The 72,089-nt window shown below is 44.6% G+C and overlaps 2 protein-coding genes across 6 annotated transcripts in view; both read right to left on the bottom strand.

The window, feature by feature from the left end:
• Positions 1–8,238, bottom strand: part of snx29 (sorting nexin 29) — a 751,140-nt gene extending 742,902 nt beyond the window's left edge. For all 5 annotated transcript variants that reach the window (XM_070856731.1, XM_070856732.1, XM_070856735.1 and 2 more), the window contains exon 1: positions 8,130–8,238. In XM_070856731.1, coding sequence (XP_070712832.1) covers positions 8,130–8,136 — 7 coding nt within the window. In that variant the 5' untranslated portion in view covers positions 8,137–8,238. The remainder of the gene's footprint in view (positions 1–8,129) is intronic.
• Positions 8,239–34,631: 26,393 nt separating this feature from the next.
• On the bottom strand, positions 34,632–37,394 carry LOC139225873 (tumor necrosis factor receptor superfamily member 17-like; the record flags this gene model as incomplete). The annotated part of the gene is made up of 2 exons (XM_070856730.1): positions 34,632–35,074; positions 37,223–37,394. Coding segments are annotated over 2 exons (447 nt in total), but the record flags the coding sequence as incomplete, so codon positions are not given.
• Positions 37,395–72,089: the final 34,695 nt, after the last annotated feature.

Genomic DNA, 72,089 nt, shown 5'->3' with positions numbered 1-72,089 from the left:
CCATATTATAAAAAGGATATAGAGGCACTGGAGAAGATGCAAAAAAGATTTACAAGGATGATAGCAGAACTAAGATGTTCTATCAGGAAAAATTGAATAGGCTACGGCTCTCTAGAAAAGAGAAGTCTGAGGGGTGACCTAAAAGAGATCTTTCAAATTATGAAGCGGTTTGATAAGGTCGATGTCGAGACGTTTCCACTTATAGGAGGGCGGGACTAAAACTAAAAAAATTTCAGAGTCACATAAATCCAATAGGGAATTCAGGAGAAACCTCTTTATCCAGAGAGCGGTTAGAATGTGGAACTTGCTAACACAAAGAGTAGTTGAGGTGAATAGCACAGATGCATTTAAGGGGAAGCTGGATAAACATGAGAGAGAAAGGAATAGAAGGATATGCTGATAGTGTTAGAAGAGAGGTGGTAGGAGGCTCGTGTGGAGCATAAACACCAGCATGGACAAGTTGGGCTGTACATTGTATGTATTGTTAATCATGTCACATGTTCTCTTTAGATCTACATAAATTACTTCAAACTTGTATATTCAGAATAGAACCTAAAGGGAGTGAATTTTCTTCAAGCGTTTCAAATGACATAAGAACAGAAGAACATAAGAAATAGGAGCAGGAGTAGGCCATACGGCCCCTCGAGCCTGCTCCGCCATTTAATACGATTATGGCTGATCCAATCATGGACTCAGGTCCACTTCACTGCCTGCTATTTATTCAATGACCCAGCTTCCACAGCTCTCTGAGGGAGCGAATTCCACAGATTTACAACCCTCTGAGAGAAGAAATTCCTCCTCATCTCAGTTTTAAATGGGCAGCCCCTTATTCTGATTATGCCCCCTAGTTCTCGTCTTCCCTATAAATGGAAACATCCTCTCTGCATCCACCTTGTCAAGCCCCCTCATCATCTTACAAGTTTCGATAAGATCACCTCTCATTCTTCTGAATTCCAATGAGTAGAGGCCCAACCTACTCAACCTTTCCTCATAAGTCAACCCCCTCATCTCCGGAATCAACCTAGTGAACCTTCTCAGAACTGCCTCCAAAGCAAGTATATCCTTTCTTAAATATGGAAACCAAAACTGTATGCAGTATTCTAGGTGTGGCCTCACCAATACCCTGTATAACTGTAGCAAGACTTCCCTGCTTTTATACTCCATCCCCTTTGCAATAAAGGCTTCGATTCCATTGGCCTTCCTGATCACTTGCTGTACCTGCATACTAACCTTTTGTGTTTCATGCACCAGGACCCCCAGGTCCCGCTGTACTGCAGCACTTTGCAATTTTTCTCCATTTAAACAATAACTTGCTCTTTGATTTTTTCTGCCAAAGTGCATAAGTTCACACTTCCCAACATTATACTCCATCTGCCAAATTTTTGTCCACTCACTGAGCCTGTCTATCTCCTTTTGCTGTTGTCAATGTGTCACAGTTCATCAGGATGCTGTGCTTCTATAAAAGTTACATCTGAAGTCTGTGCATAAAATAAGGAGCTCTTTGGTGTGTACAAGGAAAAACCTACATTTCAAAACAACATTTATTCTCCAAATGTACTTAACACGAGCATTCAACAAATAATTGTTCACTTAACATTTTAGACGGCAAAACTAATCCACAATTCAAAAGAGTTTCTACTGTACAAGCAAATGGGTTAAAATTAGATTTAGGCTTTGTTAGTGCTCTGGGAGAAACTGCTAGTCATTATGTACCAACACATGGCAAAAAAAACTCGTAACACTGATGTTATGTTTTTGAGTTTTTACACCAGTTGTTCTTCGAGTTCAGCATCACCAGCCACTTCCGTAAGCAGACCCCCCCCCATCCCCTACAAATAGAGTATGCCCTTACCAGCCCAATATCTAGGTAAATGTAGTGAAGCCCAGGGATTAAAATGAGAAGCTTTGCCACTGAGGTCCAGCTTCTTAGAATAGATTATATGTTACCAGCTAATCCCATCCTCAGTGGACAGAAAGATATACACTCCATCTGACTGTGGCTCAGGCTATAAGCCAACAGAACAAATTTACTTAACATTAAACAGGTAAACAAACAATGTATATTTAAAGTCATTATAACCTTGACCATTTCTCCTCCAAATGTCCAAACAACGGGGTTACTTCTCCTGCGCTAACACTCAACATAAAGTTGATTCTTGAAGCACAGTTGCTCACTTTTTACATGGCAAAACGCGACCAAGTATCAATTTAGCCAAGTCCCTCTGCTGGCTTCAGCCTGACTAGTAACTGCAATAAAAGTCAACCACATTTACATTATTCAAAATCCTTTGAAGGTGTCCTAAAACAAAGAACATTTTTAAAAACTGTATTCTTTGTAACTACATTAGGTGTTAAGTCATTCACAGGATTATAACACAGACGATGCTTGTGGACCAGGCTTCAACTTCCTGTGGATCAGTGGATTCAAACTGAATAGCTTGGTCATTTAAACATAACATAATCAAGCCACCGAGCTCCACAGCAGCACCACTGTCCGTGGATCCAGATCCTAACACAGATCAGCCAACAGGAGTTTATCCCTGCAGATACCACAGCAAAAGAGAAGCAAATATTACAGTAGCTAGGTCCAACCTGATTCATTTTCTCACATAAAACTCGTAACATTGGTTGTTATGTGAGCCTGGAACAACTTTCTCATTGAATTAACAAACTAGTTTCTAATATGAAGAGTGATGATACTGCAATATGTACAGGTAGGTGTTTTATATGGAAAGAGAAGTTTTACTCAAATTCAGCATATTTAATAGCAGTTTTCCCCAATTCTTTGAACTTCTGTTCCTTCTTGTGTCCTAGTAGAAAAAGTTGACAGGTGGCCAGCTCCTAGTCTCTGCCAATGATGCTCTATTGCCAGCCAAGAGGCAGTGCTGACTGACATTATCTCAGTAAATGACAATCTGCTAAGTGTCACTCATTTTGGTTTACAAAAACCTCATCTATCAATGCAAATCACTCATAACTAACAACTCCCCATGTTGAAGTGAGTGTGCAAACTTTGTCACTTAAACTCCGATCCCTAGCCACTGACTCCATCCCTCTCCCTAACATCTGTCTGAGGCTGAGCCACACTGTTCACAACATTGGTGTCAAATTTGACCCTGAAATGAGCTTCCGACTACATATCAGCGACATAACTAAGACCATCTATTTCCACCTCCATAACATCGCCCGTCTCCACCCTTGCCTCAGCTCATCCGCTAGACTTGACTATTCCAACTCATTCCTAGTTGGCCTCCCACATTCTACCCTACGTAAACTTGAGGTCATCCAAAACTCAGCTGCCCGTGTCCAAACTCGTACCAAGTCCCGTTCACCAATCACCCCTGAGCTCGCTGACCTACATTGACTACCAGTTTAGCAACGCCTTGATTTCAAAAACTCATCTTTGTTTTCAAATACCTCCACGGCCTCGCTCTTCCCTATCTCTGCAATCTCCTTCAGCCACACCCCACCCCTCCATCCATCCTCACCCGAGATATCTGCGCTCCTCTAATTCTGTCCTCTTGAGCATCCCTGACGATAATCACTCAACAATTGGTGGCCGTGCTTTCTGTTGCTTAGGTTCCAAGCTCTGGAATCTCCTGTCCAAACCTCTCCATCTCTCTACCTTTCTTTCCTCCTTGAATCCGACCTCACCTGCCCTAATTTCTCCTTATGTGGCTGTGTCAAATTTTTCATCTTGTAATACTCTTGTGAAGCACCTTGGAACGTTTTGCTACGTTAAAGCGTTGCATAAATACAACTTGTAGTTGCCGTTATACGGATTATAAATTGCAGTCCTCATTTTCTCCACAGTTGACAACTCAAAGAGCTTGGCATCCATTCAACATCTCTCCAAATCTGGTGATCATGTGGGGAATCCCAGGCACAAAATTATTTCCTTGAATTCTGTCGTGCAAGTAAAGAACATCAATCTATCGTTGAAATAGGGTCACATTGAATCACAAATATGTATTAGTTCCTTTAATAACATTTAAATCATTTAACAATTTGTTAATGTGCACTTTTAACAGAAATACAACTGAGGTTTCGCCGACTAACTCAGGTGTTTGATATAGATTGAGAATAATTACCTGTAGTATTTTCTCTCGAGTACTTTTTAAATAAAAGAAAAGCGTAGGGTCCTGTTTTGTAATACTAAATTCATAAGATACCCTACTACACTATAATAATGATTCCAAAATTCTAATCCTGACTAAGTCAATAAATATCTGAAACTTTAAATGTACGTGGAATGTTCAAATTTTCAGCACCATTCAGAGTTGGTCAAAAAACAAAATAAATTATAATCTCTCTTTCATGTTACCAGATGTCAGACACAACAAAACATAGTGATCATTTCTATTATTTTTAAACATATTACACACAATATCAATGTGGACCACCCACTGCAACATGTATAAAAGAAAAGCAACTGTTTTCCTACTAAGAGAAATTATGTTTTCCTCCCAAGTGCCATTCGCAACAATGAAGCAGTCCATGCCCGCATGCAACAACTGGATGACATTCATGCGTGGGCTGATAACTGGCAAGTAACTTTCGTGCGTTACAAGTGCCAGGTAATGACCATCTCCAACAAGAGAGAGAGTTTAACCACCTCCCCTTGACATTCATTGGCATTACCATCGCCGAATCCCCCACCATCAACATCCTGGAGGGTCTCCATTGGCCAGAAACTTAAGTGGGCCAGCCACATAAATACAGAAGAACATAAGAAATAGGAGGAGTAGGCCATTTGGCCCCTCGAGCCTGCTCTGCCATTCAATATCATGGCTGATCTGATCATAGACTCAGCTCCAATTCCCTGCCCGCTCCCCATAACCCTTTATCTGTCTATCTCCATCTTAAATATATTTAATGACCCAGCCTCCACAGCTCTCTGGGGCAGAGAATTCCATGGATTTACAACTCTCTGAAGAAATTTCTCCTCATCTCAGTTTCAAATGGGCGGCCTCTTTTTCTGAGACTATGTATGTCCCCTAGTTTTAGTTTCCCCTACGAGTGGAAATATCTTCTCTGCATTCACCTTGTCAAGCCCCCTCATTATCTTATATGTTTTAATAAGACCACTTCTCATTCTTCTGAACTCCAATGAGTATAGACCCAACCTACTCAACCTATCTCCATAAGTCAACCCCCTCATCTCCGGAATCAACCGAGTGAACCTTCTCTGAACTGCGTCCAATGCAAGTATATCCTTCCTTAAATACGGAGACCAAAACTGTACGCAGTATTTCAGGTGTGGCCTCACCAATACTCTGCACAGTTGCAGCAGGACTTCTCTGCTTTTATACTCTAACCCCCTTGCAATAAAGGCCAACATTCCATTTGCCTTCCTGATTACTTGCTGTACCTGCATACTAACTTTTTGTGTTTCATGCAGAAGGACCCCCAGGTCCCTCTGAACTGCAGCACTTTGCAATTTTTATCCATTTAAATTATAATTTGCTTTTGTATTTTTTCTGCCAAAGTGGATAACCTCACATTTTCCCATATTATACTCCATCTGCCAAATTTTTGCCCACTCACTTAGCCTGTCTATATCCCTTTGCAGATTGTTTGTGTCCTCCTCACAATTTGCTTTCCCACCCATCTTTGTATCATCAGCAAACTTGGCTACATTACACTCGGTCCCTTCATCCAAATCATTAATACAGATTGTAAACAGTTGAGGACCCAGCACAGATTCCTGCGGCACCCCACTAGTCACTGTTTGCCCACCTGAAAATTACCCATTATCCCGACTCTCTATTAGATAGCCAATCCGCTATCCATGCTAATATATTACTCCCAAACCCATGAACTTTTATTTTGTGGAGTAACCTTTTATGTGGCACCTTATCAAATGCCTTCTGGAAATCCAAATACACCACATCCACTGGTTCCCCCTTATCCAACCTGCTCGTTACATCCTCAAAGAACTGCAGCAAATTTGGCAAACATGATTTCCCTTTCATAAAACCATGCTGACACTGCTTGATTGAATCATGCTTTTTCCAAAATGTCCGGCTACTGTTTCTTTAATAATGGACACCAGCATTTTCCCAATGACAGATGTTAGGCTATAGTTTACAATGGCAACAAGAGCGGGTCAGAGGCTGGGTATTCTGCAGCGCGTGTCTCACCTCCTAACTCCCAAAGCCTTTCCACCATCTACAAGGCACAAGTCAAGAGTGTGATGGAATACTCTCCACTTGCCTGGATGGATGCAGCTCCAACAACACTCAGAAGCTCGACATCATCCAGGCCACAGCAGCCCACTTGATTGACCCCCCTTCCACCACCTTAAACATTCACTCCCTTTACCACCGGCGCATCGTGAACCACCTGCAAGATGCACTGCAGCAACTCGACAAGGCTTCTTCGGCAGCACCTCCTAAACCCACAATCTTTACCACCTAGAAGTACAAGGGTAGCAGGCACATGGGAACACCATCACGTGCAAGTTCCCCTCCAAGCAACACACCATCCTGACTTGGAGGCCGATCACCATGCCTTCATCGTCGTTGGGTCAAAATCCTGGAATTCCCTCCATAACAGCACTGTGGGATTACCTTCACTTCACGGACTGCAGCGGTTTAAGAAGGTGGCTCACTGCTACCTTCTCAAGGGCAATTAGGGATGGACAATAAATGCTGGCCTTGCAAGAGCGCCCACATCGCATGAACTAGTTAAACAAAGGAAATGTCAACTGCTGCATTTAATATAATTGAGGGCAATGTCCGACTAGTAAAGGTTTCATGAACAGGTAAACAATTGAAATTTCCATCTTTTAAAGACTGTTTAAATTTATAGAATCATAGAATGGCCACAGCACAGAAGGCGGCCATTTGGCCCATAATGACTCTCAGCTAGTCCCACTCCCGTGCCCTTTCCCCACAGCCCTGCAATTCTTGGTTTGTTTGTTACAATGAACAGTCACTCCCAGTGATACCAAAAGCAGATGGTTTTAGAATTACAGGGCAGGAGACATGTTAACACCCTTTGTCACTATAAACATTACAGATATAGAATAAGCAAACCACATTTTGGTAGCTTTAGTTTTTTTCTGAACTGTCTAAACGCTTAGTGTAGATTGTGACAGACTCAACAATGCAACACTGCAACACTGAACAAACATGGTACAGGCAGTTCATCTGCTACTGGGTTATTTTCCTATATAACCAAGAATTACACTAAATTAGGTCATTTTCTTCGCATAGAGAAATCAAGCACATCCCATACAAGCTGCACCCAAAAAAAATCTTCCTTAATTTATTTTACTTTGCTGCAAGCTAAAACAAGTGAAAACCCTGTTAAAAAGTGTCATAAACAGTGGTTGTCAAAGTAGTTACATTCAATTTATGTAACAAACTTTCTTTAATCACATGAAACCATTGCAAATCATAAAGAAAAGCTTTGTGCGACAGAAGACTGTACCCCTAAATTCTCATAGCTATATTCCAGTTATAATTCTGCATTCAAACTACTAATTTGGACCAATTATAGTTGAAAATGGGTTTCAAACTTTTTAGCCAACGAAGTCAATACCTTTTCTTCCTTCCTGGCAAAATCCTCTATTTTGTGGAACTGATCCAGAGCTTTACAGTAAACAGCTCTTCAGTGCTTTGCCCTGGTTATGTAATTAGCATTGGCAGAGCTACCAAGTGACTGGTCTTTAACTTCCTGCAGTGGAGTGCTTTTGGTCAACCAAACCCATCCCAGCTCGCAAAGCTTTTCACGTCATGACCCCATACTTCCCAATATATTGCTGGTTCTTCCACAATCTCACTGCATGAGTGAGTGGACTGAAAACACTGGCTGGCTAAAGGCTAAAAAAAAATCACAACAAAGTGAAAGAGTGTTTTATTAAAAGTAACAAAAAAGGAGCAAAGCAGCTAAAATGACACGGAGGAAGGGGCAGATTTTTTAAAAAGTAAATGATGTCTTTCCTGTTGTGAGGTTAATAATAAAAAGCAGACAAGACAGCAGCCTGACGAGAGAAGCGAGGGTCCCATGGCAGCGACTGTCACCGGCCGAGTCTCCCCGTCCCCTGGGCGACCGCGCTCAGCCTGACAGCCAGGCCGAGTCCACACCGTCAAAGCACTTTGATCAACAAGCCACATATTTACCACTCATTTTCCTGCCGTTTACCCCCAAACAGCGCGCGTCAGGCGAGTGGCTGATAGGTAAATAACATCCTCACGGTTACGACTATCTCACACCATTTTCCAGCACAGGCCTCCCGGGGCGCATGCGTCACTCTGTCGCTTCCCGCGCATGCGCTCCAGCACCACGGCCACGGATCTGTCGTTTGCTGCGCATGCGCGCAACCAGCGGTGCCAGGCTGGGGACGCCAGCAAGGATGCTGCGCAGGTTGATAAAATAATTAAATATGTCATTCTTATAATAGGACTGGCTGCTTCACGAAAACAAAATAAAAGTTCAGCCTGAGATTCTATGTTATTCATAATATTTATGAATTGCCTTGATGCAAGTGGAATGTCCACATTTGCAAATGATCCCAAATTGTGTGGTTCGCTGCTGTTCCGAGAAAGAAAACAGCAGCAGCTTCCGAAAGAAGGTTTCCTCCAAATCCTTACAGGTTATCGAGCTATGTGAAATCTTCTCTCTTAGGCGGCCCCTCCTATCCAGGATGACTTGCTTCCACCAAAAAGGGATGAGTTCACAGGTGATATTCCAGGTCCCAAACTGCATATTGAAGGATGGAAGACGCCTGTGCGTGGATTTTTTTTAACGTGTGGTGGCCGTTGCACACCAGCCACCACACGGACTTTACAGAGCTGGGTCTTGGTCCAGTGGCAAGGATTAACCAAGACGACTGGAGACCAGCTCTGCTGCACGGACCCCTAGTATGCACACATATCACAATGTGGGCTGGGCCCTCGCCTCTTCTGGATCCCGAACTCACGCAATTATGGAGTGCAACGTTCCATTATATAAGGTTCATCACCATCATCATAGGCAGTCCCTTGGAATCGAGGAAGCCTTGCTTCCACTCTCAGAATGAGTCCTTAGGTGACTGAACAATCCATGCATTTGCCCACTCACCTAACCTATCCAAGTCGCTCTGCAGCCTCATAGCATCCTCCTCGCAGCTCACACTGCCACCTAACTTAGTGTCATCCGCAAATTTGGAGATACTACATTTAATCCCCTCGTCTAAATCATTAATGTACAGTGTAAACAGCTGGGGCCCCAGCACAGAACCTTGCGGTACCCCACTAGTCACCGCCTGCCATTCTGAAAAGTACCCATTTACTCCTACTCTTTGCTTCCTGTCTGACAACCAGTTCTCAATCCATGTCAGCACACTACCCCCAATCCCATGTGCTTTAACTTTTCACATTAATCTTTTATGTGGGACCTTGTCGAAAGCCTTCTGAAAGTCCAAATATACCACATCAACTGGTTCTCCCTTGTCTACTCTACTGGAAACATCCTCAAAAAATTCCAGAAGATTTGTCAAGCATGATTTCCCTTTCACAAATCCATGTTGACTTGGACCTATCATGTCACCTCTTTCCAAATACGCTGCTATGACATCCTTAATAATTGATTCCATCATCTTACCCACTACCGATGTCAGGATTACCGGTCTATAATTCCCTGTTTTCTCTCTCCCTCCTTTTTTAAAAAGTGGGGTTACATTGGCTACCCTCCACTCGATAGGAACTGATCCAGAGTCAATGGAATGTTGGAAAATGACTGTCAATGCATCCACTATTTCCAAGGCCACCTCCTTAAGTACTCTGGGATGCAGTCCATCAGGCCCTGGGGATTTATCGGCCTTCAATCCCATTAATTTCCACAACACAATTTCCCAACTAATAAGGATTTCCCTCAGTTCCTCCTCCTTACTAGACCCTCTGACCCCTCTTATATCCGGAAGGTTGTTTGTGTCCTCCTTAGTGAATACCGAACCAAAGTACTTGTTCAATTGGTCCGCCATTTCTTTGTTCTCAGTTATGACTTCCCCTAATTCTGACTGCAGGGGACCTACGTTTGTCTTTACTAACCTTTTTCTCTTTACATATCTATAGAAACTTTTGCAATCCGTCTTAATGTTCCCTGCAAGCTTCTTCTCGTACTCCATTTTCCCTGCCCTAATCAAACCCTTTGTCCTCCTCTGCTGAGTTCTAAATTTCTCCCAATCTCTGGGTTCACTGCTATTTCTGGTCAATTTGTATGCCACTTCCTTGGCTTTAATACTATCCCTGATTTCCCTTGATAGCCACGGTTGATCCACCTTCCCTTTTTTATTTTTACGACAGACAGGAATGTACAATTGTTGTAGTTCATCCATGCGGTCTCTAAATGTCTGCCATTGTCCATCCACAGTCAACCCCTTAAGTATCATTCGCCAATCAATCCTAGCTAATTCACACCTCATACCTTCAAAGTTACCCTTCTTTAAGTTCTGGACCATGGTCTCTGAATTAACTGTTTCATTCTCCATCCTAATGCAGAATTCCAACATATTAAGGTCACTCTTCCCCAAGGGGCCTCGCACAATGGTATTGCTAATTAATCCTCTCTCATTACACAACACCAAGTCTAAGATGGCCTCCCCCCTAGTTAATTCCTCGACATATTGGTCCTTTTCAGAATGGCAGGCAGTGACTAGTGGAGTGCCGCAGGGCTCAGTGCTGGGACCCCGGCTCTTTACAATATAAATTAACGATTTAGATGAAGGAATTGAGTGTAATATCTCCAAATTTGCAGATGACACTAAACTGGGTGACGGTGTGAGCTGTGAGGAGGACACTAAGAAACTGCAGGGTGACTTGGACAGGTTAGGTGAGTGGGCAACTGCATGGCAGATGCAGTATAATGTGGATAAATGTGAGGTTATTCATTTTGGGGGCAAAAACATGAAGGCAGAATATTATCTGAATGGCGGCAGATTAGGAAAAGGGGAGGTGCAACGAGATCTGGGTGTCATGGTTCATTAGTCACTGAAAGTGGGCATGCAGGTACAGCAGGCGGTGAAGAAGGCAAATGGTATGTTGGACTTCATAGCTCGGGGATTTGAGTATAGGAGCAGAGAGGTTGTAATGCAGTTGTACAGAGCCTTAGTGAGGCCTCAGCTGGAATATTGTGTTCAGTTTTGGTCTCCTAGTCTGAGGAAGGACGTTCTTGCTATTGAGGGAGTGCAGCGAAGGTTCACCAGACTGATTCCAGGGATGGCTGGACTGTCATATGAGGAGAGACTGGATCAACTGGGCCTTTATTCACTGAAGTTTAGAAGGATGAGAGGAGATCTCACAGAAACGTATAAGATTCTGACGGGACTGGACAGGTTAGATGCGGAAAGAATGTTCCCGATGTTGGGGAAGTCCAGAACCAGGGGACATAGTCTTAGGATAAAGGATAGGCCATTTAGGACTAAGATGAAGAGAAACTTCTTCACTCAGAGAGTTGTTAATCTATGGAATTCCCTGCCGCAGAGAGTTGTTGATGCCAGTTCATTGGATATATTCAAGAGGAAGTTAGATGTGGCCCTCACGGCTAAGGGGATCAAGGGGTATGGAGAGAAAGCAGGAAAGGGGTACTGAGGGAATGATCAGCCATGATCTTATTGAATGGCGGTGCAGGCTCAAAGAACCGAATGGCCTACTCCTGTATCTATTTTCTATGTTTCCCACTGGTTTCTGTAGTTTAGTTCCACTCCAGCGGGGAGCTTGTTGACCTAGAGGTGGAGCATGTACAAGAGGAAGATTGAGAAGAGGGTTGGGGCGATGACGCAGCCCTGTTTGACCCCGGTCCAGAAGTGGATTGGTCTGTAATGGATCCGTTGGTAAGGATCACGGCCTGCATGTCGTCGTGGAACAGCTGGAGGATGTTGACGAATTTTTGGGGGATCCGAAACGGAGGAAGACGCTCCATAGACCCTTGCAGTTGACATGGCCTTCTTTGCCCTAACAAATGCCTTTGGCACTATGTTAAATATCACCCTCATGAATAGATTGTATATTGTTTTCTAAGTATTTGTCTTTCCCACATTATAACAGTGACTACACTCCAAAAAGTACTTCATGGCTGATCTGATCTTGGCCTCAACTCCACTTTCTTGCCCGCAAGTGGCAAGTTGGATCCATAATTGGCTTCGAGGTAGGAAGCAAAGAGTAATGGTTGATGGATGTTTTTGTGACTGGAAGGATGTTTCCAGTACTGGGTCCCTTGCTTTTTGTGGTATATATCAATGATTTAGATTTGAATATCGGGAGTATGATTAAGAAATTTGCAGATGACAATAAAATTGGCTGTGTGGTTGATAATTAAGAGGAAAATCATGGGCTGCAGGAGGATATCAATCTACTGGTCAGGTGGGCAGAGCAGTGGCAAATGAAATTTAATTCAGAGAAGTGTGAGGTAATGCACTTTGGGAGGGCTAACAAGGAAAGGGTATACACATTAAGCGGTAGGCCACTTAATAGTGTAGATGAACAAAGGGACTTTGGAGTGCTTGTCCTCAGATCCCTGAAAGTAGCAGGTCAGGTGGTTAAGAAGGTATATGGAATGCTTGCCTTTATTGACCAAGGCATAGAATATAAGAGCAGGGAGACTATGCTTAAATTGTACAATACTTTGGTTAGGCCACAGTTGGAGTACTGCGTGCAGTTCTGGTCGCCGTATTATAGGAAGGACGTGATTTCACTAGAGAGGGTGCAGAGGAGATTTACTAATATGCTGCCTGGAATGGAGAATCTTAGTTATGAGGACAGATTGGATAGGCTGGGTTTGTTCTCATTGGAACAGAGAAGGTTGAGGGGAGACCTCATTGAAGTGTACAAAATATTGAGGGGCCTGGACATAGTGGATAGTAAATGCCTATTTCCATTGATGGAGGGGGTCTATTACGAGGGGGCATAGTTTTAAGGCGGTGGGTGGAAGGTTTAGAGGGGATTTGAGGGGGGGGCTTCTTTACGCAGAGGGTTGTGGGTATCTGGAACTCACTGCCTGGAAGAGTGGTGGATGCAAAAACCCTCATCACTTTTTAGAGATGGTTGGATGGGCACTTAAAAGTGCCATAACCTGCAGAGTTACAGACCTAGAGCTGATAATATGGATTAGACTGGATATCCTCTTGTTGGCCGGTGCAGATATGATGGTAAGTACTGTAGAGAATCGAATACAGCTAGGATGATCACTTGGACTAGTTTTGATCGCCTGGATGGGTCGAAGAGGAATTTTCCCAGATTTTTTTCTCCCTAAATTGGCCTGGGTTTTTATCTGGTTTTTGCCTCTCCCAGGAGATCACATGGCTCCGGTTGGGGTGGAGTGTAGAATGTTTCAGTGTAAGGGGTGTCGCAGTTGTGTGGGATGGACTGGTTGGGCTGGGTGCTCTTTACCTTTCCTCCATTGTTCATAGGTTTATATGTAACCTTCAGGGCTGCCGACCGAGGGCCGTGCAGTAAATTCCTGCACTGTAAATTTCTATGTTTCCCCATAACTCCCCTGTAGTTCAAAAATCTGTCTATCTCTACCTTAAATATATTCAATGACCCAGCCTCCACAGCTCTCTGGGGAATTCCAAAGATTCACAACCCTCCGAGAGAAGAAATTCTTCCTCTTCTCCCTTTTAAATGGGCGAACCCTTATTCTGAAACGACGCCCCCTAGTTCTATATTCCCCCACGAGGGAAAACATCCTTTCTACATCTACCCTGTCAAGCCCCCTCAGAATCTTAGATGTTTCAATAAGATTGTCTCTCAATCTTTTAAACTTGGGACATCCGGGAGTCATGAAAGGTGCTATATAAATGCAAGTCTTTCTTTTTTTTGTCTAAGCAGTAATTGCTGTGTCTCTTTATTTCTGTGTAAAGAAATCTGAATATTAGTTTTAGCCTGAATTGAAGGGTCTGACGGTAAAAGGAGAGAGATGAGTGGAGAGAGAAAAACCAAGGGTGAAAGACTGATGTACAGGAAGAGTAAAAGACTGCATATTAATAATAGCATTCATACAAAATAATAGCTGACTAAACAATGAAACTATCTTGTTCTTCTGAGGCAGTCCCCCGAAGTTGAAGATGACTTGCTTCCACACTAATATGAGTTCTAAGATCACGAATGAGACCAATGCGGGCAAGGTCCTTAACTTCATTTTAAAGGATGGAAGATGCCTATGCATGAATTATTTTAATGTGGGGTGGCCTTGCACACCGGCTACCACACAGACTTGACAGAGCAAGATCTTGGTCCAATGGCAAGGGGATCCAAGACGATTGGAGACCAGGCTCTGCTGCATGGGCCTAGCACACACACACAATCTGTAATAGTGGTTGCAAAGGCAAATAAAATGAATGCAAGTCCATGAAAATAGAGGTCCAAAAAGTTGTTATAACTCTTTTTAATCTTGAGACTACATTGATTACTTCAGAGGTTATGGATTTGGTACAGAGAAAGACAACAGCTTTGAGATATTTAAATAATAAAGACAGATAAATATATTCTCAAAAGCAAAGAGGAAATTAAGGGAGAATATGAATAAAGTAATATATTTAGATAAAGTAGATGTAGAAAAATATTGTGTGTAAATCAGGATAGAAGAACAGAGGATGTGAAGATAAGCTAAGGAAGCTATGTGCTAATTTAGCATTAGGTAGAATTTCTTAAGATTTAAGCCTGGGCTTTCAAACTTTGGAGCATCCCCGACAGGACGAGACTTCCACCTACTCTGGAGATTCCCCACTGACCCCAGTTGTATTTCCAGCCTGGTGGTCGATTGCATGTGGAAGGTTGTGCCAGACTGGGGACAGAGACTTGCTGCTGCAGGAGGAAGAGGCAGCCGCCAAGTTGCCAAAATGATTTTTCTGGTTGAAAGGCCCACGCACAGCTATGCTCTGAGAGTGATTAGACCGTGTGATCTTCCATTGATGCCACAAGGCTCCCAGTTTATTTCGGGGTAGTTGATTCCGTGTGTTTTACTCGTTTCATATATTTGTCTACATATAGAATCATAGGGGCTGAAATTGGTCAATGTTCTGCCCGCATCCACCGAGGTCCCGCCGCAAATGTCGGTTTTCTGGGTGATTCTTCCGGAACCGCCCATCACCCGTTGAGGTTTCACCCAGCGGAAGATTGGTGGGGAAGGGTTCCGCCGATGTCAAATCGTGCCGCCCGACCATGCTGGATGTTGGAAAAGTGCCATTTTCATGTTATGCTGGCCTCCGGTCAACCTGCCGCCCGCCAGAAGGACCGCACGGGAAAAACAGGTCTGACCTGGACGGCAATCGGCCAGCAGTGAGATTGGGTGGGATGGAGGGAGAGAAACATACAAACATAGAAAATAGGTGCAGGAGTAGGCCATTCGGCCCTTCAAGCCTGCACCTCCATTCAATATGATCATGGTTGATCATGTAACTTCAGTATCCCACTCCTGCTCTCTCTCCATACCCCTTGGTCCCTTTAGCCATAAGGGCCACATCTAACTCCCTTTTGAATATATCTAATGAACTGGCCTCAACAACTTTCTGAGTGAAGAAGTTTCTCATCTCAGTCCTAAATGGCTTACCCCTTATCCTTAGACTGTGAACCCTGGTTCTGGACTTCCCCAACATCAGGAACATTCTTCCTGCACCTAACCTGTCCAGTCCCGTCAGAATTTTATATATTTCTATGAGATCCCCTCTCATTCTTCTAAATCCCAGTGAATATAAGCCTAGACGATCCAGTCTTTCTTCATATGTCAGTCCTGCCATCCCGGGAATCAATCTGGTGAACCTTCGCTGCACTCCCTTAATTGCAAGAGTGTCCTTCCTCAGATTAGGAGAGATGGACGGTATTCAGCCAGCAGTGAGATCGGGTGGGATGGAGGGAGAGGTGAACAACAGTTGGGCAGCACAGAGAACGGGAGGCTGGTGATCTGATGGCAGTCGGGCAGTATGGAGAATGGGTGGGAGGGAGTGCTGGAGGCCATCACATCACGGCAGCCAGGCGGATACTGCACCATATGAGTAGGACTGCTGGAAAAAAGTTAGGTGCATGTTGCATTACTTTATTGCTGATGGTGATGTTTAAATTGGATGTCATAAAAGCGACTGAACTGTATCTAAGCTGATGGAGGCTTTTTTGTTGGACCTTGCTGAAAGTCCTTAATTCAGAAGCCAATGGCAAAGATAAAATTATTATGAGTAACTGAAAAGTGTTCAGCATGTCATATTTTGTACATCCAAGCTGATTCATTAATTGTGCACACAATGTACTGCAATGTAACTGATGACCATATCATCTGGGGTGGCACACCTCCAATGCCACCTCTCTGCTCTCCAACCTCCAACTCTCTCCTCTCCCCTCTCACACTCACAGATGGAATAAAGTGCTCTCCTTTTATGCGCATGCGCAGTTCCCCAATCAGCCTCCAAGGGCCATGAAAGGACTACACGTCAGATCAAGAAAACTACAAAAAAAATGAAATCTCGCGCATGTGCAGTGGAGGCTCTCCGATGATCCGAGTGGAGAGGCCTCCAACTGACGCACAGTAGTGATGTCGGCCACCGGGTCCCACTCACGCCTGCTCCCGGCTGCCGACTGCCGCTCCTGCTGCCGCCCACACAACGGAGCAGAAAATGACTCCCAACAGGACCCAGCGGCAGCGGGTGGCAAAAACTGACCTCCCGCCCGGGGTCACCAAGAAATGGGTGGGCCATAGCTGGGACCAAATTTGGGCCCACAGAATGATACAGCACAGAAGGAAGCCATTTGGCCTATCGTGCATGTGTCGGCTCTTTGAAAGAGCTATCCAATCAGTCCACATAGCCCGCCCTTTCCCCATAGCCCTGATCAAGTATTTATCCAATTCCCTTTTGAAAATTATTATTGAATCTGCTTCCACCACCCTTTCTTCATCCACTTCCTTTCCACTATTTGGTGGTTTGTAGCAGACCCATAATAATGTGGCCAATCCTTTTACATTGGTTCAATGAGAAAGCCTACTACCACCTTCTCAGGGTATGTGATGATGGCCAATATATACGACCTTGCCTTTGTCACCACAAGCTGAGAAGAAATTTTCAAAATGTCTTTTCCCGCTACTACTACTTTCGTATGCCGGGAAAATCTTATAATGGGATGTCTAGTCCGGCTCTCCATTCGATGGCCTCCTGAGATGCCGAGTGGAGAAATGAGTTGCCTCCCGCAGCAGATCTTAGTGGGCAGGTTGATATGATGTGTTCCATGGTCTGGGACTCATGGCCACAGTTACCATTTGGGCCGTCCCTCATCTTGCACTTATGGAGCAGATGGCCTTGTCATCCATGCCCTGTGTGGATTCGGTTGAGTGCTGCCCACTGTCTTCGAGGGTGTTACGTTTTTAATACTCTTATGAATGACTCCACGAGGTCTAGTATTGTACTTGAGCTGCTGTAACCTTCGTCCCATTTATTGTAACTCCAGAGGCACAAGCATGGTGGGCAGCCTTTTATACTGGGCCCCGCACACCTATGCAAGTAACCCTCAGGTCTCCCACTGCAGTGCCCTCTGGTGGCACACCTTATGTGACTATACAGTTAGTATACATGGTCTACATACATGACATCACTTCCCCCCAATCTTTAATGCACATTGACACGTACATTGACGGTGACCTGGGCTTTGCTCTTCCTGGTTGACCATTGGAGGGTCGCTTCTAGCTTGGGTGGGTTGGTAGTGAGATTTGTTGCCAGTGGAGGTCCCAGTGGTTTCTGGTTGTGAGTCCATGACTACTCCATTCTCCCCCCCACACAGAGTTCATGCTAATGGCCCATTACATGCAAGTTGCATTCGAGTTCATCACATGGGTTTTACATTGACATTGTTAGCGTTAGTGTTTTCTTAGAAGAATCACTCAACACTCAGGGTCGGTTCCAATGCTGAAGCAGCTTTTATTACGCTCAGCGGGAAGGAAAAACTCAGGACCGTATCCAGGTTTCTCTTCACAGAACAAAGAGTTACATGTACCTTTATATGTTTCACAACAGTTACAAAACAGTTTACTGCAGCTACACAGCCCATCACGGCTGGACACAAGCCAATCACAATGATTATAGATTACATATAGGTTATTTTAACCCAATAGAATTCCCCTTATGTCTCAGGAACCATGTGTTCGTCTTTTGTCAGCTTGGGCTGATTGATATAGGTTCTCTCACTAGTTCTTTCTTCTTGGAGAAATAATTGGTATATAGCCTTGTTTACAGCAAATGGTTTCCCTCTTATCTTTCTTCCTGAAATAATTGGTTTCATGGCCTTGTTCACAGGAGATGGTTTCCTTCTTATCTCTGTCTTCCCAGGCATTCCTACAGTGGGCCTCACAGGGTTATTGCTCGGTCAGTGAACGTTCAACAGTTCACAGTTTGACTACCTGATTTCCCATAATGCCTGGGCAGCCATTTTATGTGTGTGTCCATTTAAGCTTATGTGAGTTTTAAATATCCAGCAGGTGCCTAATGCCTAAGTCTATATATATCTTTCGACTCTCTACAACAACATCTTGGTACATTTGTTGGGTGGATTACAGTTGTGTTTCTTTTTGTGTGGTACATTTACATGATCAGTACAGGTACATCAGTACAGGTACTCAAGGACAGTCTAGTTCCAGCACTGCCAGAGCTCAGGGCTTTTGCTGTTACTCCTAGTGTCGGGCTATGTGTCTATGACCTCCCTGTCCTTTTCGTTTGCACAGAGTCACTGCTGTTTCCTGGGAAGTGGGCTGAGAGAGTGAGCCTTTCGTCGAAGCGACGGTGGGGTTGCCTCATCTTGTCTAGCAGTTCGCAGGGGACTGCTGACTCGCTTTCCTTCAGGGTACCATTATGAGCACTCTCTTGCTTGGGATCCTGGCTGGTCCAGATCCCATTCGGAGGAGCCATTGCGGGTGACCCTTCACTCTTGGGCATTGCCGTGGTAGCAAGTGGGTTTGTGGGCTGCGCCTTTTCCACCCGGGTGGTGGTCGACGGTAGCCGACTGCGAGCATGGGTGCTGTTATGTCCTTGGATGCTCTAACAATGACTCCACAAGGCAATGTGTTGCACTTGAACTGTAGTGACCTTAGTCCTTTATTTGTTAACTCCAGAGTGAGGATCACACCTGGTGGCCTGCCTTTTATAGTAGGCCAGACACACCTGTACAAGTAACCTACAAGTCTCCCACTGCCGAGCCCTCTGGTGACACACCTTGTGATAGTACCAACAGTAGCCATGTGGGATATATGACATCACTCTCCTCTAAGCCTTTAGTGCAAATCGCCTCTGCATTGACTGTGCTGTGGGCTTAGCTCAATCTGGGCTTTATCTGGTTGACCCTTGGCAGGTCGTTTCCATCTTGGGTGAGTGGTTGGTGCAGTACAGTGCTGGTGGGTGCTGTTTGTGTGTGTCCCTTACCACTCCATTCTCCCCACCCCCGCCCCCGACCCTGCCCATCCACATATAGATTATGCCGGAGGCTCATTGCATTCATATACATTCAAGTTCAGAAAAACAAGTTTGCATTACATTTGTGGTTCCGTTGTGAGACAAGTACGTTAGACTGGTGAGATACATTATCGATGCGGTGACCGGTGCATAAGGACAAACTAGTTCCAGAACTGCTGGTGTCCCTGCCATCTGGTGGCAGCGCGGTGTCCAGTGCTGGCAGTGGGAACCCAGTTGGCTGAAGTTGCCTGCTCTTGGGGCTGTTGCCGTGGTTCCTAGTGTCGGGCTGGTTCACAGATACCTGTGACCTCCCTGTCCTTTCTATGCACCCTGGGTCGCTGCTGCTCCCTGAGGAGCTGTCGTCTCGCAGTGCACAGGGAACTGCTGACTCGCTAGCCTGGGCGTTGTTTGGTTTGGGATCCTGGGTGGTCCTGGTCCCCCTTGGGGGTACTGTAGTGGTCTCCTAATCTGAGGAAGGATGTTCTTGCTATTGAAGGAGTGCAGCGAAGGTTCACCAGACTGATTCCAGGGATGGCAGGACTGACATATGAGAAGAGACTGGATCACCTGGGCCAGTATTCACTGGAGTTTAGAAGAATGAGAGGGGATCTCATAGGAACATATAAAATTCTGACGGGACATAGAAACGTAGAAAATAGGTGGAGTAGGCCATTCAGCCCTTCGAGCCTGCACCGCCATTCAATAAGATCATGGCTGATCTTCCCTCAGTACCCCTTTCCTGCTTTCTCTCCACACCCCTTGATCCCCTTAGCCGTAAGGATCATATCTAACTCCCTCTTGAATATATCCAATGATCTGGCATCAACAACTCTCTGCGGCAGGGAATTCCATAGGTTAACAACTCTCTGAGTGAAAAAGTTTCTCCTCATCTCAGTCCTAAATGGCTTACCCCTTATCCTTAGACTATGTCCCCTGGTTCTGGACTTCCCCAACATCGGGAACATTCTTCCCGCATCTAACCTGTCCAGTCCCGTCAGAATCTTATATGTTCCTATGAGATCCCCTCTTATCCTTCGAAACTCCAATGAATAAAGGCCCAATTGATCCAGTCTCTCCGCATATGACAGGCCAGCCATCCCTGGAATCAGTCTGGTGAACCTTCGCTGCACTCCCTCAATAGCAAGAACGTCCTCCCTCAGATTAGGAGACCAAAACTGAACACAATATTCCAGGTGGGGCCTCACCAAAGCCCTGTACAACTGCAGTAAGACCTCCCTGCTCCTTTACTCAAATCCCCTAGCTATGAAGGCCAACATACCATTTGCCTTCTTCACCGCCTGCTGTACCTGCATGCCCACTTTCAGTGACTGATGCACCATGACACCCAGGTCTCGTTGCACCTCCCCTTTTCCTAATCTGCCACCGTTCAGATAATATTCTGCCTTTGTGTTTTTGCTCCCAAAATGGATAACCTCACATTTATCCACATTATACTGCATCTGCCATGCATTTGCCCACTCACCTAACCTGTCCAAGTCACCCTGCAGCCTCTTAGCGTCCTCCTCACAGCTCACATCGCCACCCAGTTTAGTGTCATCCGCAAACTTGGAGATATTACACTCAATTCCTTCATCTAAATCGTTAATGCATATTGTAAAGAGCTGGGGTCCGAGCACTGAGCCCTGTGGCACTCCACTAATCACTGCCTGCCATTCTGAAAAGGACCCGTTTATCCCGACTCTCTGCTTCCTGTCTGCCAACCAGTTCTCTATCCACGTCAGTACATTACTCCCAATACCATGTGCTTTGATTTTGCACACCAATCTCTTATGCGGGACCTTGTTAAAAGCCTTTTGAAAGTCCAAATACACCATATCCACTGGTTCTCCCTTATCCACTCTGCTAGTTTCATCCTCAAAAAATTCTAGAAGATTCGACAAGCATGATTTCCCTTTCGTAAATCCATGCTGAATTGGTCCGATCCTGTCACTGCTTTCCAAATGTGCTGCTATTTCATCCTTAATGATTAATTTCAACATTTTCCCCACTACTGATATCAGGCTAACTGGTCTAGAATTACCCGTTTTCTCTCTCCCTCCTTTTTTTAAAAAGTGGTGTTACATTAACTACCTTCCAATCCATAGGGACTGATCCAGAGTCAATAGACTGTTGGAAAATGATCACCAATGCATCCACTATTTCGAGGGCCACTTCCTTAAGTACGCTGGGATGCAGACTATCAGGCCCCGGGGATTTATCGGCCTTCAATCCCATCAATTTCCCTAACATAATTTCCCGCCTAATAAGGATATCCTTCAGTTCCTCCTTCTCACTAGACCTACTGTCTCCTAGTACAATCGGAAGATTATTTGTATCTTCCTTCGTGAAGACAGAACTAAAGTATTTGTTCAATTGGTATGCCATTTCTTTGTTCCCCATTATAACTTCACCTGAATCCGACTGCAAGGGACCTACGTTTGTCTTCACTAACCTTTTTCTCTTCACATATTTATAGAAGCTTTTGCAGTCAGTTTTTATGTTCCCTGCAAGCTTCCTCTCGTACCTATTTTCCCCCTCTTAATTAAACCCTTGGTCTTCCTCTGTTGAATTCTAAATTTCTCTCAGTCCTCAGGTTTGTTGCTTTTTCTAGCCAAATTATATGCCTCTTCCTCGGCTTTAACACTATCCTTAATTTCCCTTGTTAGCCACGGTTGAGCCACCTTCCCCGTTTTATTTTTTACTCCAGACAGGGATGTACAATTGCTGAAGTTCATCCATGTGATCTTTAAATGTTTGCCATCGCTTATCCACCGTCAACCCTTTAAGTATCCTTTGCCAGTCTATTCTAGCCAATTCACACCTTATACCTTCGAAGTTACCTTTCCTTAAGTTCAGGACCCTAGTTTCCGAATTAACTGTGTCACTCTCCATCTTAATAAAGAATTCTACCATATTATGGTCACTCTTCCCCAAGGGGCCTCGCACAACAAGATTGCTAATTAGTCCCTTCTCATTACACATTACCCAGTCTAGGATGGCCAGCTCTCTCATTGGTTCCTCGACATATTGGTCTAGTAAACCATCCCTAATCCACTCCAGGAAATCCTCCTCCACCGCATTGCTACCAGTTTGGTTAGCCCAATCAATATGATAACTGCTGTACCTTTATTGCACACATCCCTTATTTCTTGTTTGATGCTGTCCCCAACCTCATTACTACTGTTTGGTAGTCTGTACACAACTCCCACTGGCGTTTTCTGCCTTTTGGTTCCACCCATATTGATTCCACATCATCCAAGCTCATGTCCCTCCTTACCATTGCATTAATTTCCTCTTTAACCAGCAGCGCCACCCCGCCTCCTTTTCCTTTCTGTCTATCCTTCCTAAATGCTGAATACCCTTAGATGTTTAGTTCCCAGCCTTGGTCACCCTGGAGCCATGTCTCCGTGATGCCAATTACATCATATCCGTTAACTGCTATCTGCGCAGTTAAGTCGTCCATCTTATTCCAAATACTCCTCGCATTGAGGCACAGAGCCTTCAGGCTTGTCTTTTTAACACACTTTGACCCTTTAGAATTTTGCTGTAATATGGCCTTTTTTGTCTTTTGCCTTGGGTTTCTCTGCCCTCCACTTTTACTATTCTCCTTTCTATCTTTTGCTTCTGACTCCATTTTATTTCCCTCTGTCTCCCTGCATAAGTTCCCATTGCCCTGCCATATTAGTTTAACTCCTCCCCAACAGCACTAGCAAACATTCCCCCTAGGACATTGGTTCCGGTCCTGACCAGGTGCAGACCGTCCGGTTTGTACTGGTCCCACCTCCCCCAGAACCGGTTCCAATGCCCCAGGAATTTGAATCCCTCCCTTCTGCACCACTGCTAGCCACGTATTCATCTGAGCTATCCTACAATTCCTACTCTGACTAGCACATGGCACTGGTAGCATTCCTGAGATTACTACTTTTGAGGTCCTACTTTTTAATTTAACTCCTTGCTCCCTAAATTCGTCTCCTAGGACCTCATCCCGTTTTTTTACCTACATCGTTGGTACCTATATGTACCACGACAACTGGCTGTTCATCCTCCCTTTAGATGCAGGAAGAATGTTCCCGATGTTGGGGAAGTCCAGAACCAGGGGTCACAGTTTAAAGATAAGGGGTAAGCCATATAGGACCGAGATGAGGAGAAACTTTTTCACCCAGAGAGTTGTGAACCTGTGGAATTCTCTGCCACAGAAAGTTGTTGAGTCCAGTTCGTTGGACATATTCAAAAGGGAAGCTAGATGTGGCCCTTACGGCTAACGGGATCAGTAGGTATGGCGAGAAGGCAGGGGTTGGGTGCTGAGGTTGCATGATCAGCCATGATCATATTGAATGGCAGTGCAGGCTCGAAGGGCCAAATGGCCTGCTCCTGCACCTATTATCTATGTTTCAATGTTTCTATGTATGGAAGTCTAGTGATTATGGTGCTGGACTAGCAAATCCCACATGGCAAGTTGTAGAATTTGTGGTTAGCACCAGCAAATGACGATAAAAGTGGCTGGATTGTTATAAAATCCTATGGTTTACTAGCGTCTTTCAGGAAACGCGGTCTACAACAACAACAACAACTTCTATTTATATAGCACCTTTAACATCGTAAAACGTCGCAAGGCACTTAACAGAAGCAGGCTCGAAGGGCCGAATGTCCTACTCTTGCACCTATTTTCTATGTTTCCATGTTTCTATGTGACCCTTCGTTTACGGGTATGGCCTTCATGGCGATGGATTCTGGGGGCTGCGCCTTAGCACAGTTTGCTCTTTCAGTCTCGTGGCGGTTGATGTCATCGGGTGCCTGAGAGGTGGAGCTGATCAGGGGCAGGGTATCGATACCGGTGTCGTACCCCTCCGGAGATCGCTTGCTCTGCAGCTCGTGTGTATTGGCTGCTTGTAACCATACTCCATGGTGCATAACTCTGGTCCCAGGGACACAAGCTACAGCATTAGGTAGCTCGCTGGACTTGTGTACTCCCGATGGGTGTCTGCCCGCTGAATTTGCTGCGTGAAGTTGAAATCCTACATCGCACATCTTTTCATTACTTATTGTGGAGACTCTGTAGCTGCGATCATGATCACTCGACTTTTCCTCGCCGGTTGCATGTACACAATTCTGATCATCACTTACACATTTTACATGATCGCGCAACTTTTCCTTGCTTATTGCATGCACACAACTCTGAGCATCAGTTACACATTTTATCTCTAACTTACACTTGTTACCACATTGCTTGAGTGTGTGGAACTGTCCCTTTAATTGTAGTGGGTTGCAGGCCTCCTTTAAGAGAGCCTTGTTTTCTTGACCCCAATCCTCTTCTCTGTTTGTTGCCACGTGTTGCTCCATCAGCGCTGCACCTCGTGGTCTGGCTGTGGCCATCTTTTTCTTCAGTGCATCATCTCGTGGTTTGGGTGCCATATTTCCTCCATCCACGATGTCGACTATGGTGATCCTCTTCTCCTGGGTTCTACCACCGAAGCTGGGAAGTTGCCTTTGGATCAGATTTTCTTCCTCCCGAGTGCTGCCACTGGAGCCTGGAAGGTGCATTCGGGTCGTCTCAGCTGGATCATCTCCACGCAATCATGCTGAGGGGTCTGTGCCTCGGGTGCTGTGCTGGTCTGCTCTCTGGTGCCGGGTCCACCCTCAAGTGACGGCTTACTGTGCCTCTGAACGCGGAGAACATTGATCGCTGGAGTGGTGAAGTCTTCCCACTTCCGATGGATCTTCTCCATCCACCTTCTTCCGAGTAACGTTGGTCCATCAGCTGCACCAATCCACAGAGGTAACTTGTGCACCGTGCCATCATGGAGTATCTTTACATTCGCACTGCCAACGACTGGGATAAGTTCATCGGTGTAGGTGCGCAGCTTTGCCTGAACCGGGACCAACTTGGGTCATTCAGCTTGATTGTCCCATAGCCTCTCAAAGGCTTCTTGATTCATTACTGACTGGCTCGCCCCCTTGTCCACTTCCATGAAGACTGGAACGCCATCTATCTCGACTTCCATCCTCAACGGGGAACACTCGGTGTTGCAAGTAAACATGCTATATACCTCATCGTATTGCTGAGCTGCCTCTCTGCCTATCGTTTCATAATCCACCTGGATTCATGGCCATCTGCAGACTCTTCATCGATGCAGTGAGTCATATTTCTCTTACACATTCACTGGAGGTGGCTCTGTGTGCTGAGCCCTTGCATACATGGTCTTTAAAGGGGCACTGGTGAACCCTATGATTCCCTCCACAACGCCAGCATGGAGCTACTCGATTAGCCTCCCTCGGCGGACTCTGAGTTAAGGAACTTGGGGGTTTGTTCTCTCTCCCCTGAGAGGGTTCGCGTTCTACAGTCCGGCCTCTAAAAGGTGACACTCGGTGCACAGTACCTGCCAGGTTTGAGTCCTGAGGGTGAATCATCTGCCGAGAACCGCAGGTCGAGTTCGTGAATGCCTGGCTCACAGAGATTGCCTTCTGCAGTGTGACTGTGGTATCCACCGACAGTAGTTTGTGAAGAAGGCCCTCATGGCCGATTCCAATAACAAAAATGTCCCGCAGTGCTTCATTGAGGTGGTTGCCGAAATCACACAGTGCAGCCAGTCTCCTGAGGTCTGCGGCGTATTTCGCGATTTCCTGGCCTTTGGGCCGTTGGTGTGTGTAGAACCGTTGTCTGGCTGTGAGGATGCGCTCCTTGGGCTTGAGTTGCTCATGGATCAGGGTTACGAGCTCCTCGTATGTCTTAGTCGTTGTTTTCGCTGGTGCCAGCAAGTCCCTGACGAGGACATAGACAGTGGGCCCACAACTGGTTAGCAGGATAGCTCTGCGCTTATCAGTCAGTGTGGCCGGGTCGTCTCCTCTCAGGTCGTTTGCTGTGAAGAAATGGTCAAGCCTCTCCACAAAGGCGTCCCAATCATCACCATCAGCGAACTGCTGCAACATACCAAGGGTAGCCGTTTTTGCGTGAAAGTCCGTAATCTCGTCGCCAATTGTTATGTCCTTGGATGCTCTAATAATAACTCCACGAGGCAACGTGTTCTACTTGAACTGTAGTAACTTTAGTCCTTTATTTGTTAACTCCAGAGTGAGGATCACACCTGTGGCCTGCCTTTTATACTAGGCCAGGCACACCTGTACAGATAACCTACAAGCCTCCCACTGCTGTGCTCTCTGATGGCACACCTTGTGATGGTACCAACAGTAGCCATATAGGATATATGACAGGCGCAGTTTACAGTTTCTGGCCCATGGCAGTTCATGCCATCGGGTGCCTGCAATGTTAAACCGATCTGAGGCAGGGTAACGCTACCAGTGCCTCTGCTCTCCAGGGATCGTTTACTCTGCGGCTTGTCTACTTCTGTCAGCTCTGGGGACACTTTATAATACATCGTTCTGGTCCTGGAGACACAGGTTACAGCATTGGGTAGCCCGCTGGACCTGTATACGACTGTTAGGTGTTCGCCCGCTCCATTAGCTGATTGCAATTTGCACCCGACATTGTTCAACAACATTTTGCTCATTACAGCTGGATTTTTACATCGGTTACCAATTTCAAACAGTTCATTCAAAAATGGCGGGTTGCTGGCCTCCTTTAAAATGGCCTTACTACTTTTACCCCAATCATCTTCCTTGCTTGGAACCACATGTCGTTGCTCCATTAACGCTGCACCTCGTGGTTTGGATGCTATCTTTTCTCTGTCCATGATGTCGACTGCCGGGATCTTCTTTCCCAGGGATTCTGCCCCTGAAGTTGGGAAGGCGCCCTCGGATCCAATCTTCCTTCCCAGGAGTCCTGCCACTGAAACTGGGAAGGTGCGGTCGGGTCGTCTCGGCCGGATCATCGCCATGCAGTCGTGCTGAGCGGTCTGTGCCTCGGGGGCTGCGCGGATCTGCTCTCCGGTGCCTGGTCAAACCAAAGTTGGGGGCCTGCTCTGCTCTGAGCACGGGGGACATCGATCGCTGGAGGGAAGAAGTCTTCCCAGTTCTAATGAATCTTCCCCATCCATCTTCTTCCAAGTAGCGTTGGTCCATCACCTGAAACAATCCACAATGGTAAATTGTGCACCGCGTCATCATGGGATACACTTACATCCACACTACCAACAACTGATATCAGTTCCTTGGTGTAGGTGCGCAGCTTTGCCTGAACCGGGACCAGCTTGGGTCGTTCAGCTTGATCGTTCCATCGCCTCTCAAAGGCTTCCTGGCTCATTACTGACTGACTCGCTCCTGTGTCCACTTCCATGAAGACTGGAACGTAATTTATCTCGACTTTCATTATCACTGGAGGACAAATTGTGGTGCAGGTATATACTCCATACACTTCATCGTGGGACTGAGCTGCCTCTCTAGCCATTTCCTCGTAATCCGCGCTGGATTCACAGCCATCTGCTGACTCGACTTAGTTTACACCCCTCGGCGGACTCTGAGTTAAAGGACTCGGGGGCCTGTACACTCTGCCCTGGGCAGATTCACGTTCAACAGTTCTGCCTGTGAAAGGTGCATTCTATTTACAGTACTGGCCAAGTTTGAGTCCCGAGAGTGAGTCATCATCTGCTTGGAGCTGCAGCTTGAGGTCATGAACACCTGGCTGATGCTGATGGCCTTCTGCAGAGTGACGGTGGTTTTGGCAGACAGTAGCCTGTGAAGAAGGGCCTCGTGACCGATGCCAATTACGAAGACGTCCCGCAATGCATCAGCGAGGGATGCGCCGAATTCACACGGTCCTGCCAACCTCCTGAGGTCGGCAACGTACTTCACGATTTCCTGGCCCTCGGGGCAGTGGTGTGTATAAAATCGATGCCTGGCCGTGAGGATGCTCTCCTTCGGTTTGAGTTGGTCCTGAATTAGCACTTTCAGCTCCTCGTATGACTCGGTCGTTGTTTCCTCTGGTGCAAGCAAGTCCCTGACGAGGCCGTAGACCACGGGCCCACAACTGGTCAACAGGATAGCTCTGCGCTTATCTGCCAGCGTGGCCGGATCATCGCCTACCAGGTCGTTTGCTACGAAATATTGGTCGAGCCGCTCCGTAAATGCTTCCCAATCTTTACCCTCGGAGAACTTTTCGAATGTATCGTTAGTCATTTTTGCGTGAAAGTTCGTAATCTCATCGCCAGCTGTTATGTCTTTAATACTCTTATGAATGACTCCACGAGGTCTAGTATTGTACTTGAGCTGTTGTGACCTTAGTCCTATTTATTGTAACTCCAGAGTGAGGCACAAGCATGGCAGGCAGCCTTTTATACTGGGCCCTGCACACCTATGCAGGTGACCCTCAGGTCTCCCACTGCAGTGCCCTCTGGTGGCACACCTTATGTGACTATACAGTTAGTATACATGGTCTACATACATGACAGAGAGAGGTCGAAGCCAGGGACCTCTGCTGTTGGGTCAGTGATGAGGTGTTGGTTCTTTATGTGGCATGCATTCCACGATTCCTGGATAGTGGGTCAGTTGCTTGAACATTGGCTGCTGTTTCCCAGTGATTTTAAGCGCTTTCATGGTACGTTTTCAAGTCTTCGTAAATGGGAAGGTTAATGTTGCTCATGATTTTTTCCATCTCACAGAGCACGGTGGTGACAGGGCAAATGGCAGGTGGGCCAATTTGGGACAGCACCTGGAGCCACTCAGTTGGAGTTAAGCTTTCCTGACGCAGTCTTCATGGCGACGTGTAGCTGCACGTCCATGATCTTTGTGTGGCGGATGCAGGACCACGAGGCAGAGCAGTATTCTGCAGCAGAGTAGACTAGGGCTACAGTGTTCTGTCTGTGCTTCCCCCATGGTGTTCCAGCGAGATTCCAGACCAGGTTTTTTACTATTACCTTGGTTTTCAACAACAACTCAAAACCTGGTAATTCCTATTATCCTGGTCCTCACCAGGCTCCAATAGCTTACAAATGCTTACACTTTTCAAAATCTTTATCTTTACCTTCAAATGCTTCCATGAACTTATCCCTCAGTCATCTCCTTTGTGACCCAGTTTATGTTCTTTTCTTCTCTGATATTGGTCGACTACCTGTTTTCTATATGTGGCCAGTTTTTCAAACAACATGCCCTGCCCTCTGGATCGCTCTGCAAAAATCCCTGTTTTATCTCCTTCCGCTTTGCTTTTAATATCTGACAAAAGACTTTTCTTTTCAGTCAAATCCCATATTCTCATTGTGCCTATTCAGTTCCCCCTTGCTGAGTGTCCAATTTATTCCCCAATCTGTAAAACTTTCTGGGAAGTGTTACCTGTATGAAGGATGCTATAGAAATGCAAACTGTTGTGAATAAATGCATTCCAACCACATTGCTAAACCAGTGTTTCTAGGGAATTTACTTACAGCAAGTACGACATGATAATATTTCAGAGTGACTATTTGTCCTTATGCTTTTCGCATCCTTCTGTGCCTGTGTCATCCTCCGGACCCACCCCCCGCCCGAAACCGGAACCGGAACCGAAAGTGGGGCCACGTTCTTCAATTGCTCACGTTGTCCAATTGAGCCGCAAGCCCCCGACCGGGCGGGGAGAGAGAGGAAGCGGGTGGCCAGGACCTGTTCATTTCTCAGTGGCAATTTGAGTGAAGTGTGCAGGCGGTAGGGAGAGAGAGAGAAGCGGGGCGGCCAGCAGCAGTTCGTTTTTCAGTTTGAGTGAAGAGTCAAGCGGCACCATAAAGTGCTCCGTGAGGAGAGAGAGAGAGCCTTGGGGGAGAGAGAAAGAGAGTCTGGGGGAGAAAAGAGAGACACAGGTGGGGGAGATCGGAGGGGAGCGAGGGAACTCAGGGAAGATGGATCATGTTCTTCCAACCCCCTGGTACGTGTAAGCTCGGTGCATGTGTTACAAGGGACATCGTTGGGATGGATGAAATCCAGAAGTCAAGACACTGTCACTATTCATTTCATACCCAATAAACCTGTTAACAATCCACACACAAAGCCCTATCTATAACGTGTAGGACGGGTAGGCAGAGGGGTGGCGGGTGTAAGGGACTGCGGGTGTAAGGGACTTCGGCTGGTGGAGGCAGCACGTGCTGGCGTAAGGAACTTCGGCTGGAACTTGGTGGCTTTTGGGGAGATCCTCTGTGGCTTCCGAAGTCAAAATGGATCGAATTACAAATGGGAAAGTCAGTCAGAACTTGGGCCGGGCAGTTCCAGTTACACATTCCAGAGGAACTTCAGGGTATGGCTTATCCTCCAAGGGGACCAATCAGCAATAGGTCATGTGATAATGGAGAACCAATCAGAGAAATGGCTGCTATTCAGTTCGTACAAATAAACACATCCTTAATATTTATCTTCCCAGTTGCAACCCCTCAAGATGTTTCACACATAAATAAATAACGTTTCCTTAATTCGCTGGGACATACTGTGAAAGACTTCATTTGGAGTGAAGCCACTTTCATATGGAGAGGAAAAATCTGAGGTAAATCAGCTCATTTGCTCATTCATGATCGCCCAGTGCAGGAGTGTCATTTCCATAAGTGCAAAAGGAAATTATCAGCCTTTCCTTTGCCTGGGTAATAATGCATGTCACAAAGGCAACTAAAAGAAGAAAAAAACTGGAAGAGAAATGGGGGGCGGGGGGGTGGTGGTGGATAATCGGGTGGATAATATTTTCCTTAATCTTATTTTGATTTCTGACCTTCAATTATTGGTAAAAACAAACACTCAAATAGAAACAAAATTAGAAAATGCTCAATATACACAGCAAATCAAACAGCATCTGTGGAGCAAGAAACAGAGTTAAGGTTTCAAGTCGATGATCTTTCAACAGAACTGGAAAAAGTTAGAGAGGAAACAAGTTTTAAGTAAGTACAGAAGCAAGGAACGGGGAGGGGGGGAAAAGAACAAAAGGGAAGGTCTATGATAGGGTGGAAGGTGGTATTTTGCTTTTGTACTCAAACAGAAACATTAAACTATAAAATCAAGTGACTTTTTTCAATAGATTAACAAACTTCAATCTCAGTACAAAGTCCTTCTTTGTGTTCTTGTGCAATAATTGGTGCTGTATATGTACAAGATATTTTGAAATGATGAGAACTTCACATTTTTAATTAGCAATTTATGTATTTAAAAATAAAACTTTAATGAAAAGATTTATTGGCAAAAAAGGGACATAACAGCAGTTTAGAAACCTGGAATACCATGATTTGCTTGTGTAACAGGAATTGTGGAATTTATTCTCAGTGTGGATTCTGCAATTAATACTCAGTTACTGGAAAGAAATTACGATCATAGGAGGAAGGCAGTTGTACACTTTATGCTCATTGTGGGAGTTACAGAATTTCTAACCGTGAGGCGGAGGCGGGGGGGTGGGTAGAAGGGGGTAATTTCTTCACGTTATGCTCCACTAAGGCATTTTAAACAAGCGGCCAAATCTTAGGCCACGTTTACGGCGGCAGGCAAAGTTAGTATTCAGTTAGCCCGAAGAAGCATAGGAAGGTTAGTGATTTCACAGGAAGGCGTGCTGGGAATGGAAACATTTACATGGTTGACTTTGAGATTTAAAACAAAAAATGCTGACATTAACCTGTTTTCCAACAGCATTCCCTCTCAGTATGTGGGAAGGGAATGGGCCAGTGAGCAGGAGATTATGATTAAAAATTAAACAGTTTAGGCTTTAACAGACTAATTTATTTTTATCTTGAGGAAGTTCAGCTGAAAATTCAAGATAAAAGTTGCTCCAGAGCCATATGCAATTGCGCAGTGTGACAAGTCTATCTAGGTGTTTTTCATTATAATGTGGACTCAGGAATTTAATTTAAAAAGTTGACACAAAAAGTGACAAAAATGTGATAACAGGAAGTGAAATCGTGCCAACAGGAAGTGCATGCAAATGTAAGATTTTTAATATTTTATAGATAAATAGGAGTTGAACCTTGGACCTAAAGAATGTTTGAAACTTTAAAATGGCTAATTGAGGCAAAGGATAGGAAAGGTGAAGTATTATAAAACTATGCATTTTGGTCCTTGCTGTTACAGATACTTCAATGTAACATGCCATTTTGTTATAAGAATTCTTTCAATTACTCATCAGCTTTTGCAATAAGGTACTAAAGTGTTTGCAGTGCTGACATGTCAATATATATAACATGGAAATTAATTGTTATTTCTGTAAAACAACATACTTCTAGATGGTGTAACTGTCCAAATGTATGAATAAAACAAAATACTATGTTATAGTAGAGACTAAAATAAAGTGAACATCTTTAAATTATTGTAAAAGCTTATGAGGATTTGACAGATGTGGTTCTCAAGACACAAAATGGTGGCTGTTACACTGAAATAGCTGTAACTGCAGGGGTTGTCACAGTTTTTAATCATAATTATTTCCCTTACCCCTCTTCCCCATTTAGGCCTATTAGGGACATTAATGGCCCAGATTTTGCTGTAATAATAATGGTGAGGCTATCATAGCCCACCATTATTACAGGGTAAATCTGGGTGCATCTGCACATGCAGAGTTAAATGCAGAAATCCAAAAGTTGCTCTCAGAGATACCCTGCTTCTCCACAGGGTGCACTGTTGCCAATAGACTTGGCATTGAAACAACTGCAATGGTGTGAACTTAGGGTACTTGTCCACTAGTTCCACACTAAAAATGACTGAAAAAGTTAGGCCTGTTGCATTCAAGAGTAATTGAGTTTTTAAACAGCATAATAAGTGATAATTGCTGCTGAACAATCTCTCTGGCCGTGAACAATTAATTTTACAAGCATGGAGTCGCCTTTCCTCAGAAGAAAATTAATATTGGAGAGTCAAAAAACAATGTTTTTAAAATATGTTCTGTCTGTCTCTTTCATCTCTCTCCCTTAATCCCATCTATCTTTCCCAATCTTTATTTCGCTTTCTATACATGATTTAAATCTAATTTATATTTACTACTTTATACTTCCTGGTTTGGCCGCTTCCTGCGGGCCCGAAATTTACCTCAGCCCGAAATGGGTCGCACCTTCTGCTCCTGAAGTGTTTTTCTGCTGCGCGGATGCGGTCGCCTCATTCGGTAAATTCAGCTCTTTGTCGTTTTTTCTTATAAGCAGACAGGAAATTGGTCATAATGGGGGCGGAAGTGGGGTGGTAAGTACTCTAGAGGGGCGGAAGTAGAGGTGACATGGAGTCTCCAACGCTGTCAGTCAGCAGCGGAGCAGAGATTACGTCATGACAGGTGTGCGTCACCACACTCTCCCCTTCACTTAAAGGGGAGAGTTTTCAGCATTTTGAAACTTCGGTCCATTGGTCCACCAGGGAGGCTTTCAGCCAGGCCAGCGGTCTTGCACCTAAGCGGGGGTGCCAGGCTGCCTGTTGGCAGCCCAGCCAGATCCTGGCATTCGGCCGACAAAAAAAAACATGGCGGCCGCGGCAGTACGCACACCCTTTGAAGGGCTGCCGCATTGCCATGGCTCACAGACTGAAAGCAAGGTGCGCCGACAGAAAAAGCTGCCGGGGGCACTGCGCTGCAGATTAAAGATTTTTGGAGCTAAATTTCGTGGGAGGTGCAATGGAGGTGCAGGAGATCAGCGGTGCGCCCTTTGATGACGCACTTAGAACGGTTGGCAGCAGCGGGGCGGAAGTGAGGACCACCAGAAAAATTCCAGAGCTAAATTTCACTGGAGGCAGCCATTGGACCGGAAGTCAGTGGCTGCTCGATTCCTCCGCCTGGCCATCGTTTTCTGCCAGTAAGAGGCCTTTTTGCGGAGCTGAATTTCGGCCCCTGCATGTCTTTAAACTGATTAATTGAAGAGCTTCACTGTGTCTTTTTCTGCTCACAGCTGCCACAGATCCCTGATAGAGGGCACCATGCTGGATCAGACGCCAGATTAGTGGAAATCTGCGCTGACAAGCTCGCAAAACATCTGTGGGCTACTGTCAGTGAGGTGAATGATGAGAACGGTTCCTTCGGCGCTGATAGCAAAATCCTGTCCATTATTTTTAACCCTTGGTATACCAAAAAAGATAATTCTTCTGCTCAAGGAATGTAGGAATTACAGCATGACTAACACCAAAATACTATGTAGTACTTCGATATAGCATATCTACGTTTTCTCCTGATTGTAAAACAATACTGCTGACTACATTAGTAAGCGAGTTCCATATACCTTCATTTTTAAATAAAGTATTGCTGTACAGAAAAAATTCCTCTTCCATCCCTCGTGGCTTGTGTATGTTTGGTGCTTCTACTCAAGGAACATAGGAATTGCAGCATGGCTAACACCAAAATACTGTGCAATATTTTAATTTGCATCAACTAGTTTTGTCAACAAATTAGTATCAAAATACAGGCTTATATTTACAATTATTTCCTATCACTTGGGTCTTCAAGTGTAGATTCTGATTCAGTAAGGTATCTTTCAGTAATAGTTATACAGAGGCTTACTAGTTACATAATTCAGTTTTGATAATCTTCTTATTGGTGAGATTGCTACATCTTTTAATCGCCACACCATTCTACAGTTTTGGTCGTGACAAGAACTGTTGCTCCTTCTTCTGTGGCTGGTAAAGGAAGTGAAGCATCACAGTCACAGGTTCCCTGGGCACCTGCCATCAATTTCTTAATTTCATTTCCTTGATACGTGCATTTGAAAACTTCACAGGCCACAGACAGTTCTGATTGTTGATTCCTTACAGAAGAGAATTCCTGTACATCTTTAGCCAGAGTGTTTTCCTTGGAACTTGAAACAATGACATTGCTGTCGAATTTAACCTCTGCAATTTGAATTATAAAAAAGACATAAATTAAAATAATGACCATGTAATATAAATTGGGAGGCAAATACCTGCAATCCTAGGGGAGACATTGGGGAGACCAAACACAGATTGGTTCAGCCTGCTTCAGTCAGGCTGCGTGACCCTGAGCTTCCGGTGACCTGTCACTTTAATTCTCCGCACCACTCTGATCTCTCTGTTCTCGGCCTCCTATACTGTTCTAACGAAGCTCAACGTAAGTTCTAGGAACAGCACCTCTTTTGATTCGGCACTTCACAGCCTTCTGGACTGAACATCGAGTTCAACAATGGCAGACCATATCCTCTGCCCCTATTTTCTTTCTCTCATATGGCAGCTGTTGATGATTGCTGCCATTCCTATTTACACTTTGTTTCTTAACTTGTCCCATTACCATCTCCTTTTGCATTGCACCATCATCCCTTTTGTCTTTTAATCTCTCCTGCCATCCACCCTTTCACAGACCTTCCCTTTTGTATTTTCTTCCCCTTCCTCCTTTCCCTGCTCCCACACTTGCTTAAAAATCTGTTACATCCTAATTTTTTCCAATTCTAATCCAAAGGGTCATCGACGTGAAACATTAACTCTGTTTCTCTCTCCACAGATGCTGCCTGACCTGCTGAGTATTTCAAGAATTTCCTGTTTTTATTTCAGATTTCCAACATCCGCAGTATTTTACTTTTGTACCTACAATCCTGTCTTTTTATGAACAATTCAACCAATGAAGGCCAAGAAGAGGGCCACTAAATTAATAAGCTAATTTAAAAATACTTATTTATCAAGATAGGCTCAGAGAGTTGGATCTCTTTACTTTAGCAAAATGTAAACTTCAAGGTGATTTGATCAAAATATTTAAAATGATGACGGGACTAGGCCATGTCGACGTGATTATTTGAATTAGATAGGTTGGGGAGAATGAGGGGAAATGTGTATATAAGTATATAAGACTTAAATGAGTTTGGTGCTGAACAGTGATGATTAATATCTTCCATTGCACAATGCAGTGCTGTGTATGCATCACTGAGGGAGAATCGGGACTTATGAATAGGAAAGTTACATTTCTTTATTGACAAAATTAGGTAAGAAAAAAAAATCATGTTTTTCATCTTTGACATCTTATATAAACTCAGCAATTTCTAAAATTGCAATACTCGTATCTCATCATCATCGGCAGTCCCTCAAAGCGAGGATGACTTGCTTCCACGCCAAAAAGGAATGAGTTCACAGGTGTTTCAATGAAGGACCTCATATTCCAGATCCCGAACTACATCTTGAAGGGTGGAAGATGCCTGTGCTTGGATTTTTTTTAACATGTGGTGGCCATTGCACACCAGCCACCACATGGGCTTGACAGAGCTAGGTCTTGGTCCAGAGGCAAGGATTACTCAAGACGACTGGAGACCAGTTCTGCTGCACGGACCGAGCGCGCACACATATAGCAGTGAGGGCTGGCTCGTGCTGCCCCTGGGCCCTCGCCTCTTCTGGGCCGCAGACTCGCGCCTTTCCTGGGCCCCGGTCACTTCCTTCTATAAACTCTTGCCATTCCTTCGCCCGTCCTGCTGTGCCTGCTCGCACTGCAATCAGCGACCTGACTTGCAGCTGTCGCCCTCGCTGGGTAAATGCACCGCCATCGAAAGGCCACGTTCGTGAATTTAAGAGGATTTACTATGATTGAAAGATGCATTAGAGGGAGCAGCGTGCGGCGGCCTGCAAGACCATCAGCAGGCCAGGGACATCAGAGGGAGCAGCGTGCGGCGGCATACCACTGCAGGAGGGCAACTAGTATCTAATATGTTAGACGGTGACAATAGTCTGATCCAACTAAAATCAAGATCAACGTTCTGATCATGTACTGTACAGTTCACTTTTATTGCAACATTGTAGACGTTTGTGCATCAGATATACCCAACAGAAAGTGGTTTCAATAATGCAATACTTCAAACTTGGTCTCCAAGCAAAGAAGTGGCTCTAGTAGATATACCCTTATATTTAATCCTTATTAACTTTGAATATTTTAAAATGATCGCACTTAATTCGAATTTTGAAGTCATAAATATTTTTAAGTTCCAATTTAATTTTAAAATACACGTAAAGTTATATGGTTCATCAGTAGAAATCCAAACGTTTTACCTTCACCTGTAGATTTAAATGGTGTACTTGCTCTCTTTTGATGCAGTTTTCGAATGACAAGAGTGAATACAATCAGTGTTATAGCTAAAAGTGGAAGTAATCCAATAATAATCCAAAAGTTTCTAATTGTCTCGTTACTCCAAGTAGGTATGGAAGATACTGGAGGACCTGTGAGTAAAAAAATAAACCACACATTTAACAGGAGTTATATTGGAATGTAGGTCTCCATTGTTCATTCATTATCCAGGTATACTGTAATGATAATTTCACATCACAGCCAATAAAAACAAACTCTTCCACTGCAAAACAAATTTAAATTTAACCAATGGGAATAATTTCCAATAAATCTTATAAACATATTCTTTGACAACAATTTCTTATGCCTATCACCGAAATGGTGTTGAACACCTCTCTTCAGTGAAGGTCTTTTCTTGCCATTCTCCCTCGATCAGATCTCTGCAAACTCAACTTTTAATTGTTGCTGCTTGGAGGTGTCCAATATGATCAGGTTAACTGGACCTCAAATTCCCCCCTGCTAATTCTCTTGTTCTGTTGGCATAGTCCAAGATTTGGAACTTCGATCAGTCCCACCACTTACACCCATCACGGACAGCTGATAATATTGTGCAAATGGTACTAATCATTTGTCATCATAAGTGATAATTACAAAGGCGCCGCTTAAAATGTGTTAAGCACATCAGCTATTTCGTGCAGTTCAGTACTTACGGATTTAAAATCTCTGCTGATTTCAGGTAAAGTTAGGTCTTCAGGAAGCTTCAATCAGCTGTTTGCACTGTCAACAACTACAGGAGGTAGTTGGAAAGTGGAGATTTCAGGCAGCTTAATTCAGATAATTTTATCATCCACTGTGTATAGCGGGCAGTTTGTGTTAGCATGAACACATTCACTCTATGCAATAGAGACTGTACAGGGTAGAATTGCTCTGAAGACCCAGATTTTTCTTCTGAAGCTGGCCGTAACTTCAGGATTTAGTGCATGTGCAGATAAACGTGGAAATCCTGAAGTTACGGGAGGTCATTTATTGCTCCGTGACAGGCTGCGGGGTGGAACTCTCCATTGCTGGCAATCAATTAAATCACTTAAATTGACAAAAAATATCCCTTTTCTGCTCTAATATTGCTGTTAAACACCTCAAAAAAAGTTAAGACTTGTTGAAATAGTTCTGAACTAGGGTTTTAATGGCATATTAACTGCTGAACAACCGTTCTGGCCCTGAAAAGATGATTTTATATTTGTGGGATGTCAAATTTCTCCATTATGATACAAATTACTAGATTTTGAAAATTAAAAATATTTTAAAGTTTGTTTATAATATCTCAGCTGCCAGCTTAACCCAACTTGTATGTCCCAATCTTTATTTCACTCTGTAAAATATTTGAACTATGATTGATAATCAGTGCTTTTTATTTCCTGGCTTGCTGTCTGTAAGAATTCTTCAATGTGATTGGCTACTTAATCAAATTAAGATCACCACATAGATCGCAAGATCTTTGAGGGCAGCTTTCTTCCAGGTCAGCAGTGATCACCATCACTTCGCCACTGACCACAAACTCCGAGCCATGTGTACTGCCATTTTAAATGCATTGGAGAAGATTTCCACTGGTGTATCCAGTCAAATCCAAGTACGTTGAAATCCTTTTACAATTTTGCTAGAAATACGAAATAGAAGAAATCTTCACAAACTCATGAAATATGACTCAACTTCACAAACTTACATTTACATACAGTGACCAGTGGTGGAGAATTATGAATGTGATACTGCATGCCATGTTGAACTATCAGCATGTTAATTTAAATTAACATCTATTTATTTTCCTGAAGAGTTTTTGTTGATCTTATTTATTTAAAAATCAATTGCAAGTACTGTCAGCGCCTGAGGAGAATTGACTGAGAGGAATTATTAACTCGAACAGTCTAAGGGATATAAATACACAAGATTGTTGAATGCTTTACAGTAACAATGTACATTGAAGCTAATTCAGCCCATCACACTGGATTAAATAATTCCTTTCAAATATGTCTCCAATGTTGTCATCAAGACTCACTATACAAATGCACTGGGGGCCCCATTTTTGAATCTTCCCCCTGCCTGTGAAGGAACTGCACAGTGCTCTGGTCAAACTGCACCCCGAGTACTGTGGCCATTTCTAACCCCTGGAAATAAAGAAAGCATTCAAATGCTGGAGGCAGTGCAGAGAAGGACCACAAGAGTGACCTCTAGTGTCAGGGATCGGAGTTAGAATGAAATACAGAACTGAAGGGACTTGCACTTTTCAACCTGGAAATAAGTGATCTTATACATGCGTACAAGATAGTAAACATATGGAAAAGGTAAATCCAGAATTTAAATTGAGCAGTGTGAGTTGGACAAAGATTCAAACATGTAAACGGTAATTTTAGAATTAATATCAGGATGCTCATTTTTATGCAGAGAGTGATCAACACTTGAAATGTATGTCCGGAGAGAATGATGGAAGTAAATAATCTGGAATCATTTGATAAACATTTGGATACAGCAATAAAGGGAGTGTAGGTTCACTCCACATAGATGAATTAAAATGGGCTGAATGGCCCTTCTCATCCCTAAGTCTCTAGTGATCTTGTGATGACACCAAAGCATTTAGCTACTCAGATTTACCATCTGTTTTGCAGTTTCAATATATTTATTGTACTGTTTTCAGATCATTTTATTTTTGCATTTTTCTCTTCAAAAACATGTTCCTGCTCAATGTGGTAAAAGAAGAGGCAATTACACTTCTGCTATGATACCATTTCCGCTTCACATTTCATTTCATTCATAAGCAACATTGCAGTTATGAAACAGATCCTCAGTCTCCTCTACTTAAACATAGAAACATAGAAAATAGGTGCAGGAGTAGGCCATTCGGCCCTTCGAGCCTGCACCGCCATTCAATGAGTTCATGGCTGAACATGCAACTTCAGTACCCCATTCCTGCTTTCCTGCCATACCCCTTGATCCCCCTAGTAGTAAGGACTACATCTAACTCCTTTTTGAATAGATTTAGTGAATTGGCCTCAACAACTTTCTGCGGTAGAGAATTCCACAGGTTCATCACTCTATGGGTGAAGAAGTTTCTCCTCATCTCGGTCCTAAATGGCTTACCCCTTATCCTTAGACTGTGACCCCTGGTTCTAGACTTCCCCAACACTGGGAACATTCTTCCTGCATCTAACCTGTCTAAACCCGTCAGAATTTTAATAGCTAATAGCAAGGTTGCCAAAACCTTTGTTCCAGGTTCTTGTAAATCTTTGTGTAACTCTAAAGGTGGTCTTATATCTCTTGATCCAACTCAATTTATTTGCTAAAAAGTGTCCTTTGACATCTAGGTTTGAATTCAGCCTAAGATAATAGGATCAAAGTTTTCACTTGCTCTGACAAGAGTCCAAGTAAAGTGAGCTCAGCCAGTTTTTGCAAAGTCCCTTAAGGGCAAAGGGCAAAGTGTCCTCAATTGAACACAAATGCTGCACTAAATTGACAAGCTCACTATCATCATCATCATAGGCAGTCCCTCGGAATCGAGGAAGACTTGCTTCCACTCCCAAAGTGAGTTCTCTGGTGGCTGAACAGTCCAATATGAGAGCCACAGACTCTGTCACAGGTGGGACAGATATTCGTCGAGGGAAGGGGTGGGTGGGGCTGGTTTGCTGTGTGCTCCTTCTACTGTCTGCGCCTGACCTCTTCACGCTCTTTGCGTTGAGACTCGAAGAACTCAACGCCCTCCCGGATGCACTTTCTTCACCTCGGTCAGGGTCTCCCAGGTGTCAGTGGTGATGTCGCACTTTACCAGGGAGGCTTTGAGGGTGCCCTTGTAATGCTTCCGCTGCCCACCTTTGGCTCGTTTACCATGAAGGAGCTCCGCATAAAGCATTTGCTTTGGGAGTCTCGTATCTGGCATGCGAACTATGTGGCCTGCCCAGTGGAGCTGATCAAGTGTGGTCAGTGCTTCAATACTGGGGATGTTAGCCTGGATGAGGACACTGATGTTGGTGCGCCTATCCTCCCAGGGGATTTGCAGGATCAACTCACTAAGAGCCCTTACAAATGGTGAGTGTGAGAATTGGAAACAAAAAGCACATTGGGCAGTATGGTAATGATCTCCCAAAGTCAAATTTAAGTACATTGTTGGAGTACAGGATAATTTACCCTGCATCGCTCCATGTTGCTCATGATGTGGGAGCATTTTAACCTGGCATTGGGGAGGTCATTTTAACGTAACCCGCCCGGCGGAAAACTGACAAGATCAGATTGGCTGCCATTTTACAGGCCGCCTGATTTTATTTTCCATTGACTTCAAAATTACCCACTGAGTGTCTAAAATAGAAAAGTGTTCTGTTCTAAAACATCAATATCCTTGACATTATTAAGCAATGGGAAAAAAAAAGGTCATATGAAAAATAAAAGGAAAATTCTGCGGATGCTGGAAATCTGAAATAAAAACAGAAAATGCTGGAAATATTCAGCAGGTCAGGCAGCATCTGTAGAGATAGAAACGGTTAACGCTTCAGGTCAATGGCCTTTTGTCAGAACTGAAACGTTAACTCTGTTTCCCTCTCCACAGATGTTGCCTGACCTGCTGAGTATTTCCAGCATTTTCTGTTTTTATTTGAAGTCATAATGAAGTTTTGGCTTGCAAGCTCAAAATTCCTGTACAAAAGTTATGATTGAGGTAACATTCTTGGTGGGGTGGGGGGGTGGAAATGAAATGAAGTTAGTTTTGAATGAAATCATAGAAGCTTTATTTATTGAGAGCATGTTAACGGGGGTCTCCTTAATTATGCTAGTTATTTTCTCAAACTTCACTGTTAAAAGAAGTATTTATAAATTGTACCAATATTTTCTTCTTAATGACTACAGTCTGATAATTGAGCCATTTTCTTTTCAAAAAAACTGCAGATGCTGAAAATCTGAAACAAAAACAAAACATTCTCAGAAGGTCTTGCAGAATCTGCGGAAGGAACAGATAAGTTAACGTTTCAGGTGTAGACTCTGCCAACTTACAGCCCTCAAATGAATTCATCTCAGTGACTTCGGAATTAATTTGCCAGCAGGGTTAACAGTGTGGCACCTGGTTAAATAATTCTTGAATCCACCTGAACTTAAAGCTTATTGTTGTGCTTCTCCGCATGCAAATAAAAATAAACCATGGGAGAGCAGAGAGGCCTGTAGATAATGACATGGGCTGAGAGACTGTTCCCCGATGAAGCATGCACGATTGAATTACATGCATGAGATTACCTTGATTTAATTATACAACAAAGGGGGGAGTGGGTTAATTATCCATATATTTACATTTACATCAAGTGCTACAGCGTACAAGTTATTATTTTGGATCAGAGTGGCGCATTCTTTGCTGGAATATTCTGCCTCTGCACTAGTCAGCTCGCAATTTTCCCGACGATGAAAACAACTGGTGGAAAAAGCAAATTATAGGCCGGCTAGCACCCAAACAAAAAGCTCAGGCCATTACACATACTTACTGAAATATTACATGGTTGTTGTAATGCAGCATCTAGACAGGTTTTGTAATTTGTAGCATATGTCCATTAATCATATTATTCCTATGTGCATTTGGCTGCACTTGCCAATGTGGTTTCATAGCATGAATACTTTTGGTCGTCTAATATGCTGCAAAAATATTTTCATAATATCATCATCATCATAGGCAGTCCCTCGAAATCGAGGAAGACTTGGTTCCACTCTAAAAGTGAGTTCTCAGGTGCCAATACAGTCTCTGTCACAGGTGGGACAGACAGTGGTTGAAGGAAAGGATGGGTGGGGAGTCTGGTTTGCCGCACGCTCCTTCCGCTGCCTGCGCTTGTTTTCTGCATGCTCTCGGCAAGGAGACGCGAGGTGCTCAGCGTCTTCCCGGATGCTCTTCCTCCACTTAGGGCGGTCTTTGGCCAGGGATTCCCAGGTGCTGATGGGGATGTTGCACTTTATCAAGGACGCTTTGAGGGTGTCCTTGAAACGTTTCCTCTGCCCACCTATGGCTCATTTGCCGTGTAGGAGTTCTGAGTAGAGCGCTTGCTTTGAGAGACTTGTGTAAGTCATGCGGACAATGTGGCCCTCCCATCGGAGCTGGTCGAGTGTGGTCAGTGCTTCGATGCTGGGGATGTTGGCCTGATCGAGGACGCTAACGTTGGTGCGTCTATCCTCCCAGGGGATTTGCAGGATCTTGCAGAGACATCGTTGGTGGTATGTCTCCAGCGATTTGAGGTGTCTGCTGTATATGGTCCATGTCTCTGAGCCATACAGGAGGGCTGGTATCACCACAGATCTGTAGATCATAAGCTTGGTGCCAGATTGGAGGGCCTGATCCTCGAACTCTCTTCCTCAGGTGACCGAAGGCTGCGCTGGCACATTGGAGGCGGTGTTGGACCTGGTCGTCGATGTCTGTCCTTGCTGATAATAGGCTTCTGAGGTATGGAAAGTGGTCCATGTTGTCCAGGGCCGCGCCGTGGATCTTGATGACCTGATTCATAATGTACCCAGAGAGTGATCGACAGACCATAGGGGAAGGTTTTCTCTGGTCACTTTGTGGGAAGATTTCCTTTGTTTGCTGTATCGAGTGAAATTATAATAATGTTGGAAAAGAAATATCAATCAGAAGAAATGTTACCGCAGGGAATCACAGCAAGCGTTGGTGGTATACAGAAAATTACATGTAGAGCTCAGATTTATATTGCTGCCTTTAGTTTCAGCTTAAAACAACAGATTGTGCTTTTCCCTATTTTCTAAGCAAAATCATAAACATTTATGCACATATTTATTTATTTTTTATCAATAGCGAACAGCGGGTCTGTATTGACATTTATTGTCTTGGATAAAACTGTGGCATTCCTTGTTAGGAGACATGGATAGAAAAGCGTTAATATGCAGTTTAAAGAACAGCAGAGAATCACATTGATTTGCTTTCTCTATTGAAATACTTGAGTTGTCCTCTACTTATCATGTTCAAGACTCTGATAAAGAAACCACACTTGGCATCAGTGGGCACCAGCCCATTAATACTTAATTGAAGATGATCAGGCGACCTTGGGAAGAACAAGATGAGGGCTGAGAAAATGGAGACAAACAGCATGGTGAAATGTGAGATCATCATTATCCATGTCAATCAACAGAAGTACTGTAGATCACCCATTAGTCATTGCACTGCAGTTAGCAGTCGTTTATGGTAATTTACCATATATCGATATTTTGATAAGGAATGTAGCTCAGAAAGGTATAAAAAAGTGCCTGATGGGAATTTGGATGCAGCCTGGGACATTTGAGTGCGAGGATTGTATACTCAATAGATCTCATTTCCCCAAATCAGATTCACTGGATTTGTAAGTACTTCACCTAATTTGGAGGATTAAACTTTGAATGAGCAAAAACTTGTTTGGAAGCATATTGTCCTACCGTCATTGAAAGAAGTCACATAAAGCTAGCTAACAACCTAACTGAGAAACACAAGTTTGAATTTCAGACTTGACTAGTTTCACTCTAATGATGTCTGCCAGTCTTCGAACAAAAATTCTAATTGATTTCTCTTGCGGTGTATACTAAGCTGTGGAATGCCACAGAATATGATAATTAAAATGCAAATGATATGGCTTCCTTCTGACAGTGAATGTAAATTTCAACACCTTGCGTGTAATAGAATATACCTACACTGACTTTTACAGAATTCAACAACTCAATGTTGGCCAGGTCAAAGCTATACTATTTGGTCCCCATCAGACACACTGCACCTGAACCACTGATTGCATCCCTCTTTCTGGATGCCCACTGAAGCTCAACACCATATGTAAAGGATAAATTGTAGAAGTTGCAAATAGGTGGTCAGAAAAATGCTGAAGATAGTGAACTAATCAGTATTAGGAGGGTCTGAGAAATTGCCTATGTATGTAACACTTGCTTATGTAGGTATCGCACAAAGCAATAACACGTTGAACTGTATCCTTAACCTTAGTAATACTTAAACAGCCAAAGTCAGCAGTTTTTGATTAGAAGTCTCTGAGGAAGAGATAAGGAAGCCATTATTTTGGTACAGTTACTCTAGGCGACACAAAGACTGCGGTAGAGGGCAAATAATGGAACAACACAATGATGGGAGATGGACAATTGCATATACCACTCAGAGCCAGTCTGATAAGAGTCGCCAAATCAATGTAACTTCGCTGATAGCAATAGACCTATCGATGATTTTGTAGGAGGGTAGCTCCTCTCCAAAACCTATATAAATTATACTTGAAACCTCTTGTATTTCGAAGGTTTAGACTGAACCTTCCCGTGCATTGCTCATAATAAAGCTGGTAAACGTGAGGTTTTGTTTGTTTACTTCCATGGTCGTTATACGGTGGGAGCTGGGCGAGGTGTCGATTAACTATATCAGTTAATCCACCCCGAGGAAGAGAAGCCTTCCTTTTACCCCAACAGACGGGTGAGGTGTCCACTACCTATATCAGGTAGTCCGCCCTGAGGGAGAGAAGTCTCCTTTTTACCCCTGCACCACAGTACGCACCTTGCTATCCTGCTGGGCCCTGTTCTTAGACTACCTATTTCCACCTCCAAAATACCTCCTGTCTGTACCTCTCCCTGACCCCCACTGCCACTGGAACCCTGATTCATTGCTTTGTCGACTACAGACTTGAAATGACCTCTTCTCCATTGCCCTCTTCGCTGGCCTCCCTAGCTCCCCCCAACAAAAATACAACTCAGCCAGAACACTACCATTTGTAACCTATCCCACATAACATCCAGCTCGCCTATCACACTCTCCTTTTGTAACCTATCCCACATACAGTCCAGCTCGCCTATCACACTATCCTTGCCAAACGACACTGGCTCCACACCAAATCAAGTTAAAAGTCCATGTTCTTATCTACAAGTTTGCCCATGGCCTCACTCGTTTCTCCTTCTGCAAACTCCTACAACCCTAAGTTTGCTTACACCTGTTTCTGTTCTAACTCTGGTCTACCGTTTCCCACTACTTTCATCAGTAGCAGGGTTTCAGCCATCTGACTCGCATACTCTGGGGCTCTCTTCCCAAACCTATCTGCCTTGATTCATCCTTCCCCACCTTCATAAGTCATCTTAATAACTGTCTCTGCCCCAGGCTTTCCGTCACTTCCCCTAACTTCCCTCTTTGGGTTTGATTCAGAACTGCAATGTGCTTTAGGACTCTTTGCTCTGCTAAAGGTCAGCCACCACAGGCCCCCCTACTGCATAATTCCAGCATTGGCCAGTGGGCAAATGGCCAATCCTCCAGATTATGGGTGGCATGGGAGATGGGAAAGCCAATGAAGAGAAAGATAAGAAAGAGATGGATATTGTAAAAATATTTTTGCAAACCAGAATTTTTTTTATCTTCTTGTTATCCAACAAACATGGTGTTTCCTCTCATTCTTCTTAAACTGGGAAACTAAACCTACAGCTTTGTCACATGTTAACAAACTGTATAGTTTAACTGATTTTTGTGAGAACATGAAAATAATTTAATTTATTTTATACATTTGCGTGATAATGCTAATGATAATTGACCCATGTTCAACCACAAATCTTTTCTGCTGGAAACTAACAGAAGTGGATATCTCAACAGTCAGAATTATAAATGTTGGACTATTAATGGTTACATTGGCCTGTAATGATAATGTTGGCCTATTGCCAGGAAGAGAACTGTTGAAAAATAATCAGATATCACATCATGTGGTGGAGACAAAACATAAAAGCAGACAGAAACTAGTTTCATAATGGAAATTAACAACTATTCTTAACATTGAGACATCTCACCTTTGGCAACTGATCTTTATATATGTCTGCAAAAGCAGATTAGTTTGTTATACCTTACTGAAGTACACTGATTCGAAGATATTCTTGTATGTTACAGGTCTAACATCTTGTAACACTCCAAAAGAAATGACAGTCATCCTGTTTAATAGTCTAAATTCCACTCAGTTTAAGAGTTGCAATTATATGTGAGAGGACAGAAAAATTCTTGAGTTTTTGAATTCATTTATTTCTCTCCCACTGAGCACAGTTTCAAGTTCCTGTAATGTTTCCCTGCCTGCAGCGCACATTGTCACGACGATTGTGTGCAGATTTTATTAGCAATGCAAAGCTGCAAATGCACACTACTCAAGGAATAGGAGCAAATTTCCTGTTACCACACATTTCACGTGCAGTGTGCTCAGCTCCGTCATTTCACGTGGATGTTAAAAGGTCAGTCAAGTACCAACATGTTAGAAACTGATCCCTTGAAGTGGTGCTGTTAATATTTTTTGTCACCACACACATGTAAGCTTTGAGAATTGCTTTCAGTGCTCCCATCTTACTTGATTTTATGGAAAGGAACAAAAGAGGGCCAGGGATATCATGATACCAGAGGTACAGCCACTACTACCCCATCCCATCTACAAATCCAGGCACAGCTGTCTGGCAGTGATGGAGAAGCACTGTCTCCATTGGCTCAGATTCAACAAGGAAGCAGTTACTGAGTTGTGCTATCTGCTTCTAAGGGAGCAGCAGCCAACCACCACCATGTGGTAATCAAGGTTGGCAGAGCACTCAACTTTTAAGCCACCAGTTCCCTCCAGGAGGGCACAAGTGACATCAGCAGTATTTGCCAGTTTGCTGTGCTCAGATGTAACATCAGATGGTGAAGGTATTATTCAGCAGTGCAAGTATCGTCAACTCCTTTTCCACTGAACAGTTAAAGCAGCATGACAGGATTGCCGAATTTCACTGCAATGCTGCATTTCCTAAAATAAAAGCAGTCATTGATGGTGTCTGTATGGACATCCAAGCCCCATAGGAATGATGCAGTCACCTCCATGAACAGAAAGGAGTCTTATTCCATCAATGTGCACCTTGTCAGTGAACAACAAAACCATTCAATGCAGCTCAATGCATGCTCCCCTGGCAGAAGTCATTATGTTTTCATTTTAAGACAATCATTTGTGCTCGGCTTATTTCAAAGTGAAGGGAAACTGGAAGGATGGCTCCTTGGAGATCAAGAAAACCCTCCCTAGCTCAAATGACAACTTTGTGGAAGCCGTAGACAGAAGTAGAGTGCAGATACAGTAAGGCTCATGCAACATTCCCACCTGCATCTGGGAATTTCTGGCCAAAGACCGTCCTAAGTTGGGGAAGAGCATCCGGGAGGGCACTGAGCTCCTCGAGTCTCGTCACCGAGAGCATGCAGAAAACAAGTGTAGGCAGCGGAAGGCGCGCGTGGCAAACCAGACTCCCCACCCACCCTTTCCTTCAACCACTATCTGTCCCACCTGTGACAGAGACTGTAATTCCCATATTGGACTGTACAGTCACCTGAGAACTCACTTTTAGAGTGGAAGAAAGGCTTCCTCGATTTCAAGGGACTGCCTATGATGATGACTACCAGGATCATTATACAGCATACCATTGGCATCCTGAAGTAGTATCTTCAATGTCTTAATCAGTGGGTACCTTGTGTGGCCCTCACTGTGCCACAACTCTCCCCACCCCAGGGTCTCCAAGATCATTGTTATTTGCTGCATGTTGCACAATTTTGAAATACAAAGATGCTTAACTTTGATGAAAGGGAAAGGGACCGCCAGGATGCAGACACTAACAAAGAGGATGCAGCTGTAGAAACGCCATGGGCTTCTATCCCAAAAAGCTGGTGCATCAGGTGCTAATCCAAGATTTATTCGGTTGAGCCGGTGAGCTGCCCCTTTAAGGAGTCGTCCCTCTATATGGCACTAGATAATAGCCCGAAACATTGCAACATTGACCTCTGCACTTTTTCAACTAATGGCCATCATTTGCTGTGTTACTATTTTATTCTCCACAAATCAGAAAGAAACTCTTGGGGCAAAGTTCAAAGACATTGCAAACAATTTATTAACCTGCTTTATGACTGATGTTAGTGTCTTTTCTTGTGGTGCTTCCCCATAATGCTGGTGTACTAAATCCCGTAACTGATGACTGCTACTGGGTTTCAGTGGAAGCCAAGCAGGATTCAGATGGCCTTGTATCTCCTTTTGCTGGTTCTTTAAATGCCGCTGCAACTGATTCATCTAAACCTACCCTTAGGGTCCCCCTCCCTAGGGCTGAACTCCCATCTCCCTCCCAAGCCCTCTCTGGGCGGATATCTTTGAAACACACCTCCTGTTCCCTCAACCCCATTCCCACTAAACTGATCACCATCCAACTTCCATTCCTCAACCCACATTAGCTCACATTGTAATTGGTTCCCTCTCCGCAGGTATTGTCCCCCTCCCTTTCAAAATCACCATCATTCCTTAAAAAAAAACACAAGCTCGATCCCTCTGTCCCTGTAAACCTCCCTTTTTTCTTTGAAATCCTTAAATGTGTTGTCGCATCCCAAATTCATGCCCAACTCTCCTGCACTCCTGTTTCAAACCCTAATTTCAGATTTTCACCCCTCCCACAGCATCGAAATGGCTCTAATCAAATGATATTTTCTGTGACTCTGACCATAGTGCTTTACCCCTCCTCAACCATACTATCTTTCTCCAATGCCTCTCTTGTCTTGTACAGCTCAGTTGGACTGACATTACTTGGTTCCACTCTTACCAATACAAATGTAGTCAGAGCAACATTACCAGTGGCTTCTGTTCCCACCCCTGCACCATGGATCCATCCTTGGCCCCACCTCTTCTTTAACTATATGTTTCCCCTTGGCAACATCATCCACAGGCATGGGATCAGCTTCCACACGGATGCCTCTGCCTCTCTACCACCTCTCTTGACCCTCTACTGCCTATATGCTGCAAGACTGTATCTCTAAAGTCCAGTCCTCAATGAGCCGCAATTCCCTCCAGCTAAACACTGGGAAAGCCGTCAGTGGCTCCAAGTACAAACTCTGTTCGCTCTCCATCCTCTCCCCAGCCACTGTCTCAAACTGCACCAGACTGGTCGCAACCTCAACATTGTGAACGGACAGAGCTAAGTTTCCAACTCTATATCCTCTCTGTCACTACCTACGTCCAGTTCCATATCACTCCCCCATGCCATGTCACCACCAGACTCAACTATTGCAATGTTTTCCTGGTCAGCCTCCCACTCCCATTCTCAATAATCAAAATTCTGCTGCCCATATGTATCCTGCACCAAGTCCTGCTCACCATTACCTCTGTTCGCTGATCTGGTGCACCAATGCCTCTCATTCTCATGTTCAAATCTCTTCATTTTCTCTCTTCTCCCCATCTTTGTAACTTCCTCCAGCACCACAACGCTCCAAATTTTTTGTTCCTCTGACTCTGGCCTCTTGTGCAATTCACCTCTGTTTGTCCCATGATTGTGAATTCAGCCATCGAGGAATTTCCTTCCTAAAGCCATCCAGCATTCCACCTCCCTCTCCTCCTTTAAACTCACTTCCTTGACCAAGCTTTTGGTCCGCCCTCTAATTACTCCTTCTTCGATTTGTGTCCATTTCCCCCTTAGGCCTCTGTGAAGCCTTGGGATGTGTTTCTATCTTAAAAAGGTACTATATAAATGCAAGGTGTTTTTGTTATAGTAGTCGACAATAACATCCATAAGAACCTTCTGAAAGCAAGTACAGAGCTCGTAATTTGTGGCTCTGCTCCAGTTTGGGTTAGTTTTCTTTAAGTGCCACCTTGTCCTGCAAGCAGACAAATAGCTTTGAGATGTTGCAAGTTTAAAGAGAACTTACAGTGTCAAACATGTGTCAAACCTACAATCCATCCTGTGTGCCAGTAAATGAATATGCATCATGCAGCTAGGTTGTATTGGAAGGATTTGCTGTGTGAAACCCCTTCAAGACTTCAGAGTGACATATCTAAACTGTAGTTTATATTTGTGCTAATCTGCATTGTGGTCATGCATGGTCTGCATGCAAAGGGCTGTAAAGTTGAATGAGTGATGTGAATGGGGCAGCAAGAAATGAGTCACAGGTTATTATGCCTGCAATTACCATCGAATAACTCCACGAGGTCTTGTACTGTGAGCAAGAGCTGTGTGACTTCAGTCTATTTAATACGACTGCAAAGTGAGGGGCAGCATGGCTGGCTGCCTTTTATATGCCCCTGCACACCAGGGCAAGAAACCCCTGGGGCCTCCAACAGCAGCACCCTCAAGTGGTACCTCGTCCATAGTTACATAGTGAATACAAAGAGTTTGCATACATGACACAGGTTATGAGGAAATAGCTCCTGGCATACCTATTTGGGGCAATTACTGAACATAGAAAGCTTTCTGTAGCCTTACTTTGGCAGCCTTCTTGAGGTCTGCTATATTCTTGTGCATTGTCAACTGCCTTTTGCTACACTGGTAGTTTCTGTGGAGACTGCGTTTAATAACAAAAACAACAAGCCTCATTTCCAGTTTCCTCATTACAAACTGGATTTGTTGCTGTACACTAAACATTTTAAGTGAACCTTACTGATTTTCAAACACAGATTGTACATCTGGAATTTAGAAAGATTAGCACCGAGTGATGTGACTCCTCCACCACCTCAACACACACACTTATTCCTTTTATGATTGGGTTTTACTCTTTGGCTGGAAAAAAGTGAATCACTTCTGAGTCGTAAACCCTTCTTTCCGCAACATTCACAATGTTACTTTACTTTCTGTTCCCATTTTTAAAGTGTCTTCTTCCTTATTTTCAACTCGCCCTGGCCAAGAGCACAGAGACGCAGCCTGCTCCCAGTGGTCTGCCAGTGCTGCTCCATAACCAGCCACCAGAGGGAGTGCTCGATCAGGCAGGCGTGAGAACAGAAGAACATAGGAAATATGAGCAGGAGTAGGCCATACGGCCCCTCGAGCCTGTTCCGCCATTTAATACGATCATGGCTGATCCGATCATGGACTCAGGTCCACTTCCCTGCCCACTCTCCATAACCCCTTAATCCCTTATCGGTTAAGAAACTGTCTATCTTTGTCTTAAATTTATTCAATGTCCCAGCTTCCACAGCTCTCGGAGGCAGCGAATTCTACAGATTTACAACTCTCGGAGAGAAGAAATTCCTCTTCCTCTCAGTTTTAAATGGACGGCCCCTTATTCTAAGATTATGCTCCCTAGTTCTAGTCTCCCCTATCAGTGCAAGCATCCTCTTTGCATCCATCTTATCAAGCCCCCTCATAATCTTATACGTTTCGATAAGATCACCTCTCATTCTTCTGAATTCCAATGAGTAGAGGCCCAACCTACTCAACCTTTCCTGAGTTGCCTGCCCATTTTCTTTTGGTACCTCGTTGTAATGTATTTGCTTCATGGGTTCTTTGCTTAAGAATTCATAGCAACACATTGCTATTAAGAACTAGTTGGTTTATTAACAAAGGTTTAACAATCTCACTACATATTACCAGTTCATCCACTAGGCTCATAACTGCATACCTCATCGTGGATGATCTAGACCCAACTAACTGAGGTTTTATTGAGTCTTGTAAACATCATGTGACTGGCTAAGCCACTCACAATGCAACAGCTCTATAAACCGTGCATACATTACACTCGCCAGTGGAACCGTTGAGATGGGAAACTGATCTTTTTTGAACTTGCTTATAAATACATTTCCAAGTATTGGCCTGTTCTGTCAGGACAAGTTAATTTTATTCAAAATAGCACAGATTTTTTCTGGTTTTGAGTCATCATCATCCTAGGCAGTCCCTCGGGATCGAGGAGGGTTTGCTTCCACATTAAAAATGAGTACTCAGGTGACTGAGGAATTCTTTTTAAACGGTAGAAGATGCCTGTGCATAAATTCTTTTAATGTGAGTGGCCGTTGCACACCAGCCACCACACAGGCTAGACGGAGCAAGGTCTTGATCCAGTGGCAAGGGGATCCAAGACGACTGGAGACCAGGCTCTGCCACATGTGCCAATACATACACACAAACTCAAACATACTTCTACTGTCCTCCTTCCTTCCTGCTTCCCACAGGACCTCTCTCTACATGGAATTTATCGTACGCAATGTGAGCCTCACGACCTCACAGCCTCGCTATTGGTCTTGTGTATTAGCAACATGATAAACATAGCAGGAAGATTTCCTATGTTCACTGTTTCTGGAAAAATTATAAGAATATTCCAAGACTTTTATGGTTTTGCTAGCAACAGAAATCAGAGGAAACTTTCCTGTTGCATTTATGATACCGCTAACATAAAGCGGCAGGAGGACATTTTCCCCCATGGTTACAACTTGCTGCAAAAAAGAGCAAAATTGCAATCAGATTCTAATCTGGTGAAGAAAATGAATTGTGAAAAAAAATTCTTACATTTTTTAGTTATCAGATAGGAATATTAATAAAGTATCAACAAGCCTCAAAGAAAATTGAGACACACTGATGAAAAAATAAAATACTAACATGGCATGACATTGGGGCAAACTTTGTGGTAGTTATGACATCATAATCTGAGAGTACAAGTTTGGGATTTCTGCATGCGCTTGCACTAAATCCCGAACTTGCAATCTGTCAGGGAACGCCTTGACAAACGATCTGCACCGACAGGGAAATACTCTTTGCTGGCGCAAAGTTGGGCTAATTGCCCACCGATAGCCCATCAATTATGGACTTTTTTGTTACGGTTAGTGACAGCAGGCACAGGAGCCTGTTTCACGGTGAAAGGAACCCAGAAGACCTTGCAGGCATTTCCTGTCATCATTCCTGACAACAGGGGCACATTGAAAGTTGTGGAAAAAGTTTGCACTAGTGATAAATTTTATATTATTAATGATATATAACCGCATGTTTTCACTAACTATAGTGGTGCAAGTTACATACAGGCTCCGTTTCAAAGAATTTGAGATTTCATATTTCAAATAAAAATATAGGAACTTTTAAAATTTGAGTCAAGGAAATGCCAATAAAGAAATTTTAAAGGCAATGATATTGTTATTGTCTGTAAAACATGATTGTGTTCAAGAATTAATAAAGAACAAAGGGTTGGATTTTCGGGTCTTTGCGCCTCAGTTAGCGTCCTGGAACGGCGGTAAATGACTTTTCTAGGCGTAACGGCTTTTCCCGCACGACCGGCATTTTTGGCTAATGGTTTGCGCCGGCACAAAAACTTACCGCCCCGCCCTCAAGTTTCACTGAGATCATGACGTCAATTCTCGTGCAACACTGCACTAGCCTAACGCCTCATTTAACGCTTGCCACAGCAAAAGTCGGGAAAAAAACATGCGTTTCCAGGGTGCAGCAGCCAGTATTGGCAACGTATTAAATGGAGGGATGAGGTTCCTACAACGCAGGTCATATTAACTGCAACAGTTGGGCACATCATGCTACGTGAATCTCCAACTTGCAAACGGCACTTTTATCTGCCATTGCAGTGTCCTAACAACTTCAGTGAGATAATTTCATGGGGGCACAACTTGGCCATCATGAGGAGCCAGGCATTGCCAGTGGGGATTGCATGCCCACCTCAGGAAGAGGAGGACGACAAAGAGGAGCCTGGCGAGGCCTCCATTGGATAGCCACACCATCCATGGGGGAGGCAGCATGGAAATGTTGCTGGACCAAAAGTCGCACATCACCAGCTCATAATGGACTAGTTCTCCTAAATGGAGGAAACCGAGGGATGGACACGCTATGTGCCCCCGTAAAGCTACGTCTCCAGTGAATGTTGCAATGATACACAAGACACCAATGGCAAAGGATGAATCATAAATTTTACAAAGTAACAAAAACTCCCCTCACCAAAATAAAACCAGACAATAGACAACGTTATGTTGCAGGGCACTGAGCAACAATAAAGTTCCTTAAATCAACAAAACTTTTTTAATGCCTCGATTTTCAGCTGAGATGCAAAAACTTCTTTGTGTAACGTCTGATTTTGCGCCCCCGATCATGGAACCTCATTTTGTGCCGAATTTTGCAGACGAGGGCGCAAACCTTTTCTGGGCGGTATCAGGACCGCTCTGCCGCCATTACTGCCCCGAAATCTCAAAAAGCCCGAAGGATTTCTTTGCAGATACTGCATTTCAAAAAATCAACATAATATTGGTATTTTGTTCGATAATTTTAACAAAATGCTGATATATGAAATAAGTCCAAGTACCAGTTTTGGTAACTGTGCAGTTCCACACATTTTGCCAACAATTCTATCTTTTCCATTTGTTTTCGTTTAATGCATTCAGTAATTATCTCACAATGAGTGTTGTAACATGAATGTTCTCTGAAATACTTGCATTTAATTTTATTAAGGAACAATTTGCTGTTTAATTAAAAGTCTTTAATCATCTTTAACTAACACAGGTAATTTCAATGCTACAGACTGAAACAAGTTTCTGTGGGCATGGCTTAGTTTTGACAGATTTTGTGGATGTATTCTCTTACTCTGTCGCTGCAATACACTGCGCACAACACTGCAGCGCCAAACACCAAGGCTACGGGCTCAAAATTGGCCCACCCCTTTTTTCGGCGCACTCACCAGAGATGCACCAACTTTCTGCGTGGAAAAGTGCTCAAAAAAAAAAATCGCCGGCCGCTATCCAGTCTCTCCCAGGTCTTCGCGCAGCATGGCCAGTTGGGTCGGGGGCAGAGCCAGCATCCTGCACTGAAAACAGTGCCAGGACGTCTGCACATGCGCGTTGGAGTGTTCGCGCATGCGCAGTAGCTCCTGCCCCCAGTCTGAGTGCTGTACTGTGGAGCTGATCATGCTCAACATCATCAACAAGCTGCTGGTGCGTCCCGTCCCTATCCCAGGCCGAGTGGCCTACCACACAGGCCGGCCCGCTGAAGATGAAGATAGGGTAGGACTGACTTACTTCTATTTTTTATTTGGATATTTTGAAAAATTTATGTAAATATGTTTTGTCTCTTATGAATAGTGGTGACCATTTGTCAAGCCTATTTACCTGGTGCTATTGTGAAAGAACATCATAAGTGACGGAAGAACACTGAGTGAATATCTTATTAATTGAAGTCGACTTTATTTAGATAATATGGGCTCAATTTTGGCCCAGTATAATCATTGCAAACAAATAGTTGTTTAAATTAGTTGTAAGATTCGGGCAATTTAATTCAACTATTTTTTACTTCTTTTATTTTTGTAGTTTAAGCTTCCATGAATGCTTCTGTTGTATAGTAAATTAACTTTGCGAAATTTGTCATATGATGTCCTGTTTTGCTGTTTGATCCTATTCACATTCTTTAGTCAAGTCATTAAGTTCTGTTGGCCTCCGATGTACCTACTGCGCTGATTTCATAACTCACTGCAAGGGTTTTCACAAGCGGCCACATACGCTGGCCTAAGTTAGTTTGGAGTAACTATTAGCTGGCCAAGTGGCCTAAATGGCCAAAACGGGTGTAGGTAACTGGTAACGCCCCCTTTTGAAAAAAAAACTAAACTAAAAAAATCCTAACTAATTCACTTACACTGGCACAAATTGAATGTGCAAAATGTGGATTTTTAAGATACTCCAGAAAAATCAAGTTGCTTCAAAAAAAAAATGGAGCAACACCTGGCCAATTTTGAGCACTCCAAGTGGGGCTTCACAAAAGCTAAGCACGAATTCTTTTCGGCGGTCATAGCATACTCCATAGCAAAACCATCGACCGCAATTTTGAGGCCATTAAGTTTACTTCAGCTCATTTCTGAAGATTCTGATTGCTGTTTATCAACATCTATGATCGAGATATTCTGATATAACTTAAAGGGCATTAATCATCTCTTGAAAAAAAAGAATATTTTGAACTTTCACGTTTGAGTAATGTAGAGAGAAAGGGCCCAAGTTTCCACATGATTCGCGCCTGATTTTTAGGAGCAACTGGTGGAGAACGGACTATTTTAGAAATCGCAATTCTCCACATTTTTTTTTCTGCAGTTCTAGTTAGGTAGAACAGTTCTAGTTTAGAACAGAATTTTTTCTTCAAAAGGGGGCGTGTCCGGCCACTGACGCCTGATTTGAAAGTTTCCACAGTGAAAATGTACTCCAAACTAAAGTAGAATGGCGCCAGTGAAGATTTTTGTTGAACTGAAAAAACCTGTTCTACACATTAAAAAATCAGGCGCAGGTTACAAATTAGGCGTCCAGAACGAGGTGGGGGGGGGGGGGAAAGGGAACTCATTAAATTCGACAATAAATCCTTATTTATACTTATACAAATATTATACAAATAAATCCAACCTGAATAAATATTTATAAGCCAAGAAAAGATTAAATAAACCATCTTCCTACCTGTGTGAAAGTGCTTCAGCCAGGGAGAATTCTGCAGCTATTCGTGCCGCTGAGCAAGAGAGGGAGGGAGAGAGGGGAGGGAGAGGGAGGGAGAGGGAGGGAAGAGAGGGGGGGGGGGTCGGGGAACAGGAGCGGGAGGGGAGCGGGTGTCGGGTCGGGTCGGGGGGGGAGCGGGTGTCGGGTCGGGTCGGGGCGGGGGGGGGGAGCAGGCCTCGGGTCGGGGCGGGGGGGGGGAGCAGGCCTCGGGTCGGGGCGGGGGGGAGCGGGTCTCGGGTCGGGGGGTGGGGGGGAGAGCGGGTGTCGGGTCGGGGAGGGGGGGGAGCGGGTCTCGGGTGTCGGGGGGGGGAGCGGGTATCTGGTCGGGGGGGGGAGAAAGCGGGTGTCGAGTCGGGTCTGGTCGGCGGGGGGCGGGGGGGAGCGAGTGTCGGGTCTGGTCGGGGGGGAGCAGGAGCTGGCCGTGGGAGGAGCCTCATTCACGCAGCCCCAGTGAGGCCATTGGGCCAGGGCTAGGGGCTGCGTGCTTCGGGCCCCTCCCACACAGTTCGGCGCCTGGAGCTACTGCACTTGCGTGCCGACTGTAGCGCGCATGTGCAGAGGTCCCGGCACTGTTTTCAGCGCCGGGACCAGGCTCCGCCCCCCCCACAGCTCGTGCCGGCTGCGCCGAGTGCCACAGGACCTGTAAGTCGGTGGAGAATACCGAGGATTTTTTTAGGCGCCGTTTTAGGCGCGAAAAACGGGCACCCAGCTCAGAGGGGCGCCCGTTTTTTTTCTTGTGGAAACTTGGGCCCTAAACGTGGTTTTCATGGAGGAAACGTATTCAACCCCAAATGAGCATTAAAAGGTGGAGATCACAATGATTATTTTTTTCACTCTTTTACTGTCTGAATGGTGTCCACCTAACCCACAAATGTCTTTATTTGGTGCCAGCTCTTCCTTGAAGGGAGGGAGATATATATCTAATTCTAGCAATTGATATGACAGTTATGCTGCGAATAATGACTTTTTGAATTTATTAATAAGATAAGTCCTAATTCCAAGACCAGTGGCTACAGTGGATGGGCATACAAAGTTTGGCCTCTCTTATGCAGGGGTAGAGAACACATTTATACAATTCATTCAACAATAGCTCTCAACAGCTAGTGCAGACAAATGCTTCAAGGTGCTTTCCAGTTGAGTAAAGGAGCAGGTGCTGAAATTTTGTGGGAATGTTAGGAAAGGTGACCAAAAACTTGGTCGAGATGTGTTTTGAGGAGGCTTATAAAGGTTTGGAAGGTGGTAGGCAGGCAGATAATTTTGGTTCCAAAGAGTCATTTTGAAGCGGTGACAGTGGGGCTAAGATAAAGGCAGATAGTGTGATAGAAGTGGGAATAAGTGGTCTTGGTAATAGATTGGATATGGCATTTGAAGCTCAACTTCAGTTTGAACAGAATTCAAAGATGAAACGAGCAGCCAGAGAGGGAGATATGGCCAATGGCAAGCATGTAGCATTTTGGTGGGGAATTCTGGCTCATCCACAACTTAATGTCAAACAAGCAATCTGATGGTATGGAGATGTTTGTAGGGTTGAGGGAACTAGTGGAGAGGTGAAGCCGAGTGTCGTCAGCAATCAAAAACAAAATGAAATTACTCAAGGGTCAACTGAAATCATCAATATTTGATGATGTTCTTTCTATCAAAGGATTAATTATGTTACATTTAACTCAAATGTCTAAAGAAAGATTTTGTTTACTCTGAAAAGTGAAGCAAATATTCTAGCTGTGAATTCAGACTGTTTGGTTTGTATATTCTGTCTGAACCCATCTCTGTAACAGGACTTAAGTGATTATTGTTATATCTTTTAGGAGACCAGTTGTTTTCATGTTTCTCTCAAGCACACACAAACAAAACGAAAGAAAAAAAATGTGTTCATTATTTCTAGAGCAAAACCTTTTTTTTTTTAAAATGCCCATTTCCACACTTTCCCTTCCTACAAATCAAACTCCATGGTACTCAGATAAGAAAGAATTGACTCCCCTTATTGCCCTCTATTGAATCATCGGCAACTAATAATTCCTTTCTTGTCAACTGAAGACTGACTGAAAGCCATTCCAGATTTTTTTTTAAACTGAAAATGGTCATCTCACAGATATCCTGTTATTTCTCTATGAACCCCAGATTGGTGAACAATATTACATGATAATGAAGCAAGTTCATTTCTTTCACAGGAAAGATTTCCTAATTGCACCAATTCTAGATATGTATTGCTTGTGCAACATAGTATTCAAAGAATCATAGAATGATACAGCATTTTGGCCCATCATGCCAATACTCGTCCTTTGAAAGAGCTATCCATTTAGTCTTACTCTCCTGATCTTTCCCCATAGCCTTGCAAATGTTTCCTTTTCAACTGTACAACCAATTCCCTTTTGAAAGTCTCTTGTGAATCTACTTCCAACACACTTTCATGCAATGCATTCCAGATCACAACAACTTGCTGTGTAAAACATCTCAGCTCCCCTCTGGTTCCTTTGCCAATTATCTTAAATCTGTGTCCTCTGGTTACCGACCCTCCTGGTCATGGAAACAGTTTCTCCTTATTTACTCTATCAAAACCCCTCATAATTTTGAATAGCTCCATTAAATCTGACCTTAACCTTCTCTGCTCTCTAGAGAACAATCCCAGCTTCTTTAGTCCTTCCACGTAACTTAAGGCCCTGATCCCAGTTGTGATATGTTACATTTATTATCTGGGTGATTATGTTAATTTCACTTGCAGGAGGATTGAGAGAGACATATAGACAGACAGAGAGAGGCTAATAGAAAAACAGAATACTGGCACACAGAAAAATATTGAAACACAGGCATAAATATTGAATAGCCAGGAGAAACAGCAGGCATTGTATGAGAACAAATGAAAAATTGCTTACCAGACCAGGAGTCAAAGACATAGGCCAGAATTTTCTGTACCTGGGCAGGTTGGATACGGGCAGTCGTCATGGGGGGTCGTGACCCCATTCTTCATTCCATCCTGCTCCTGAGATCGACTTTCTGTTAATGGCACCTCTTAAGGCAGCGCTGTGCGTTACTGTTAATGACACATCATCGATGACATGTCTTCAGCAGAGATATTTAAAGGAGTCATTGCGACGTTGCATTTGAAGGTTCATCTAGGATAGTGCAGACACTGCACTTTACCATTCGACTGTTGCAAAAAGTGGAAAACATGATTGATCAGAGACAGAGGGCTGTACCCAGGTTCTCAGATGACTCCCTCCAAATGCTTGTGGAGGGAGTGAGAGCACGCAGAGAGGTCCTCTTCCCTTCTGATGGGTCGAAGAGACCTCCCCAACAGACCAAAGGAGCTTGGCTCCATATAGCAGAGGAGGTCAACAGCAGAGATGTTGTGAGGAGGACCTGGGTGCAGTGCTGCAAACGTTTCAATGATCTCAATAGATCAGGAGCGGTGAGTGCAAAATCACATTCAACTTCATCCTGCTGTGCCTCTCATCACATCCCCATCATTCTGCCTTCCCTACCCTACTCCTGCACATCCTAACTCACACCAATATATCTTGCACATCCACCCATACCTCTCGATCTACATTGTCACATCTTCATCTGTCTAACCACCTCTCACACTCATCCTAATGCAATCATACAACTTACAACATGGAAGTTTCTGTTGTCACAGAGCAGCTGAAGGTGAGAGATAGAGAGAGGTGGACCTCTCAGCAACCTGGTGACAGAATTATATCTCATACAGCCACATGGCATGGAGCAGTCATGCATACGGGGACTGATGTCAGCAACCACTGAATGTTCATCATAATGGTATCTGTCATGTATGTATGCTTGGGGTTACTAGCCATCAGTTGGCGCCACTGTCGGAAGTCATTGGGCTGTACGCACATGTGTGCGGCCCAGGTATAAAAGTCAAGCCATCATGTAATCACTTCGGGTCCTAATGAAGCAGAGCCAGGTTTGTATCTGTGTTAGTTTACAATATTCAGTCTATCGAGTTATTACATACATAACGGTATCTGCACCCATTCTTGATATGACATATCTAACATCTCTTTACTCTCCCACAGGTCCATCAAGAGCACCGCCACTCCCCCACTATCCAGGAGGAAGAACAAGATGACTGCTCAGATGAGCCTCCAGCCTCTGAGGGCGCAGCGTCATCAGACAGAAGCGCAACCAGCACCAGCGCAATTACGCCCACCTCGGTGGGTCCCTCACAAGATGGAGTAGTGTTGTCACCTGGTGTCTCACAAGTCGCAAGTGAGCAAGAGAAGATTCTGGAAACAGGGACAGCAGTGGAGACTCCTCGCCGGAGTGGGCAGGACTCTCCCAACTCTGCTCAGCTGCATGCAGACGCTGAGCCTCGGGGGCCATCCAGAAAGAGGGTGATCCCAGAGGTGCAGGAAGAAGTGCAGGAGGCTTTGACAGGTTTTGCAACCACGATGTCTGCAAATGTATACAGAATGGAGGAGTCCATCTCCACCATGAGCATAACCGTGTCACAGGTGATAGCGATTGTAGGTTCTCCATGAAAAGGATGGCCACTTGCATGGAGCAGCTAATGTGCCACTCACAGGAGCACATGCAATCTGTGGAGAATAGATGGCAGATGCTCGTGGACCTCCTCTCGAGTAAGGATGTCAATGTAGACGTGGGTCCACTTGGCCTCCACTGCTGTGCAGCAAGCCATGCTGAGGCCATCCCTGGCCTCCTGGGTAGCAATGCGCTCGGATGCTGGTGGGATCTGGACCGCAGGTTCCTCTTGCTTCTCCTTCTCATTTTCCAGCCGATGCTCCTGCTCCTCTGTAGAGGCTGTGCGTTCAGAGCCTTGCTCCTCATGCAGCACTAATCCTCACTGCTGCATTATGTTGTGCAGGGCGCAGCAGACCACGACGATTCTGGAGACCATGCCTGGTGCGTACTGAAGGGCTCCTCCAGATCTGTCAAGGCATCTGAAGTGCTTTTTCAGCATGCCTATTGTCTGCTCTATGACACATCTGGTGGAAATGTGGCTTTCAATAAATCTCTTCTCGACCTCAGTATTTGGCCTCCTCAAGAGTGTCATGAGCCACGTCTTCAGTGGATAGCCCTGGTCTCCAAGCAGCCAGCCGGAAAGTCTATTTGGAGGAGTGAAGAGCTGAGGGAGGGTGGACTGGCACAGGACAAAAGAATAATGGGAGCTGCCAGGGAATTTGGCACACACATGCATGATTATCTTCCTATAGTTGCAGACCAGCTACACATTGAGGGAGTGGGAGCCTTTGCAGTTGACAAAGACTCCTGGGTGATGATGGAGTGCCCCAATTCCCTGCATCTGTGGGAAGCCAGCCAGAGCGGCAAAGGCCAGCATCCACTCAGTAACACTGGCTTCTTCAGCGACAAAGCTGATATAATTGGCTGACTTGTCAAAAATGTCATCGGTGATGCGTCTGTGGACAGCTGAATGCGAGATGCCGCAAATGTCTGCTGCAGGTCCCTGGAAGAAGTCTGAAGCGAAGAAGTTGAGGGCACTGTTGACTTTGACAGCCACTGGTAAGGCATGTCCACCTGCTCCTCTAGGCTGCAGGTCTTGCTCCAGAGATTTTCAAATGTCTGTAATGAACTGGCGCAATAGCCTGAGCCTCCTTTGGCACTGCTGCTCCATCATGTTGAGGAAGCTCATCCTCTGCCTCTATATCCTGTGTTGAGGGTATCGCCTCCAGCATGGTACAGTCCTGCCTTGAAGTCCTCTGTCCTGTGCAGCATCAGGTGGTTGAGGAGAAGCTTGGTGGTGGTGTTATTGGTGCTACTGATATGCCTGGTGCTGCTGGTGTTGGGGCTGATCGAGGTCCGATTCTGAGGACCAAGGTGAGACAGTATAAACGGCACCATGATGATGGAATAGATGGCAGGTGAAGTAGAGATGACAGAAGCAGTGTGTCAATGTTGTGATAGGTTCTACCAATGAGGTGACAGTGAATCACGACATTGCTGGAAACACTTGCAACCTCTAGAAAGCTAAATCTGTGCTGACAATGCACTCAGCAACAGCATCTGTCTTAGGAAAGTGACCAGGTGTCAGCTGGGAGTATTTATCATGCTTTCCATGCTGTGCACTAATGAGCTGGATCAATGGCCACTCAACTTCCGCCTCAGATAGACAGACGTGGCTCCCGAGCTGCGTGATTCCCATGGTCATCCAGGGAAATTTGAACGGTAGGGTTATAAAGATGCTTAAGGGTCTGACAAGTACCTCATAATGTTCTCAATTACCTTGCCTGCCTCTGCCGTTCGGGTCGCTGCCGCGCTGGCAAACGCACTCGAGTAGAAGACATGTGGGGGCGGGATGGGGACGGGATGATGGCAGGTTCCCGACCCGCTCCAAAGTTTTTCAAATTCCCTCCCGACGAGCCTCCAATCGTGCCTCCATGGACCCCTGAAAATTCCAGCCATGGCAAGTTGTGGTGAGTTCTTAACAAATGGGTATAAAAGTAACTGAACATCCAGAAGGACATCTCAAAGCCCTCTATAGCGTTATGGAAAATAGTGAGTGCCAAGCAGGAAGGAAAACAGAAAAAGTTAGGGTATAGTTGGTCCTCTCAAAATTGCATTGAACAAACAAGTACAGTGGATAGCTGTCCATAGAGAAAACTGGAAAAAGATTAAGATGATCCCTGACCTTTCACTGAAAGAATTCTAGGTTCAAAACTTTTGATAAAAGTACTAAATCAAGCTCTGAGATACATCTCAAGGGTATTTGATCATCAATAAAAAATTAAAAAATAGGTCACTAGTATCCATTGGTAACACCATGGGCCCAAGTTTCCACACGCGCCTAGAACGGCGCAGTCCCGACCTGGACGCCCGTTTTTCGCGCCACAAAGTGCGCCTAAAAAAATCCTCGGTATTCTCCACCTACCTGCTGGTCCTCTGGCCCTCGGCGCAGCCAGCACGAGCTGTGGGGGGGCGGAGCCAGGTCCCTGCGCTGAAAACAGTGCTGGGACCTCTGCACATGCGCGCTACAGTGGGCACGCAAGTGCAGTAGCTCCAGGCGCCGAACTGTGTGGGAGGGGCCCGAAGCACGCAGCACCTAGCCCTGGCCCAATGGCCTCACTGGGGCTGTGTGAATAAGGCTCCTCCCACGGCCAGCTCCTGCTCTCCCCCCCACCCCCGCCCCCGACCAGACCCGACACCCGCTCCCCCCTGCCTCCGGACCAGATCCAACACCTTCTCCCCCCCCTGCCTCCGGACCAGACCCGACACCCGCTCCCCCCCCCACCCCCCGCCTCTGGACTAGACCCGACACCCGCTCCCCCCCCCCCGCCCCCCGCCTCCGGACCAGACCTGACACCCGCTCCCCCCCCCCCCGCCTCCGGACCAGACCTGACACCCGCTCCCCCCCCCCCCGCCTCCGGACCAGACCTGACACCCGCTCCCCCTCCCCCCCGCCTCCGGACCAGACCTGACACCTGGCCAGACCCGACACCCGCTCCCCCCCCCCGACTGACCCGCCCCGACCCGCGCTCCTGTTCCCGCTCCCCGCCTCTCCTCGACTGGACCCAACCCGACCCGACCCGCGCTCCTGTTCCCGCTCCCCGCCCCCCCCCGACTGGATCCGACCCGACCCACGCTCCTGTTCCCGCTCCCCGCCTGGACCCAACCCGACCCGCCCCCCTGTTCCCGCTCCCCGCCCCCCCCCGACTGGACCCGACCCGACCCGACCCGTGCTCCTGTTCCCGCTCCCCGCCCCCCTCCCCTCTCCCCTCCCCCCCTCCTCTCTCCCCTCCCTCTCCCTCCTCCCCCTCCCCCCCCAAACAGAACCTCCCCGACCCGACCCAACCCAACGCCACCTACCGGTAAATCTGGTGCTGGGGGCGGGCCCTGCCCGAAGTCTGGGGCCGGCCCGTTCAGCCTTCAGTCCCGAAAGGCCTGCCTGAAGCACTTTCACACAGGTAGGAAGATGGTTTATTTAATCTTTTCTTTGCTTATAAATGTTTATTCAGGTTGGATTTATTTGTATAATATTTGTATAAGTATAAATAAGGATTTATTATAGAATTTAATAACTTCCCTCCCCCCCCCACCTCGTTCTGGACGCCTAATTTGTAACCTGCGCCTGATTTTTTAATGTGCAGAACAGGTTTTTTCAGTTCTACAAAAATCTTCACTTGCTCCATTCTACTTTAGTTTGGAGTACGTTTTCACTGTGGAAACTTTCAAATCAGGCGTCAGTGGCCGGACACGCCCCCTTTTGAAGAAAAAATTCTGTTCCAAAGTAGAACTGTTCTACCTGACTAGAACTGCAGGAAAAAAAATGTGGAGAATTGCGATTTCTAAGATAATCCGTTCTCCACCAGTTGCTCCTAAAAATCAGGCGCAAATCATGTGGAAACTTGGGCCCCATATTTGGAATGTTAGGCACAGCTTTTGGAACTCCACCATTAAAAAGACAATGCACTGGAGATAGTTCAAAGAGGATGATTCCAGGATTTAGGATGCTAAAGTTATAAACAGGGACTGACAGGATTAAACAATTTCTATTGGTGAAAATTAAGGGAAGACATTATCTTGTTCCCTAAATTTCTGACAGATGCAGACAATGATGAAGTAAAAAGTAAAAAGAGCTTGTGGGTCACTCCTCGCATTTCTCCTGGTAAGTCAGAGCCTAAACTATTTTATAAAGACAAAAGCATTAGATCAAATAACAATGTATTATTCTGCTGCTGGACAGAGCTATGTGTAACTGCTCGGTCTTGTTAAGCCCACAGGTCTATTTGCTGCAAAAACACATACTGAAATCAATTAATTACTCTTAGGCAAATTCTCGATCAGTTAGAAGTTATTTTCTATTATTGCAGAAATTTCCCTTTGCATAGGACGGTAAATCTCTGGCTGTCTGGCTTTCTTTCTCGTTAATTCAAAAAAATGAAATTTGCATGCATGACAGACATGTCTCAAAATACAAGGCAAACGAGCCCAAGTTGCGCAGAGGAAATGTTTCAAGGACACTCTCAAAGCCTCCTTGATAAAGTACAACATCCCCACCGACACCTGGGAGTCCCTGGCTAAAGACCGCTCTAAGTGGAGGAAGTGCATCTGGGCGGGCACTGAGCACCTTGAGTCTTGTCGCCGAGAAAATGCAGAAACCAAGCGCAGGCAGCGGAAGGAGTGTGTGGCAAACCAGTCCCACCAACCCTTTCCTTCAACGACTGTCTGTCCCATCTGTGACAGAGACTGTAATTCCCATATTGGACTGTTCAGTCACCCAAGAACTCACTTTTAGAGTGGAAGCAAGTCTTCCTCGATTTCGAGGGGCTGCCTATGATGATGATGATATCATAGAATGTTACAAGCACAGAAAGAACTTGCATTTAAATAGTATCACTTCAGGTGTCCCAAAGTGGTTTACAGCTAATGAAGAACATTTGAAGTGTGGTCACTGTTGTACAGTAGGCAAACGTGGCAGTCAATGTGCGCACAACAAGGTCCCACACAAAGCAGTCACATCAATAATCAAATAATCTATTTTTGATGGTGTGGGTTGAAGGATAAATGCTGGTCAGGATTCTGGAAGAACTCCCATGTTCTGAAATGGCAGATTTGATTTAACATCTCATCCGAAAGACAGCACCTTTAACAAAGCAGCACTCCCGTAAAACTGCACTGAAGTGTCCGCCTGGATTATGTGCTCAAGTCTCTGCAGTGGGGGTTTGCTGCCACTGAGGCAAGACAGATGCCATCCAAAGCTGAAGCAGATCATTCAGCTCATAAGGTCCATGCTGGTGTTTTTCCTCTCTTACTTCTATCGAGAGTATGAAAAAAATTATGTCTACACTCAATCCCTATCTGTGCCACGTGACTTCCTGTTGTCACATTTTATCACACTTTGTGACCACTAAATTGCACATGCTGGTCATTGGGTTCCCACAATTCTCTCAATGTTTTCTAAAAACATTTTTTTACATCAGTAACTGAAATTTCTAATGTCCCAAATAATACTTTAACAAAAAAATTTAACATTATATATCTCCCAACAATATAATTAAAGATATCCATTGAATTGTATTTTGTGTCTTTTAATGCCTACATTAAAGTTTATGTTAAAAGACTCAGACTCTCCTAAAGATCTGAGCGTGGTGTGAGTGAGTGAAAATGAGAGAGAGACACAGGCCCAGGAGAGAGGGAGGGAAAAACATGTCTGCAGGAGAGAGAGAAAAAAGACAGTGTTCTGATTATATACTGATCGTAGCATTTATTTTGTGTTCTGTAAAGTTTGGAAACTGAGAGCGAGAGAAAGATGGTAAGAAAGAGCTACAAAAAGGGAGTTTGAAAAGAAACTTGCAAGGGATATCAAAATCAATACAAATAATTTTTACAGTTACGTTAGGAAGAAGAGGGTAGTCAGGAGCAATGTTGGCCCCTTAAAAACTGAAAGCGGCGATATCGTCAAGGAAATGGCAGACATGTTGAATAATTACTTTGTGTTAGTATTTACAGTGGAGGAAGAAAATCCCAAGGAAACTAATATTGAATCAGGGACAGGGACTCAATAAAATTAACATAAGTAAAATAACAGTAATGAAGAAAATAATGGCACTGAAGAGATTTTATCCCAGGGTTTTAAAGGAAATAGGTGAAGACATTGCAGTTGCCCTAACTATAATCTTCAAAAGTTCTCTCAATTCAGGAACCGTACCTTTAGATTGGAAAATTGTGTATGTCACTCCGCTATTTAAGAATGGTGTGAGGGGGAAACCAGGGAATTACAGATCAGTTAGCCTAACATCTGTTGTTGTGAAATTTCGAGAGTCTATAATTAAGAACAGGGTGACTGAACACCTTGAAAACTTTCAGTTGATCAGAGAGAACCAACATGGATTTGTGATAGGTAGGTCATGCCTGACAAACCTGATAGAATGTTTTGAAGAGGTGACTAAAGTAATAGACAGGTGAATGTCTAAGGATGTTATTTATATGAACTTCCAGAAGACATTTGATAAAGTCCCACATAAGAGACTATTAACTAAGGTAGAAGCCCACAGAATTGCGGGCAAATTATTGACCTGGTTAGGAAATTGGCTGAGCAGCAGCAATCAGAGTAAGGACAATGGGTATGTACTCAAATTGGCAGGATGTGACTAGTGGTGTCCCGCAGGGGTCTGTGTTGGGGCCTCAACTATTCAGTTTTTATTAATGACTTAAATGATGGCATAGAAAATCACATCTCTAAATTTGCCGATGACACAAAGATAGGTGGCATTGTAGGCAGTGTAGATGAAAGCATAAAATTACAAAGGGATATTGATAGATTAAGTGAATAGGCAAAGCTGTGGCAAATGGATTTCAATGTAAGTAAATGTGAGGTCATCCACTTTGGACCTAAAAAAGGATACGAACATGGTACTTTCTAAATGGTGAAAAACTAAAAACAGTGGATGTCCAAAGACACTTGGGGGTCCAGGTACATAGATCATTAAAATGTCATGAACAGGTACAGAAAATAATCAAAAATGCTAATGGGATGCTGGTCTTTATATCTAGAGTATAATACAAGAGGGTAGAAGTTATGCTGCAGGTATACAAAATTCTGGTTAGACCATACCTGGAGTACTATGAACAGTTCTGGGCATCACACCTTCGGCAGGATATATTGGCTTTAGAGGGAGTGCAGCGTAGGTTTACCAGAATGATACCCAGAATTCAAGGACTAAGTTAAGAGGAGTACAAATTAGAGTTGTACTTCCTAGAATTTAGAAGATTAAGGGGTGATCTGATCAAAGTTTTCAATATATTAAGGGGAACAGATAGGGTAGATAGAGAGAAACTGCTTCTGCTGATTGGGGATTCTAGAACTAAGGGGCATAGTCTAAAAATTAGAGCCAGACCTTTCAGAAGTGAAATTAGCAAACACTTCTCCACACAAAGGAAAGAGAAGTTTAGAAAATATAGAAACATAGAAAATAGGAGCAGTAGTAGGCCATTCGGCCCTTCGAGTCTGCACCGCCATTCAATATGATCATGGCTGATCCTCTATCTCAACATACATTCCCACTTTGTCCCCATATCCCTTGATGCCTTTTGTTTCTAGAAATCTATATATCTCCCTCTTAAATATATTCAGTGACTTGGCCTCCACAGCCTTCTGTGGTAGAGAATTCCACAGGTTCACCACCCTCTGAGTGAAAGAATTTCTCCTCATCTCGGTCCTAAGTTTCCTACCCCGTATCCTGAGACTGTGACCCCTTGTTCTCGACTTCTCAACCAGAGGAAACATCCTCCCTGCATCCAGTCTATCCAACCCAGTCAGAATTTTATATGTTTCAATGAGATCCCCTTTCATTCTTCTAAACTCTAGTGAATACAGGCCTAGTCGACCCAATCTCTCCTCATATGACAGTCCTGCCATCCCAGGAATCTGGTGAACCTTTGCTGTACTACCTCTATGGCAAGTATATCATTTCTTCGGTAAGGAGATCAAAACTGCACACAATACACCAGGTGTGATCTCACCAAGGCCCTGTATAACTGTAGTAAGACATCCTTGCTCCTGTACTTAAATCCTCTTGAAATGAAGGCCAACACACCACTTGCCTTCCTAACTGTTTGCTGCACCTGCATGTTTGCCTTCAATGACAGGTCCCTCTGTACATTGACACTTCTGCAAACGGCAATTGATGCTAGATCAATTGTTAATTTTAAATCTGAACTTAATACCTTCGGTTAACAAAAATCTATCAAGGGATATGGGCCAAAGGGGGGTACATGAGGTTACACGCCCTCTATATGGCTCAGAGACATGGACTATGTACACTAGGCACCTCAAAATGCTGTAGAAGTACCAACGCTACCTCCACAAGATCCTGCAAATCCATTGGCAGGATAGACACACCAATGTCAGTGTTCTCGCTCAGGCCAACATCCCCAGTATCGAAGTATTGACCACGTTTGATCAGCTCCATTGGACGGGCCACATCGTCCGCATACCCAATACGGAACTCCCAAAACAAGCGCACTATTCGGAGCTTCGACACAGCAAGCGAGCTCCAGATGGGCAGAGGAAACGCTTCAAGGCCTCCTTGAAAAAGTGCAACATCCCCATTGACACCTGGAAATCCCTGGCCCATGACTGCTCAAAGTGAAGGAAAAGCATCTGGGAAGGCTCCGAACACCGAGAGTAAGCTGAAATCAAGCGTTGACAGCAGAAGAAGCGCATGGCAACCCAAGCACCCCACCCACCCATCCCTTCAACCACTGTCTGCCCCACCTGTGACAGAGACTGTAGGTCCCGCATTGGACTAATCAGTCACCTAAGAACTCATTTTTTAGTGTGGAAGCAAGTTATTCTTGACTCCGAGGGACTAAGAAGATATGAAGTTAGGTCACAGATCAGCCATGATCTCATTGAATGGCGGAACAAGCTCGAGGGGCAGAAGAGTCTACTTGTGTTCCTATATTCCCATGATGGAGAGAGAGAGTGATTGCAAGAGATTTTGAAAGCAAACAATATCTCTTTGAGGGAAACAGATAGAAAAGTAGGGGAGGAGGGAAACTGGTTTAGCGTGGGGGACATCTGGCCTCTTGCCACCTGTCCTTATGGAGAGCGAGTTGGAGTGAGGATGACTTGCTTCCACGCCAAAAAAAGGATGAGTTCACATGTATTTCAATGAAGGACCTAATATTCCAGGTCCTGAACTGCATCCTGAAGGGTGGAAGATGCCTGTGTGTGGATTTTTTTTAACGTGGGGTGGCCATTTCTCACCAGCCACCACACGGGTTTGACAGAGCTAGGTCTTGGTCCAGTGGCAAGAGTTATCCAAGATGACTGGAGACCTGCTCTGCTGCACGGACCTAGTGCGCACACATATTGCAGTGCGGGCAGGCCCGTGCTGCCACTGGGCCCTCACCTCTTCTGGCCCCGAACTCACGCCTCTCCTGGGCCCCAATCACGTCCCTCTACAATCTCTCGCCGCTCCTTCGCCCCGATCTCACCAATCCTGCTGTATCTGCCCATGCTCCAATCACCGACCTGTACCTTGATGATGTCCCTCTTCGCTGCCGTCACCCTCCTGCACCAGCTTGCGCTGTACCTTGCAGTGGTAAGCCGCCATGCTGCCCATGCCCGCTGCTCGCCGCTCCTTTTATGGCCCCGACCTGCTGCTGCTATGTATCTCGCAGGTCGGGGCCGCCGCTCGCTGCTCCTTTTATGGCTCGCTGCTTCTTTAAAAAGGAGCACTACTGATAAGAGCATGATAAGTTCACATTGGAAGTTTCCATTACTAATGTAGGCATAGGAATTTATTATCGAAAAACTGACACGAAAGTTTAATAACAGGAAGTAATGTTTTGTAGACAGAAAGTGTCCGCACCATAAGATTAATATTTTCCCCGCACTGTATTAGATATGTGGAATATGCCCTTATCAAAGCAGTGTTGATTCACTGCTCTAAAAAAAAGGAGCTGGATGAATTTCGAGTTAAAATAGGATTGAAGCTTATTAGGATAAAGTATAGATATAGATCAGAGGTTTCCAAACTGGGGGAGCTTGAGGAGGACCTAGTGTCTTGGGAATTCCTCCTATTCGCTCTCACTTCACTGGTGATTCTTGGCCAGAAGTGTGGCAGAAACCCCATTTACTTACCTGGACAGGGTTTCGACCATACTTCCAGCAAAGCAATGTTGATGAAGTGGAAGCAGATCAGAGGAATTT

The sequence above is a fragment of the Pristiophorus japonicus genome, chromosome 15 (genome assembly GCF_044704955.1).
Source record: "Pristiophorus japonicus isolate sPriJap1 chromosome 15, sPriJap1.hap1, whole genome shotgun sequence".
Lineage (NCBI taxonomy): Eukaryota > Metazoa > Chordata > Chondrichthyes > Pristiophoridae > Pristiophorus > Pristiophorus japonicus.
This window is presented reverse-complemented; position numbering and strand designations above follow the sequence as displayed.